The following is a 72,089-nucleotide window of genomic DNA, read 5'->3' as shown; positions in this document are numbered from 1 at the left end:
AATGTACACCCTCTAGGAGTGCAAGGTCCAATAGAACAATCTTTAATTATCTTAGTAAATGGTCTACCAACAAAAGACAAAAATATTTGGCAACAACTCGTCGACTTACATAAAGTTAGACAAGCCTTGCAATATTTAAAAGACAATAATGAGTAGTACAAAGAAATAAATATTGAAGAAAACTTAAGTGGAACAACTGAAATAATTCAAGAGTCACGAGAAACTGGTCGATTTGAACTTCTGGATACCGATGCAGTATCCAACATTTTAGACCATTATACAATTCATCCATTGCATTCTAATGACAGCATAGATGATGCACTAGAAACGTACCAAATGCGACAAACCAAAGGACCACCAATGAGCATATGGGAAAAAAGTATAGAAGCACGTGCTTTTCCTCTACTATTTCCTACTTTCCTATTCCACCTACTCTTTGAAAGTGAACTAGCAACTCTATGTTACGGAGTTGCACACATATTGAAATCAGGAACACAGTTTCAAAATATGTCGGCTGCACAATTAATACAAAAAGTGCAAGAAAAAGATGAGGTTTTACAATCAAGTATTACAAATTTGTTTGCAAACATGCGTGGTACGACAGAATACTGGTTCCGACGTCACGGAGATGTACGTTGTATGATCAGAAACCTTGGACTACCCACTTGGTTTGTTACATTAAGTTGTGCAGAATATGCATGGGAAGATTTACATGATTTCCTATGCATATCAAACAAAAACAAAACATAGATATACTAACACATGGAGAACTTTGCTCTCTAGATCCTGTTAATGTTTCAAGATATTTCCATCATCGTTTCATTGCTATGCTACACTTTATTTGTAATAAAATTGTTCCTCCACTCGGAGAAGTGGAACACTTCTTTTGGAGAAAAGAATATCAATCCAGAGGAGCACCACATATCCACATGCTTTTATGGATTAAAGATGCTCCTAAATTTGGTCAGGAACGTGATGCCACTGTTTTGCAGTTCATCCAAAAATATGTCACTTGTGAAATCCCTTCACAAACGACAAATAGTGACCTTCATGCACAAATTGTACAATTTCAACGACACAAATGTGGCCAATATTGTCGTCGCAAATACAAAAAGAAAGGGAAATACTACACCAAATGCCGGTTTGGTTTCCCTAGACCAGTTACAGAAACAGGTGAAGTAAACAACTTCATGTCTTCAGTTAGACATAATGTTAAAGGTAAATCACCTAAGAACACATATTACACAAAAAGAACAGAAGAATCATAATATATCAATGATTACAATGCAATCATTGCCCACTTATGGAATGCAAAGATAGATGCGCAGTACATTGCAGACAATTCCACTGCAATTGCACAATATGTTACAGCATTCTTAACAAAAGCAACAAAAACAGAGCTTCAAGACCTCTGGAATGACCTATCATCAGACAAAACACTATCTCAGAAATTGTACAGTTTAGGAATAAAAATGCTCTCTCATAGAGAATGTGGCGCCTACGAAGCTGCAGATCATTTAACCGGTACTGCTTTGTATGGAAAATCTAAAAATATACAGGCCGATTCATGGAATTAATGTGCGCTGAAAATATCGCCGCAAGTGTGCGAAAACGTGCGATTCGCAGTGAAAGAGCGAAAATCGCAGTGCAAGTGCGAATATCGCAGGGAAACCAGCGCACATCTATTCATGGAAGTCCGTGCGCGAGTAAAATCTGGGATGTGCGCTAAAAAAGTGCGTGGTGCACGCCGGCGCACAGGTCATCTAACGGCGTGCGGTAAGGCCACAGCGAAAGCGCACATAGCGTGGCGCACATAACAAAAGTAGGCGGAACACGGGGCGTGACACGCGGAATGGGGAACAACTCATGAAAATGTGGGCCTCATGGGGGAAGTACAGGAGGCAAGTGCGCGGAACGCCCACACGCTCGCCTACAACACGTAATCATGGAATTGAATAGGGCAAAACAGCGCACGGGCAAAGACGCACACAGGCCTAAACACGTCCGCCACACGAAGGCAGGCGGTCGCATCCCTGCGCATGAAAAAAAAGTGTGCCAAAATGTGCGCCCACATAAAGCAGGTATATACAGCTATGTAGAATGTCCCATACTGTGGGCCTCTAGGACAAATGACGTGCAAATGGGTACGCGACAAACACGGACACCCGCTGTGTGAAAAATAGCGTGTGCGTGTATTTCGGGGGTGCGTGGGAAGTTCTACACGCTATTTGCCCTGGGGGAGCACGGTACGTGTATTTCAGGGGTGTGTGTGAAGTTTCACACGCAATTGGCCTGTGTATGTGTATTTCAGGGGTGCGCGTGAAGTTTCACACGCGATTGGCCTGGGTATGTGTATTTCAGGGGTGCGTGTGAAGTTTCACACGCGATTGGCCTGGGTACGTGTATTTCAGGGGTGCGCGTGAAGTTTCACACGCGATTTCGCCTGGGCGAGCGGGGTACCACTCACCGTCTGCCTTGCGTGTAGAAGAACGCGTAACCAACACCCACTCGCTGTGAAGTAATAGCGTGTGAACCCCAACGCCTGGAAAACACACGCACTGCACCCCACAAAAAGCATGTACAGGCCCGTGCGCGATACGTCACAGACGCGCTTACGCGCTGAGGGCCTTTGGTCCAATGAAATCGTGTATTCGTGCTGACGTGCCTATGCGCTAAGGGACTTTCCTCGAATTACACGCTGACGCGCAAGAATTTCACGTGCCAAATCACTCCGTATCAAGCTGGCCACGCGAAAACACACGGAAGACCACGCTCCTGCCCAAAAGGCCGAATTACTGCCCCCCAGAGCCCCGACCAGCCTCCCACGAGCCATCTGCTGCTGCCTGCCTGCCTGCTGCCATCGTGCCCTGCCATTTTGTGCCTGCACATCTGCCATCTGCAGGGGTCCAGTTGCTGTGTCCACCCCTGCTGGAACAGAAGACTCCCGACTGGTATACCATCGCTACACAGCCCAGCCCCAGGACCCAGTTGCCCACCCACGCCTGCCTCGGGGGTCGCCATGGCAAACACCATCTGAGACCACTGGCGACCCCCAGCCAGAGGGGCAGAGGGCCACCAGCTTCAGTCAGAATGAAGTTGGTGTCCTGGTGGAGCTTGTCCTGGGGCATTATGATGCCCTCTTCGGATCATCACGCGCCAACAAGAAAGGACAGGACAGGATCTGGGATGACTTTGTGGTTGCCATCAACGCGGAGGGGGTGGCAACCCGCAACATCAAGCAAGTCAAGAAGCGCTGGGAGGACTTGAGGTCCAGGACCCTCTTAAAGGCCCGGCGCCTCGTGGAGGGGGGCCAGGGCCGCATGAGTAGCATCCAGCTGAGTGTCCTGGAACGCGTACGCCCAGCGCTCCACGCCCAGATCCTTGAGAGGCAGACCCATCTGGAGTTGAGCGGTAAGTGGCCAAGCATTGCTGTGTGAGACAGGGCATGTTGCAGTGTGCTGGTTGTCTGATACTTGCCTGTATGTGTGACATAGGCCATGTACGTATGTGTGTCTGCAGGGACATCATGGTCATGCATGTGAGACCAGTAATGTGTGAACCACGTGGTTGGTGCATGTGTTCAAATGCAACATGGGGAGCTCTATGCGGAATGGACACATGAGAGCATGCCAGTCTCTGTTCCTGGACATGGGTGGGGGTGAGGGATGGGTGCTGATGCCATGTACATGTATGGTGTCCATATCTGTGTGTCTGACCTACATGTCTGTGACTTGTGAATGCCCTGGATGCATGACACATGTCTGTGACAATGTTCAGATTCACTGATGCAGCCTAGTCATCTTTGTATCCACTGTGTCTGGGGTGTACGAGGCCAGATGGATGAAACTACGGTGAAGTGTGTGCATGTGATAGGCATGACCCATGATGCATGTGAGTTTCAAACCAACATTGTATGTTTCAAGAGTCCCTTGGACATGTATGCTAATGTCCATAGCATGCGCCATGCCTGTTACTGAATGTGTTTTGCCTGCACTGACCCATGTGTTGTGGAGGGACATGATGGAAGTGATGTTTGACAGTGCCACTCATCTGCCATTGCTTCCTGTCTAGGGGACCATTGTACAGTTCCCTGATGCTTGTGTTCTATGTCTCCCTCTACACAGCGGCAAGTGAAGAAGAGGGCGGAGACGGCGTTGTGGAGCAAAGCGGGGAGGATGCCCCCACGGCTGCAGCGGAAGGGGTGGGTGAGCCCCCACAGGGGCTTGCAACGGCGGAAGACGGTGTGGAACCATCCAGGTTGGTGGTTTCCACAGAGGAGGAGGAGGCCGCTACTGAGCTGCACATGGGGCCTGGTGGGGGTGGTACCACTGGTGCAAGTGGTGCAGTCCAGGGGCAGGGGCAGGAGGCAGCACAGGTCACCGTGGAGGGGCCTGTGCATGTCACTGTCCCTGACACTGTGACTGCACCACCATGCACCAGCAGGGATGCCCCATCCCAGGCCCGTCCGCAGGTAGGGGGGATGTCCATGTCATCTGACACTCCTCTACCTGCGGACGAGGGGACCCCTGGCCGTATGGAGAAGGTCCTGATTGGTGTCGCGTTGCGCACGGGTGTCATTCGTGATGACGTGCATGCTTTCCGGGTGGAGCAGGCACGTCATCACGAAGAGCAGCGTGCCAACGTGGCCCAGTTAGGAGCGACCATGGTCGGGGGTCTCATACATGTGTCGGCCACTCTGGCGACCCTCTCCTCCTCTGTGGAGGCTATGTGCCAGTCGTTCTGGCCCAGATGCCACCAGGGCCCCCTGTGGACCTGCCCCGACCAACGCAGCCAGCTCAGTGGGGCTCCCACCCCTGCCACGTCGGGAGTCGGAGGTCCAGCAGGGATGGACACACCAGCAACTGGACCCCAGCAGATGGAGGATGTGACGGCATCATTGGGCAGGGCACGTGCATGATGGCGTCGGTGGATTCCATCAGCCTGGATGCCGTTGTGCTGGCAGAGGCAGTTGCGTCGGAGGCAGCGGCAGGCTCGACATGGGAGGCATCATGACTCGGGGCCATCTACATCAGAGGGGCAGGCATCGGCCGGAGGGCAGGAGAACCCTGGAATGGGAGGGTCTTCCGTGTGGCAGCGGTTGGGCCAGCAGATAGGTGCGGAGCGGCGGCGGGTGGAGGAGGAACGGCTCACAATGGGCAGGGCGGAGAACTCCATGCGCAGGGCGCTGAGGCGGGCTGAATGCCTCGAGGGTATTCACAGGGAGTTGGAGCTGGACACCGCATTATCCCTGCGAGCCCTCGGGGCAAGTGAACATGCCCGCCTCCAAGCCATTGAACAGGAGTTCGATGATGCCCTGGCCCATGACATCAACCAGTGAGCCGTTGGACTTGCCCGCCGCCATTGTATATAGTTCATTAGTGTTAAGTTTCCTTTGTTTTTTTCTTCCCTTTGGGGTGCATGAGTCTATGCCCCACATTTGTGTATATAGTTGTTTATTCTGTAGGCTTTTTTGTAGGTTTCCTTTGGACAGTTGTGCTCACGGACCCAGGATTTCATCCTTGTAAATAGTTGGAGTGTGCATTTGTCGGCTTTTTCTTTTTTGATTTTTCCATGGAGCAATAGATTTTACTTTTTCATTTCGGTTTGGATTTGCTTTATTGGAAGGTGACTTTGGAGACATTTTTGATTTCATATATTTTGGATTCTGATATCCTTTTTTTATCATTATGTGACATTCTGCATTGTTTTCCTTATGTCCATTGTTTGGTATTTGATTTTCTTTCACCACATTCTTTGTTCAATACATTTGTTCCCGTACTTCAATGTGTGGTATTCTCTCATTGGTTTCATGCATGTCACAATGTGGAGGTTCACATTCACTGGCACCCATTGTGTGTGTGTGACGGACATGTGCTGATGTACATACATGCCATTTGGGTTGTTTCATGTAATGGGCATTTCAATGTGGGATGTATGTTATGCTTGGTTGGTTATTTGGGCAGGGGTGGCGTGCCGTGGGATTTTGGTGGACATGAGGGCCATGATTGTGGGTCATGTTGACATGTTGGGGGGGGACATGAGTGGGACATGAGTGGGGGCCTGCTGGCAGGTGCCCCTGACTGCTGGGGGGTGGGGGTGCTGGGGGACATAAGTGGGGGCCTGCTGGCTGGTGCCCCTGACTGCTGGGGGGTGGGGGTGCTGGGGGACATGAGTGGGGGCCTGCTGCCAGGTGCCCCTGACTGCTGTTGGGTCGGGTGCTCGGAGACATGAGTTGGTGATCATATTGCAACGTGACATGTGGCTTGGCTGAGGGGCATGCCCATGGTGGGTGGGTTGCCTGCGGGACATGACCAGGGGTGCAGGGTAGTCCCCTGTGGTGTGGGCTGCCTGCAGGGGCCATGGAAGGGGTAGAGGGGACACCTGGGAGGACCCAAACTGCCAATTCACGTGTAAAACTTCCCGCACACCCCTGAAATACACGTACCCAGGCCAATCGCGTGTGAAACTTCACGCGCACTCCTGAAATACACGTACCCAGGCCAATTGCGTGTGAAACTTCCCGCGCACCCCTAAAATACACGTACCCAGGTCAATCGCGTGTGAAACCTCCCACGCACCCCTAAAATACACGTACCCAGGCCAATCACGTGTGAAACTTCCCACGCACCCCTGAAATACACGTACCCAGGCCAATCGCGTGTGAAACTTCCCGCGCACCCCTGAAATACACGTACCCAGGCCAATCACGTGTGAAACTACCATTGCACCCCTGAAATACACGTACCCAGGCCAATCGAGTGTGAAACTTCCCGCGCACCCCTGAAATACACGTACCCAGGCCAATCGCGTGTGAAACTTCCCGCGCACCCCTGAAATACATGTACCTAGGCCAATCACGTGTGAAACTACCCGCGAGCTCCTGAAATACATGTGCCCCACTCCTCCAGGCCCAATCGCGTGGGAAACTACCCACGCACCCCTGAAATACATGTACCCAGGCCAATCGCATGTGAAACTACCCGCGCACCCCTGAAATACACGTACCCAGGCCAATCGTGTGTGAAACTTCCCGCATACCCCTGAAATACACGTATCCAGGCCAATTGCGTGTGGAACTTCCCGCGCACCCCTGAAATACACGTACCGAGGCCAATCGCGTGTGAAACTTCCCACGCACCCCTGAAATACACGTACCCAGGCCAATCGCGTGTGAAACTTCCCGTGCACCCCTGAAATACACGTACCCATGCCAATCGCGTGTGAAACTACCCGCGAGCCCCTGAAATACACGTACCCCGCTCCCCCAGGCCCAATCGCATGGGAAACTACCCGCGCACCCCTGAAATACACGTACCCAGGCCAATCGCGTGTGAAACTCCCGCGCACCCCTGAAATACACGTACCCAGGCCAATCGCGTGTGAAACTACCCGCGAGCCCCTGAAATACACGTACCCCGCTCCCCCAGGGCCAATCGCGTGGGAAACTACTCACGAGCCCCTGAAATACACATACCCAGGCCAATCGCGTGTGAAACTTGCCGCGCTCCCCTGAAATATACGTACCCCACTCCCCCAGGCCCCATCGCATGTGAAACTTCCCGCGCACCCCTGGAATACACGTACCCAGGCCAATCGCGTGTAAAAATTCACGCGAACAACAATTATACACGTACCGCACTCGCACAGGCCCTTTCGCGTGTGGAAGTTACCGCGAAAGCCGTAATAGACGTTCCCCGCTTGGCATTTGCTGTTTGGCAGTCTGGTAAACTGGTCCAGGGTTGGTGCAGCCCTTTGCGCTGGATTGGGGATTTTGATGGCTTTTCCTTGCGCGAGGGCGTTCTTGGGGGCATAACTGGCGCTGCTGCAGGGTCGCTGTGCCACTCTGCGCCACGGCTGCTTTTGGAGGCTTACATCCATGAATACGCTGTGCGTGGAAATCGATTTTAGCGCACGCGGCTGGCGCAGACATTCGCACGGGAACACTGTGCGCCAGCCGCGTGCGCCACTTTTGTGCGAATTTCTATGAATTACCCTGATAGTATGGCTAAGTCTTGGTCCTGCTAAATCTAGAAAAAGAGTTCTCAAATCATATGACGACATAGAAAGAATAGCCAAAAATGATGCAAACAGCCAAGACATTTTGAAAAACAATTCACTAGACACATACTACCTGAACAGGAGTACCACTTTGGAAAACATGTGTCTATACTACATAGCCCAAAACTTTGCATACAAAAATAATATAAAACCCGATGAAAGCAAAGGTAGATATAAAGTGACAGATAGTGAAGGCAGCTTAGTAAAACTTACCAAACCAAGTTTAATTAATCATATCAAATTGTCATTAAAAACTTCTCAACAGAAAGAACTATATTACATGTCCCTCCTACAACTTTTTAAACCATGGAGAAAAGAAGAAGAGTTACTAGATAACTATGACTGCTACGGAGATGCTTTCAAAGCAAATGAAAGCACTATCACCGATGTGAACTGTATGCAGTACAAAACAATGTTGCAAAATGAACAGCAACATGAAGAAGAACTCCAGGCCCAAGTAGTTTATTGCACTCCCGACAGTAGTCAACCTTCTATAACAGGAAGCCAAGAACCACTGGGACAGCCACTAATAGCAAATGAGGCAGAATTAGCTATGACAGAAGTAGAAAACACCATGTTTCACTTTGAAGAAGATACAGAAGACTTAACTGCACTACAATCAAAACTAAACAAAGAGCAGCGCACCATTTTTGAAGAAGTAACAAAGCAAATTGCACATGGTGTACAACATGAAAATAAAGAATGTACCTGCCAAAATTACAAACCTATACTATTATACGTCAGTGGTGAAGCTGGTTCAGGTAAAACATTCTTAATCAAAACCATCCGCAAGTTCCTTCAACAATTGACAAACAACATACTGTCAGCTGTTGTAACTGCCCCCACAGGTTTAGCTGCCCACAACATAGGTGGTGTCACTTTGCACCAATTACTACTCCTTCCAGTAGAACACCAAAACAAATTAGATTATTATAAACTTTCTACAGAAGCTGCAATGGAACTATGCAGAGTATTAAAACAAATTAAAATGCTACTAATAGATGAAGTGAGCATGGTCTCCAACCTAATGTTGGCTTTGATTCACATAAGATTGCAAGAAGTACTTAAAACAAACTATGAAGAACGCTTTGGAGGAAAACACATTATTGTTTTCGGAGATTTTCTTCTTCAATTGACACCAGTGAAAGGTGAACCTATTTTTAAAACCTTAGGACACAAACTCTGCCATAAACTATTGGCAGCATAGGAAATGTCACCCTTTGGCAACATTTCCAATACACAGAATTAACAGAGAACATGCGCCAATCTACAGACCTCACCTACGCCAACATTTTAAAAAGTATTAGAGTTGGTGTACTATCTCAAGAATCACAAACAATATTAGAAACCCGGCACATCCATGCACTTTATGGCGATAACTCACGTGCTACTGATGTTATGGAATAATTAGCACAAAAAAATGTCAATTGTATGGCCTTAATGCCAACTCTTGTAAGCTGTTCCAAATTCAATGAAACAATGTTAAAAGAAGAAATGCAACCAATAATTGAAATTTGCTCCACAGACAAACTGGGCGTACATGGTATTACACTGCCTATGTGTCAACAAGCCACAACAAGACTAAATAACTTAGAAAATTCAATCTCCAACACAGCTGGCTTGGAAAAAATATTAAAATTATCCTTAAACTGTAGAGTAATGCTTAAACGTAACCTGGACCTGGAGCAAGGACTAGTTAATGGAGCACTGGGTACAGTTGTTGGCTTTCAAACCTACGCACGTGACAACAACATTCAGTTTGTCAATATACTCTTTGACAAACTTTCAGAAGTAAAAAGGATAGGGTGCTCAACAGGTCGATTCCTTCTCTTCAAAGACATGTATGTACGTAGAGAACAATTTTCACTAACTCTTGCATATGCAGTCACCATTCATAAATCCCAAGGTCTTACCCTAGACAAAGCATTGATAGATATTGGTAACACAGTCTTTAAAGAAGGCATGAGCTACGTAGCACTAACACGCTTACGTACACTTGAAGGTCTATTTCTAATCAACTTTGATGCAAGTAAAGTCAACGCTGATATTCCTTGCATTCTAGAATACAATAGACTACGTTCACTATACACCCACAATCTAAAAGCATATCCTGTTCCACAAAAAAGGAAATGTAAAAGATAACTAATTCAAACAGAAATACAACAGAATATGACTGCAAATCCTCCAAAGAGAGTAAAAGAAGTTAATACGTCATCATTCACAATAAATAAAGAAGAACCTATTAGTCAAAGTAACTTAGGTACTTCTTCAGAAAGGCAACATACACTCCAAAAAAATGACTTGGACACAGAACTACCTGGTCCATTCAAATTTTCAAATGTAACTGGTTTAAGTTGTTACGCAAATGTAGCAATTAATATTCTATTTCAATTGCCACCAATTGTTGACAACATTTACTTAGACAGTACAAACCAACTGTGTTTGCAAATGTTAGTCCTTCATAGAAACACAATCCTGACAACACGTATAGTGTTCACGGAATAAGACAAAAATTAGACTACTGTGCTGGAATGGTAAAATTCACTATAAACTCACAAGAAGATCCACAAGAATTTCTAATGTACTTACTACAAGTATTAGAAAACAAAAACATACCTATGAATGAAATCTTCCAGATTTCATACATGTGGAAACATACCTACACTCTCTGCAACAATGTTACACAAGAAGAAATGCCTAACGAGTGCTTCGTGTATGTATCCATACCAAATTGCGAATCCATTCCATTTCAGAGTCTTGGCCTTCGACCATGCACCCAAGACTCTAGGCCCTGGCAGCAACCACTGCAGCATATCACGCCCATAGATCACACCCATAGAATCAAACATTTTTAACTATGATCACACCCATAGAATCAAACATTTATAACTAGGCCTCATGGCATTTTTAATGTCCGCGGACACCTTGGGTGTCCTTAGAACAGTTTCTACTTGCCTGCGAACAATACGGACAATTATAGTGTCCTCAGGACACCTCCATTTTCATTTATTTGCGGACATCCTGAACACCAAGTGTGTTGTTAGAGCAATTTCAACTTGCTTGTGAACAGTACAGACAGGTATAGTGTCCTTAGAGCACCTCCATTTTGATTAATGCTGGACATCCAGAAAACCAGGTGTGTTCTTAGAACAGTTTCAACTTGCATGCGAACAGTACTGACATCCCGAACACCACGTGTGTTCTTAGACCAATTTCAACTTGCCTGCGAACAGTACGGACAGGTATAGTGTCCTTAGAACACCTCCATTTTGATTAATGGCAGACAGCCCGAACACCAGGTGTGTTCTTAGAACAGTTTCAACTTGCCTGCGAACAATACGACAGGTATACTGTCCTTAGGACACCCCCATTTTCATTTATTTGCGGACATCCCAGACACAGTGCGTGTTCTTAGAACACTTTCAACTTGCCTCCGAACAGTATAACAGGTATAGTGCCCTTAGGACATTCCAATCGGGAACGATTACGGACACCAAGGACAACACTACTGTCCACGGACACAACGAACACAACAGCGGTGCCTACCACCTAAATAGATACAATATTCAAACTATCTTCTACCCCCCCACCATCCCCAGTCTTTCAGACAACACACTTGCCAAAATTGTATTTCCCCACCATTTGACACCGCACTGTCCGCGGACGTCTGCGGATACAAGATGGCGGGAGTTTCCAAAAATCTGACGCACTTCACGCTCTTCACGATCCAATCAGCGAACACGTCTCATGTCCGCGGACATGACACAAGCCGATTAACCAATCAGGACACTGTCCGCGGACCAAACAGGGAAGTGTGTCCGCGTACCGGATATAGATATCACTAATTTTTGGTGACTACCAAACACCCAATACTCTAGGCCTTGGCAGCAACCACTACAGCATATCACACGCATAGATCACACCCATAGAATCAAACATTTTTAACTATGATCACACCGATAGAATCAAACATTTTTAACTAGACCTCATAGCATTTTTAATGTCTGCGGACACCTTGGGTGTCCTTAGAACAGTTTCTACTTGCCTGTGAACAATACGGACAATTATAGTGTCCTCAGGACACCTCCATTTTCATATATTTGCGGACATCCCGAACACCAAGTGTGTTCTTAGAACAATTTCAACTTGCCTGTGAACAGTACGGACAGGTATAGTGTCCTCAGGACACCTCCATTTTGATTAATGGCGGACATCCCGAACACCAGGTGTGTTCTTAGAACAGTTTCAACTTGCATGAGAACAGAACTGACATCCCGAACACCACGTGTGTTCTTAGACCAATTTCAACTTGCCTGTGAAAAGTACGGACAGATATAGTGTCCTCAGGACACCTCCATTTTGATTAATGGCGGACATCCCGAACACCAGGTGTATTTTTAGAACAATTTCAAATTTCCTGTGAACAGTACGGACAGGTATAGTGTCCTTACAACACCTCCATTTTGATAAATGGCGGACATCCCGAACACCAGGTGTGTTCTTAGAACAGTTTCAACTTGCCTGCGAACAGTACGGACAGGTATACTGTCCTCAGAACACCTCCATTTTCATTTATTTGCAGACATCCCGGACACCGCGTGTGTTCTTAGAACAGTTTCAACTTGCCTGCGAACAATATGGACAGGTATACTGTCCTTAGGACACCCCCATTTTCATTTATTTGCGGACATCCCGGACACGGCGCGTGTTCTCAGAACACTTTCAACTTACCTGCGAACAGTACGGACAGGTATAGTGTCCTTAGGACATTCCCATATGGAACGATTACAGACACCAAGGACAGCGCTACTGTCTGCAGACACAACAAACACAACAGCGGTGCCTACCACCTAAATAGATACAATATCCGAACCATCTCTTACCCCCCACCATCCCCAAACAGTCTTACAGACCAACACACTTGCCAAAATTGTATTTCCCCACCATTTGACACTGCGCTGTCCGCGGACGTCCGCGGTTACAAGATGGCGGGCGTTTCCAAAAATCTGACGCACTTCACGCTCTTCACCATCCAATCAGCGAACACGTTGCATGTCCGCGGACATGACACAAGCCGATTAACCTATCAGGACACTGTCCGCGGACCGAACAGGGAAGTGTGTCCGCGACCGGACATAGATATCACTCATTTTTGGTGACTACCATGCAACCAAGACTCTAGGCAATGCAATGCGCATAGATGGTGCGAGTTATGGTTGCTTAGTTTACCATAATGGGGGAATGAGCAATGTTTTTTGGTTTCACTGTGAAGTATAGCATTCCTTTAATAAAGTTGTTTTGCTGAATGTACATATATATATATGGCAGGGAACGAAAACAAAGGGACTGGACATGTGATGTCGTCAGTGATGTCATCAGTGACATTTGAGATGACATCTTTCATGGTCTGGGTGTTAGTGTTAGCAGTGCGCAGTAGCGGTGGCAGGTTTGGGGGCTTAGGTTACCATAACTGTCGAATTTCAGGGGTTTTTCAGTTTTAATTTGAACCATAAAGGGGAGGTTGAAATTATTTTTTTTAGTGAACTGCACAGGTTTTTGGTAGGGCAACTTAACCATAACGTCCCCTCAACAAAGTTTTTTTTGTAGTGCATTGTATAGGTTTTTGGAAGGGCAACTTAACCATAACTTCCCCTCAACAAAGTTTTTTTTGTAGTGAGTTGTACAGGTTTTTGGAAGGGGAACTAAATCATGACAGAGTGTCAATGAAGGTGTTGTGTGGAATATGTACTCTGATGATGTGATTTTGGGAGATATGTAGTATGATCTCCGTACTTGATATACATTTAACATAGAATATACAGAACCCCCTCCCTATTGATAATAGAAAGTGACGGACTGAGCGCCTGTTTGCGGACGGGCGTGGACAGGATCAACATTACCCAAAGAGGCGGGGGGTATCTGAAAATGTACTATTGTCTTACAAAAAAGTGTACAACATAGAAGAAGGACATAAAGGTATTATAAGTAGTAATAAGGAAATATGGAAACCTGAAAATGTGAAAAGAAAAGGACACATTTAATAAGCATGTAGAATGAAATGGATGGTACCATAAAAAAAGGATGCATCCATCGTAATCACTTCACAGAAATTCGGCAGCCTGGAATGACAGTGGACGGAGGCAGTAGGAAGAAGGGAGATTACATCAAAAGAGTGAGTGGAGGTCATTTTTTTGTATGTGTGTGTTTTTTTTGGTATGTGGTGCAGAAATAATAATTTCTTTCTGTTGTTTTGACTCAGAAATGGCTAGTACTTTGGAGTGGCTGTAAGAGTATTTTCCACATGGGGAAATGTCTGAAGACAGCGACAATAATGGTACACATTGCTCTGCATATGCAAAATAATGACCAAAATAATGAACAAAATAATGACCAGTATTTTATAGGTATTTAACATATGTATATTTTTTTTTTAACAGACCCGGAAAGAAAAGAAGAAAGGGCAACAAACAAGACAGAAGATAGAATAAAAAGGATTGAGCAGAAAATGGACATATTGAATGAGAATTTTAAAAGTTTGTGGAGGACTGTGTGAGAGGAAAAGTTTGTTACCATTGCCCCACCTGTACCTGCCCCGCTTCTCCATTCTGTAGTGAACCTTCCCCAAACTTTCAAGAGGAAAATAGAAGTTTTGACAAAATATCCATCCCTTCTTCCCCTCACAAATCTTCTCCTCATAACCAGCCCGTGTTGAATCCTAGTTCTCCCATATTTGTGTCAGTGTCCGCTTCCCCCGCTATTTCTTTGGAGTGAAGTGTGTGTGTGTGTGTGTGTGTGTGTGTGTGTGTGTGTGTTTGGAATGTTTTTGTACAGTAGTTGTAGTGAAAGAGTGTGAGTAATTTTTTTTTTAAAAGACGTAAAATGTTTGCGAACAGTGCTCCTGTCCGACCTATACGTAAGGAATGGAATGTGGGTGCTGTAAAGGCAGTACACCTACCCTTACTAATGTCAAGTAAGATGGACTTGATGTTTGACTGCACCATCTGTTGAAGTTGTGCGTACATAAACAGAAAGGGGCGTCCTAAGGACATTATACCTTGCCATACCGCTTGTAAATGAGATGAAACATGTTCGTAGAACACACCAGATGTCCGGGATGGCTGTTAATAAGCAAAATGGGAGTGTGTAAAGGATAGTATACCTGTTCGTATTGGGCGCAGCCAAAATGGTGCCATCCGTAGAACAGGCGCAGTGGCCGGCAAGTTCGTAGGCAAACAAAATGGAGTTGTCCTAAGGACACAGGAACTGTCTGTACAGTGAACATATCATGTTTGCACATGCGCAGTACAACCGTAAGTATAGCGAACATCGCGCCTGTCCCTAACTGTCCGTCTCACTTGTGTCACACTTTGAATTAGTTTGAGAACCTGAGCACTGTCCGTAGGACACTTGCACACATGCGCACGTTTGGTACTCTGCATTTGCTGTCCAGCGGACTCCCATTTCTGGTGCGGATGTGTTCAGGACGTCATCATGTGACCGCAAGCCACGCAGGGCGTGTGGACTCATTTGCGCAGTTTGTGGACTTCCGCAACAGTCCAAAGGAACTTGTAGACACAAGGAAAAGTTTTGTAGAGTGTACAAATATAATTTCACATATCCCAGACAATAGCTGACCTGAGGACTTGGTGTGTAAAATTTTTGTACCGCTTTGTAGTGATGAAGACGGTCACGAGGCACACCCCTGCACCTCTACAAATGGCCACACCCCGAGCGCATCTTCATTGTCCTTCTAGCTATAGCAGATTGAGGTGTACTGCCTTTACTGCTGTAGTGACCAAAAGGAAACTAATCGGTATGGCTTCCATGGCTGCTGTTGGTTCATTAGCCTCTGCACCACCCCCACACCCGCCACCACCACCACCTCCCCAAGGGCCTGCAGAGAAATATATGGGTGAGGATTTAGAGAGCGAGGAAGAAGAGGAGGAAGAGAATAAAGTGGAGGAACTCAGAACTAGAAGCACTCGCCGGGAGTCGTGGGTGTGGCGGTTGTTTTCCGTTTATGGGAACGTATCAAAAGTACAAGCAAACCTGGTGAAGTATAACCAGTGCGAGTCGGGGGTGACTTGGTTCGTACAGCTTTGGTACGACAACCATGAAGCGACACCTCACTTCGTTCCACACTGCGGACATCCGCAAGGTGGTGCCCTGTGAAGAGCGTAGTCGATTGAGTTCCTACACAGCATCCTCGTGGCCGATCCTCCCACCACAAGAGACACTCCTGTGGGGGAGCGCCTCCCTCCAGCTGCCTCACAAGCCATTCGCAATGCTGTTGTCCCATACCTTTCAAAGGTGTCAATAGTGTGTAAGTATAGTGATGCAGTACTCTGCAGGGGGGAGAGTTTTCAAAGTGCTTTTTAGGCTACGATCACAGAGCACCAGAAGATCTGCTCCTTACCTAAATAAAGCTCACCCTATATATTTCTCTGTTCACTTGCCCTTTCTTATCCCCGTGGCTGGTGTCCCTTCCTTACCCTCCTTTGGCCTCTTCTCCTAGTGTGTCATGTGCTGTGAAGCAATAAACGTGAAAAGAACAAAAATCACAAAAAAGGCTCTTTTCAGTGCCGCCTTTCTCAGTTTAAAAATAGAACTATGAAGTGACGGTCGTAGACCCCCGCGGAGTGGTGAAAAAGTTTGCGGACAGTTGTAGGGGAAAAAAGGTAGGGTGCAAGCGGAGCAAACACAATGAAGTGTACGCTGGGAGTAAGTGGTGGCTCTGAAAAGAGCCTTTTGGTGGTGTGTTGTGTGGGTCAAAAACTGTGGATTGGAGAAAACGGATTGTCAGATAGGTTAGTGTGAATTCAAAAGAGGTCGCAATGCATTTTGTACATTGCGAAGAAAAATCTGATTGCCAGCATATGTGAGGTGGACTCCATCTCTGCGGAAAATGAAAGAGCTACGAAACAAAATGTTTTCGTTGTGGAAGGAGGACATCCCAACATCTCTTAAAAAGGCACAAACAGCCTTATTCACATTGCGTCTCGCTTTCTCCATTTGTGGACCAAAAGCAGAAGAACGCAGCCATATTTGTCTTTGTGCAATACGGGAAAAAAGTATTTGACAATTTGGAAACATGCCCATGAGCTTCGCAAGTCCTTCCTTCATTGGAAATTGCAAAGAAATTCCAGACACATGGCCTAAACTGTTTCCTCCGCAATGAATGATAACTATATCTGGAGGACACGCTGTCAGTAAAGTAACACAGAGAGGTACCAAGTCCAGCCACCTCATGCCACGCACGCCATGCCAGTGCACTTCCACATGAGGAAATCCGAGATCTGCAGACAAACTGTTCCTAGAACCAAGCTATGTGGTCTAGTGTTTTGGGTGTGGTGGCCTAGGGACTACTTTACCTGGACTACTTTACAGTGGCTATTTAAACCACACCCGAACAAGACAACACGCTTCGCGTTACTTTGCTTCTAGCAACGTGACGCTCACCGTGTCCAGCTTTCTTACGAGCCTGGTGAATTCCGGACCTGCAGAAAAACCAAGAACATCGTTAGCAGCAGAATCTTAACTGCATTCATCAGCCTTCACTGCTCGCAGCTCCTGAGCAGCTCTGTTGGTGGAGTTCACCGCCCGGATCGAAGGACCTGAGAAAAGGAGGAAGACATCATTAAAGGAGGTAGTGGAGACATTACAACCACAAAGCGCTTAAAGACTTACCTGGTTGTTTGCCTTTCGGCTGGCATAGCTCCGTAACTCCATCTGCGCTGGGAACTCACCGCAAACTATGAAAAGAGAAAAGCACAGGTCAGTGAGGACAAGACATCGTTGCGCTACGCAAAGCGCCTCCTTACCGCATCATAGCGCTATAGCGTGCCATCATCTCTCGGTGAGAACCAGCATATCCAGTTTTCCAAGCGGACACTCCGCGTTCCTAGGGAGATAAAAAAAAGAGACATTTAGAACAGAGAAAAGGCATTCAAGAATTACAACGCCATCAATCGCAATAAGACCTACCTGAAAGACACTACAAGGGCAGCAGTCAGTGAAGTAACTGGACCGCCCCCGCCCACAAAAGACAACACGCCCCTGCCCAGAGAGCAGGACGGAGAGCCTACCGATTCCGACAACCAGGTGAGAAGAGAACCTGGAGGGGCTGGAAACACAAGGTAGGTGGGGGAAAACCTACCTTGGTCGCCCAGTCCTAATATAGTCTTCATTTCCAGGCGGAATCCCATTGACACCAAGACCACACCAGGGAATCATTGGGAAGGATACCAACAAACAACTGGCTGGGTGGCGTCCCCGTGGATACCAGTTGAGCGTAACAATGAGTCTCCCAAAATCCAGATAATCTGTTTTCGAGCATGGAAAGCCATGGCTGTGTGGTCTCCTGTCAGGGAGAAGACGGTCTTACTAAAGTGCACCGTTCAGAACACACCTTCTGAACTTTATGGACCAATCCCCAGCTCTGCTCATTCTCATTTGCATATGTCTCCACCCCTTAATCCCCTTTGGTGATATGCGCTAGCTGCAAAGTACCGCCATGTTCGCGGACATGTATAGGATCAGAGCGTGACAACGGTACATTAAAGTGTTATTCCCCTTTTTCCCCTTTAAGGTGGGCTCTGAAAAGAGCCATTTCTTTTATTTTTGGCCAGATACCGTACAGACATCTGTTATTTTTATTTATTTTTTTGTATTTTTTGTCCTTGCTTTACTCCTACAACCATTACAGAACCTTCTCTAAAGCAAGCCTTATGTTCCAAAAGAACATCGCATTTCCCAAAGAAGATAGTGCAACACCATCTTCTTCAAAATAATCTGCATTGCCTGAAGCAATGTTATTGTGGCTGCAGAAAAACATACCTGCTTGTAACATGAATGCACGCATGCCGCGATTGATGATACACCTCCCAATACTTTGATCTGGACAAAAAACAGAATTGTTGTCCCATTTTACTCTAGGGAGTAAAGCAGAAAAAATGACTTTCGTTGTTGGGAAGATGGTCATGGGTGCTTCAACCAACTGTGCCAAATCTGCCAACAAAGTACGTGACCTCACGTATCCCAAATGGGAAGCACCGTAGTGGTCATTGTACGCATGTTTCTGCAAACTTGCAGAATTGCCGCAGCATTGGCATCAGTGTCAGCGCTCCACACCACCTCCACTCCTCTCACATCGAAATGGTGTGCCACATGGCTACTTTCGGCATAGTGTTGTAAGCCATGCACAAAAATGTCTCCAAGCACCAAAACCCTGACCCTCTCCACCTCTGTCATCTTCAGTGTATGCACCGTCTTTCGACACAAAAGAGTAATGTGAACATCTGATTGGCTGATGCCTACAGTCCCCTTTCTATGCAGGATTTGCTGTTGAAACCCGCATGTGACACACCCTACCTGCGGACAAGCGTTGCCTACGTGCGGCACGTAACTCTTACCCAGTCCTTCTACCTTTTCCACAGCGGTAGCAAGTCGAGTCCCTCATTGGACACAACTAAGCAGTCACACAACCATCCACCAATCACATTGAAAATCGCTAATTCTAAGTCTGTCATCAACATTGCGCACTTCAAAATGACTGTCGATGATTCTGAATGGAAGTCGCATATCATTGCAAAGCACCTACTTCACAAGCTACTGTGCAAGTATTGCGAATTTCTGCGTACAGCTCCATGCATGCGCACATGCATGAATATAGAATACAGGTATGTATATTGTAATGAGACAACATGTGCAACCCTTATGATTTAATTTAGACAAATTAATGCCGCTAAATGTGCATAGGCAATACATACCAACGCTCCCCCTTTTAAGTGCAAGATGTCCGATTTATCATTGACAAACCGCACAACTGCTTACTGTCTTCTGCATAACCTATACATATGTTGCAAGCATGCCTATTTAGGGCGGAACTCAATTTTGTATGTGAAAATGTCAGAGTTGTGTACTGTGTACGGGCTACAGTAATGCTACTTGCAATGTAATTGTATGAGAAAAGTAAGTGCTCCCGATTGCTGTGGTGACATCTCCCTCTGAGGGTCTCCCGATTTCTCGGCATCGTGCTTTTAATTTGCAAGTAGAAAATGTTTCCCCATCTACTACTGTGCCCTATCGCTTACAAACCTCTCTCCTATACATAGTACACCGTGCAAAAAACAAGGCATTTCCAATAAACTTAAAATTGTTAGCAATTTTGAAGGACTTTCAAGTACCATATTGCAAATACCATGCAAAGACTGCACAGAGTGAAGTGAAATACACACATGCACTGGGTTGAAATATGAAAGTCGAATGCTGTGATGAAAGAAGCACAATTCATGTGTGCAGTATCATCACTGCTGTAAGCACACAAAGTAAGTGATTTTGTTTTTGTTGCACCGCAGTGAAGACTACTCTCCTGAAAATCAACAGCATCTACACTGTAGACGACATATCCAAAGAAACCAGGTTATTTTGCAAGAAAAAGTAAGTACAGTACTATCTTTATATTGTAACTACTCCTCAAAGAGGCTTTGTGGGTTATTTGTTTATTTTGGGCGCCAAAGCAAACATTGATTTCTAAACCATTCTACCTACAAATATCCATTTATTGAACAAAGAATAACAGGCAGAATGGCTCACAAATCCTTGTGTGTTTGGAACTCAAATAACATACGTAATCCTTAGAAGGTTAGATTTAGAAAAGAAGTTGCTGTTGCAAGTTTATGGTATTTTGTTCATTAATAATGGCCCTCGTCACAAGTAGCCCACTTTGTACTCTAATCTGAATCACATTGTAGTAGTATACAAACAATAAAGTAGCCTTACCAAATCATTGCAAGAATCCAATGCACATTGACACACCATGACAAAGAGCTTCCCATCAGACTCATGCACACATGAACACTGCACACATACCTTGGACAACAGACCAAAGTATACCTTTTTTTTTCAACAGACACCAAAGAATGCCTACCAAAAAGCAACTCTGTAGAAAGGAATGCAAAAGTAGAGCAAATAAAAATAAAAGTGGCCAATGTAAGCATCCACCTGTTGTAGAGTTTGTAGAGAATGTTGGAACAAACCAGCTAATGCAGTTGGTTAGCAAAACAAAGGAAGTCTCAACTACCGAAACCTTACCTCCTCCATCAAAATGTGTCACAAAACACACAAATGTTGTCAAAAAAACGACTACCAGTACAGCTAACAATGCTCCTAATAACCCTGATTGTGTAACAAGAATGCATAGAAAAAAAGTATTTTATCAAAAATGTTTCATCACAGAGTCCTTCTGAATCTACTAAGAAGAGGACCAAAATCATCCTCACCCCTTAAAACCTACCGTAGAAAGTTAATCCTACAAGCTCTCGTGGACAGTGCTATCCTTCTCAAAAGGAAGTTGTTTATATTAGTGTTAAATAGGATTAAATGACTAACAAAACTAAGTACTAAACTACAAAAGAAACTCAGCAATAAACGGAATGTGAATAAAAATAATTTCTTACATGTTTGTGGTGGTGAATGGAGTCACACAACAACCACAGAACCATATTCTAATGAAGAAGCATACAAACAAACTCAAACAAACACAATTTCCATCCATTGCAGTGGACGAGGGTATGAGAAAATCAATACTACCATCATGGAACAAGAAACACTGCTTACAAATGTATTCCCTGAAAACTCAGAATTACCTCACAATTCAGCAGAACCACACCATCCAGTATACAAATGGCTGTGCACATCAATCTGTACCATTCCGAACAAAGCGTTCAAATCTTTACATCAGTTCCTCAATCAATATGTAAAAGGTAAAGACAAAAGTAAAATGAAAGTGCAGCAAAATATGGATATTTTTCCAGTGCGGAAATACACAGGACTAAGAGGACATTCATTAGCCTGCATTTCTGGGCCTATTTGCAAAAGCACCTTCCATGATATCAAAAGGATATCAATACATCATTTCAATGTAAGGAATCTAGTGCATAAAATATACTATGCAAAAAGTCCAGCTTCAGAATTAGGCAACTTAAATACCACTCTTCTGCATGGTACACCCAAATACTTACAAGAAGAAATTGACCGTATTCAGAGAAAGTATTTTGCAAGTGAGAGCCACAGTTTTAGAACATAGTAGCAACAATTCTGCACATAGCAACCTTCTATTATACACATACAGAAAAGAAATAGTAAAATTTAAAAGGTCATCGGCTGAAGTACCAAACCATGTGTGTGTGTTGCCGCAGAACGTTTTACAAAAGGAACCCAAAAAATGTGGACATAGCATACAAAATAGAAGACAATGAAGATTCTAAATGGTTTGAATTAGCTCTCTACCTTTAGCAGAAAACAAATATGAAATAACTGAACGCCTAATATGTTGTAGTTACTGTACTACAAAATTAGACAACAACCACACTCCTTCACGTGCTATTACAAATAATTTGGAATTGTTTCCATTACCAAAAATCCTGCAACAGCTCAATTTGTATGAGAGCATAATAATTCAAACAGTTCACCCATTTCAAGCAAGTATACCCCTTCATCCAAAAACAGCAAAATGACCTTCCTCTGAATTGGTGAAAGTCATTTGTTGCAAACTAGTTTATTTGCCATTAGACCTAATGGAAAATGTACACACCCTGGGAGTGGAACGTTCAATAGAGCATTCTTTAATAGTCTTGGTAAATGGAGTACCAACAAAGGACAAAAAGATTTGGCAACCAATAGTGGACTTACACAAAGTTAGACAAGCATTGCAATATCTAAAAGACAATAATGAGTACTACAAGGAGATAAATATTGATGAAAGCTTAAGGGAAACAACTGAAATATTTCAAGAGCCATCCGAAACTGGACAATTTGAACTTCTGGATCCTGCTGCAGTATCCACTCTTTTGGACCATTACACAATGTATTCATTGCATTCCAATGAAAGCATAGATGATGCACTAGAAACTTACTGAATGCGACAAACCAAAGGGTCACCAATGAGTATATGGGAAAAAAGTATAGAAGCACATGCTTTTCAACTGCTATTTCCTACTGGCAAAGGTGGAAGATACGATGATTGACCCACTCAGATTGGGGCATCAGAATACCGTTCATTACGAATGTATTCGCAAGATCCCATATTTAGACAAAATGTGGAATACATATTCCACCTACTCTATCAAAGTGAATTAGCAACACTATGTTACGGAGTTGCACACATTCTTAAATCTGGTACCCACTTTCAAAATATGTCAGCTACGCAGTTAATACAAAAAGTATAGGAAAAAGATGAGGTTTTACAATCAAGTATAACAAATTTGTTTGCAAACATGCGTGGTATAAAGGAATACTGGTCCCAACGGCACGGAGTCGTGCGTGGTATGATCAGATACCTTGGACCACCGACTTGGTTTGTTACGCTAAGTTGTGCCGAATATGCGTGAGAAGATTTACATGAGTTCCTAAGCATAGCAAACAGCAACAAAAACAACATAGATATATTAACACCTGGAGAACTTTGCTCTAGATCCAGTTAATGTGTCAAGATATTTCCAACATCGTTTCATTGCCATGCTACACATTATTTGCAATAAAACTGTTCCTCCCTTGGAGAAGTGCAACACTTCTTTTGGAGAAAAGAATATCAAACAAGAGGAGCACCACATATTCACATGCTGTTATGGATCAAAGGTGCACCGAAATTTGGTCACGACAGTGACAGCACTGTTTTTGCAGTTTATCCAAAAATATGTCACTTGTGAAATCCCTTCTCAACAGACACATAGTGAGCTGCCTGGGCAGATTTTACAATTTCAAAGACACAAATGTGTCAAATATTGTCACAGCAAATACAAAAACGAAGGTAAATACTAAACCAAATGCCGCTTTGGTTTCCCTAGACCAGTTACAGAAACAGGTGAAGTAAACAACTTCACGTCTTCAGTTCGACATAGTGTTAAAGGTAAATCACCCTAGAACCCGTATTACATAAAAAGAAGGGAAGAATAAAAAAATATCAATGATTACAATGCAATCATTGCCCTCTTATGGAATGCAAACATAGATGTGCAGTACATTGCAGACAATTCAACTGCTGTTGCACGGTATGTTACAGCCTACTTAACAAAAGCAGAGAAAACAGAGCTTCAAGACCTCTCGGATGACCTAGCATCAGACAAAACATTATTACAGAGGTTGAACAGCCCAGGCATAAAAATGCTCTCTCATAGAGAATGTGGTGCCTATGAAACAGCAGATCGTTTAACCGGTACTGCTTTGTATGGAAAATCAGACAACATAGTATGGCTCAGTCCTGGTCCTGCAAAATCAAGAAAAAGAGTGCCAAAATCATATGAGGACATAGAAACAATTGCAAGAAATGATCCCAAAAGCCAAGACATTATAAAAAACAATTTACTGGACACATACTATCCGAACAGGAGTAGCACTCTGGAAAGCATGTGTCTATATCACATAGCTCAAAACTTTGCATACAAAAATAATGTAAAACCCGATGAAAGCAAACGTAGACATAGAGTGACCGATTGTGAAGGGAGCTTAGTGAAACTTACCAAACGAAGCTTTATTAATCATGTAAAATTGTCATTAAAAACTCCTCAGCAGAAAGAACTATATTACATGTCTCTGTTACAACTTTTCAAACCATGGAGAAAAGAGGCAGACATACTAGATAACTATGACTGCTATGAAGATGCTTTCAAAGTAAATGAAAGCGCTATCACCGATGTGAACTTTACGCAGTACAAAACAATGATACACAATGAGCAGCAACAGGAAGAAGAACTTCAGGCCCAACTAGATAAGGTCTCTTCCGACAGAAGTCAATCTTCTATAACAGGAAGTCAAGAACCACTAGGACAACCACTAATAGCAAATGAGGCTGATGTAGCTATGGCAGAAGTAGAAAACATCATGTATCAGTATCAAGAAGATACAGAAGACTTAACTGTACAACAAGCAAAACTTAACAACGATCAGCGCACCATTTTTGAAGACGTAGCAAAACAAATTTGAAAATAAAGAATGCACCTGCCAAAATTACAAACCTATACTGCTGTACGTTAGTGGTGAAGCTGGATCAGGGAAAACATTCTTAATCAAAATCATCAGCAAGTTCCTTCAACAATTGACAAACAACAAACTGTCAGCTGTTGTAACGGCCCCCACAGGTTTAGCTGCCTACAACATAGGCGGTGTCACTTTACACCAATTACTACTGTTTCCAGTAGAGAATCAAAATAAATTTGACTACTACAAGCTTTCTGCAGAAGCTGCAATGGAATTACGCAGAGTATTGAAACAAATGAAAATGCTACTAATAGATGAAGTGAGCATGGTCTCCAACCTAATGTTGGCTTTGATTCATCTCAGATTGCAAGAAGTATTTAAAAGTAACAACGAAGAACTCTTTGCAGGGAAACACATTATCATTTTCGGAGATCTTCTACAATTGACACTAGTGAAAGGTGAACCGATTTTTAAAACCTTAGGCCACAAACTCTGCCGGAAAACTGTTGGTAGCATAGGTAATGTTAACCTTTGGCAACATTTCCAATATAGAGAATTAACTGAGAACATGCGGCAATCTGCAGATCTCACTTATGCCAACATCTTAAAAAGTAATAGAGTTGGTGTATTATCGCAAGAAGCATAAGTTGTATTGAAAAACCGGCACCTACATGCACTTTATGGCGACAATGCATGTGCAACTGATGTTATGGAACAAATAGCGCACAGACATGTCACATTTATGGCCTTAATGCCAACTCTTGCAAGCTGTTTCAAATTCAATGAAACAATGTTAAATAAAGAAATCAACCAATACTAGAAATTAGCACCACAGACAAACTAGACGTACATGGTATGACAGTACCTATGTGTGAGCAAGCCACAACAAGACTAAATAGTTTAGAAAATTCAATCTCCAACACAGCTGGGAAGGAACAAATATTGAAATGATCCTTAAATTGTAGAGTAATGCTTAAACTTAACCTTGACGTAGAGCAAGGGCTAGTTAATGGAGCACTGGGCACAGTTGTTGCTTTCAATCATACCCACGTGATAGCAACATTCAGTTTGTCAATATTCGCTTTGATAAAGTTTCAGAAGTGAAAAGGATAGGGTGCTCAATTGCTCGATTACTTCTCTTCACAGACATGTATGTAGAGAGCAATTTTCTCTAACTCTTGCATAGGCAGTTACCATTCATAAATCCCAAGTTCTTACCCTAGACAAAGCATTGATAGATATAGGAAACACAGACTTTAAGGAAGGCATGAGCTACGTAGCATTATCACGCTTACGTACACTTGACAGTCTATTCCTAATTAACTTTGATGCAAGTAAAGTCAAAGCTGATATTCCTTGCATTCTAGAATACAATAGATTGCGTTCACTGTACAACCCTCATCTGAAACAATACCCCGTTCCAGATAAAGTAAAATGTGGTAAAAAAAAAACTAAATGAAACAGAAATGCAACAGAATCCAACAGCAAATTCCGGAAAGAAAAGAAAAGAAGCTAAAGTTTCATCAATTACCGCAAACATAGAAGAACCTATTAGGGAATGTAAACCAGGGACGTCAGCAAACAAGCAACAGAAATTCCAAAAAATGCACTCAGATACAGAACTTGCTGGACCATTCAAATTTGCAAATGAAAGTGGGGTAAGTTGCTATGCAAATGTAGCAATGAATATTCTATTTCAATTGCCACCAATTGTTAACAATATTTACCTGCACAGTACAGACCAATTGTGTTTGCAAATGTTAGTACTGCATAGAAATGCAACAAGCAATCCTGACAACACATACAGTGTTCATGGAGTAAGGCAACAATTGGACGACTGTGCTGGAATGGTGAGATTCACTATGAACTCACAAGAAGATCCACAAGAATTTCTAATGTACATACTATTAGTATTGGAAAACAAAAGCATACCTGTAAATGAAATCTTCCAGATTTCGTACATGTGGAAAAATACATGCACTCTCTGTAGCAAAGTGATACAGGAAGAAATCCCAAATGAGTGATTTGTGTATGTTTCCATACCAGATTGTGAGAGAATTCCATTTCAGCAACTTGTACAAAATGCAAACCATGGCAGATTATGTACTATTTGCAATTCCTACAATCGCTCTACCTTACTGATGCAATCACATAGTGCCTACATAATACTTATGCTTCTATATTATAATGCAGATGGCACCAAAAACAACTGCAAACTGACTGGATTCACACACGTCAAGTGTCACTTGGAAAGAAAACCTTTACAACAGTAGGTATAATCTACCATGCAGGAGCTACAACCAATGCAGGTCACTACACTGCATACATTAAAAAGAATTGTGGATGGTTCGAATGTAATGATAGCACCATTACTCTAAAACAGAGATTGCAAGCTAATCTTACAAATGCGTATTTAATGTTCTTAAAGCCAAAATTTACGAAATAATGTGTACTTCAAGATTTTTTTAAAAAATGATGTGAAAGACTACAAACAGTTAGACTATGCCAACAGGTATCTAACTACCCAAGAGGATGTAAGAATGACACAAATAAATGAATATCACAGATCGCTGGGAACAAATGCACAGGTAGAATACGCCTACAGGTATCTAACTGTTGTTAAAAATCGGCAGGAAGGCAACAAACATAACTTTAATCAGAAAGATGTAGGAAACACTCAAAGGAAACAAGGAAGTAGTTAGTACCATAATAAATGAAGGTTTTTTTTAATCCGACAAGGATTTATTTTTACCCAGACCCAAGGATTAGAAAAGCAAATACAGAAACTGAGTGCAATGCACAGTACACTGGTTTGTAAACTAAATATGAGGGTAAAAAAAAAGGTAAACTGTCTATTAAGCAATGTAGTCAATTTTCAAAAAATGCAAAGACTAACATACCTGTTTCTTTTATCACAGAAATGGAAAAAGGGATTCTTCCGCCAAGTACGATAACCATTTAACAATTGCATGTGGATTCTGAACAAAGTAAGGAGTAAGTATATATTGGCAGTAATTTTCTACACATGCGAATCTACAGGTCTAATCTATGGTACTAATAAGCTGCTGTGCCTGTAGGCTGGCCCTTGCATCTTCGGTGTGTAACCTACAATCTACGCCTTACGACCAAGGTACAAGGAGTATAGGTCCTAGCCACAACCATCGCTGCATATCAAAACCATGGTCCTTGTAAATTAGCTACTTATAAATTTACTTTTCGGACCATCGTCTGCAGCCATGCAGGCAAGACACTAGGGTGTCCACACAACTAGCAGTAGTAAAGCATGATACCTTTCCTCATCAAACAAGCCTTGACAGCTTTCCACGCCCCTTTAGGGCGGGATATCCGGTCCCTATGACGTCATATCCTAGGCGTGGCCCCCTGGGGCTTCCCCCGGAAGTTCTGCCTGGGCAATATCCTGTCCCGGAAGTGATGTAGGTGTGTTTAACAGGCCCTGGGTCCTTAGCGGGGGTGTCCCACTGGATGTGACATCATGGGGGCTATCGGGAAGGTCCCCCAAAGGGTTGGGGCCCCAAGGGGACTTCCTCCGGATGCCCCCCAAAGAACCGGAAGTGTGGAGCGGGGTTTTCAAGGGTGGGGCGTGGCGTGCAGGGTGTATATATACAGATACGTATTGGGGGATGTACAAGCCATTCCTGAAGCCTTGGAAAAAAAAAAAATGAAAACTCAAAAGACCTCAATACCAGGAATTATGAAGCGCTATAGCTACTACTCTAAGGACAATACAGCTGCTGAGGATTTGAAAACCCTTCAAAAATACTACAGCCCTGAAAGTCCGCCGGCACCGTCGCTATCCGTCGATGGGGGTCCTGATGACGCAGCGGCTATGGGTACATTATGTGAGCATTTTGATATGTTGAATCTTGGGAGTGGGAAACAGCCGGGTGTCATCGACTCAGGTGTGGATGACGCCTACACCGATGCAGACTATGTGGATATGGATGAGGCTGTTAAGGCTCTGGAGGAGACCCCGTATGAAGATCTGAATGTTTTAGAGCAACTGTTTCCAGAGGCTGCATTAACCTCGACGGTAGACACAGCATCTGATGAAAACAAGCTGTTTATGGACGTTACTAGCTCCTCTATGAAGGAAGATGTTGGTTCTGAAACATTGGCTATGGTAAGTAATGAAGTATGACGATGTGGGTGTTTGTGTGTGTGAAAAAGAAAAAAAAACCTGTGAAAACACATGCTAAACTTCTTTCTTTTTTGAATTGCAGAAAACGCCAGATAACCATAACGGAACTGTGGGCCTGAACAACTTGTTTAACGCCGTCAATTATTATTGTGTGTGCTGTTCAAAAAGGATCGAAAGTTCAGCATTCCCAGTCGGTGATAAGTGTAAGAAATGCGATACTTTGAAACGTTTTGAAAGTTCTGATGAGGAAGAAGATGATAATATAACCCTTTTGGAGACTGTAACGGCTCAAGCGTTTGCTGCGGCTGTTGTGAAAACGTGTTTGAAGCGGGACTATTACCGATGGTGTGAAGGGCATAAATACGGATACCCGCAACAGGATGCTCATGATTGTTTACTCCCGAATTATCAATCTGTAGCAATACGGGCGATATGTCAGATGTTGAAGTCATATAACGTTTATCAGATGCTTAAAAGGGTTTATAAAACCATGGGTATGCGTGTACATGCGAGTGTGGGGGGCCTGCTAACAAAAACAATCTTGGAAATTCAAACGTGTCGCAAGCCTGAGAAAAAAAATGAGATCTTTACGCCTGGCAGGCCCCGTGATTTTTAGAAACCATATAACCCGTTTAATACAGAGAGACTTTTCTAACCTGTACAGGCTAAGGAGTAACCCGCAGAGGTGTCCGGTTCCGCAAAAGCTTGTTTTTTAAAAAGATGAAAACACAATAATACTGCTCCTTATATGTGTACCATTGTTTCTAGGGTAACGTTTCTGGAGGAAAAACCGGACGTGTGTAGAGCTAGCTGATGCCTGTACGGCTGTGTGGGGAGAATAGCGGTAAACACCCCACCCCGGCTGTGGCGTTTTGATGTACCGAGATTTCAAGATGCACGGATGTGTCAAAGTGTAATTTGTAGCACCATCAAGATGTCGGCGTGTGATGAATACGGTTCTGTATTCCGATACAACTGGGGTTCTTTATACATGGGCCCTAGAACTGTTTTGCGGCACCACGTGGCTGAAATGTATGCAAGATTCCTACGCCTTAAAGGTCTTGTTTTACAGGCCTCTGAACTATGTGAACTATTAAATGCTACAAGTGTCTGGTGTCTACAGAGTTACAGGCGGGGTAACCACGTTGATGTGTATAGCCTGTTATATGATGCGTCCAATAAAATATCAGGGGTGGTAACTGTTCGACACCCCGTACATGTATACCAAACAATATAAAGAAAAATTAAATATAACGCCATACACCAACCCTGCGTCTGCTTATTTTTTTGTAGTGCATCAATGGCTAACAACACACGTTCAAGATTGCATGAATGCTATTATGATAAATCTGGTGTTGGGAGTTATGGGGGTGTTGATGCGCTTTATCGAAAATTACAGCGTGATAAACACCCCATCATGCGTGGAGCTGTTAAGACATGGCTATCCGGCCAGGAGACGTATACCCTTCATAAAAATGCTAGAAAACGTTTTAAAAGAAGAATGACCATTGTCGCGTCGGCAGGTATGCAGTGGCAGGCAGACCTGGCGGATGTTTCTAACCTTGAAAAGCAGAACGATGGTGCGCGGTACATTCTGACGGTGATAGATGTTTTATCAAAATATGCATTTGCAGAGGCCTTGCGGGATAAGACTGGTTCAAGAGTGGCGGCGGCCTTCAAACATATCTTCAGCAAGGGTCGCGTACCTGTAAAATTACAAACTGATGCCGGTAAGGAATTTCTGAATAGGCCCCTGCAAAACCTTCTAAAGCACCACGGCGTGCATCATTTTATAACCCACACGGAAGTTAAAGCGGCGGTCGTTGAACGTTTTAATAGAACCCTAAAATCTAAACTATGGAGATATTTCACAGCCTACAATACACAACGCTATGTGGATATATTACAGACTTTTATCGATGTGTATAATGACAGCTACCACCGGTCTATTAAAATGCCTCCCGGGCTGTAACCTCTGAAAACTCATTAGCAGCGTGGCGAAACCTGTATGCTGGACGGCTATCGGAGAAGATCAAGAAAGCATCCTTTCATGTAGGGGACCACGTCCGAGTATCCAAGTTAAAAGGTGTCTTTACAAAAGGCTACCAACAGTCCTTTACTGACGAAATTTTCATAGTGGCAAAAGCATCTGTGAAAGAGGGGGTATGCATATATCAGCTGAATGATTATGCTGGTGAAGTTGTAAGTGGTAATTTCTACACAGAGGAGTTACAAAAGGTGATCAACGATCCCCAGCGTCTTTATAGGGTTGAGAAAATTATTCAGAGTAAAGGAAAGGGGTCTAAGAAACAGCACCTGGTAAAATGGCACGGATGGCCTGAGAAATTCAACAGTTGGGTCAACACGGCCTCTCTAGAGGATCTAAAAAGCAGAGACGATCCCTGAGAAGAAGAAGATGGAAAACACCGGCTTTTATATCACCTTGCCCAGCAACGCCTCTTTAGATATATTCCCCAAAAAGGAAATATCGGATTATTCTGTTAAACTGGCTAAACCCGTTAATTTACAAGGTCCGTGGGAAGCGGGGTTGATGGAGATTCAGTACCCCCATACCTGGGACACCCTGGACAAAAGAGATTCCTGGTATACCATCAGACGTGGAGAACCTGCTGAATTGATAAATGTGGGTTTTCCTCACGGCTTCTACCCCACAATACAGGCGCTGCTAGATACTATCAACAAATCAATCGCGAGTCTCGAGCGCTATGCAGATATACACCTGTTTCTAAATAACTCACGCCGTAAAGTATTTGTAAGATCACCCGATCTTACCGTGGAGTTTATATGTAGCGGGAAACTCTCGATGGTGTTGGGGAACGTTCAGCATATAAAAAATAATACTAAAAATACGGACAAAACACGTGCAGATATTGATGGTGGATTTTACAGCCTCATGATCTACAGCGACATAGTAGAATACCAAAGGGTTGGTGACTCATACGCCCCCCTGATGCGGACCGCACAAGTCAAGGGCGAAAATAACGGCATTGTTAATATACAATACATGAAGCCTGATTATATTCCTGTTTCTAAGTGTCATTTTGATACCATCAACATCCAGATAAGGGACGATCAGGGAGATCTGGTCTCATTTAAATACGGGAAGGTCCTGGTGAAACTACACCTGCGCCCTAGACGCGAGAGAGACAATTAGAACATGGTAATCATGAAGAATTACGGGGAGCCGCACGCTTATAGGGATTATTACCGCAGACAGGCCGGTTATGGAAATCAGCCCTACTTCCAAGGTGCGCCGGTGATGTATGGTGAGGGGCTAGGAAGTATTTTTAGAAGTCTTTTTCGGAGAGCCATGCCCTTCCTGCGCAAAGGGTTTGAATTAGCCAAGCCGCATATGAAAACAGCTGCTACAAACATTGCTAAGGATGTGGTGTCTACTGCAACAACCTCCATCGCAAATCGTTTCAACCAACCAGCACAAGAGGGCTCTGGTCTGGTTTACGTTGGTAAAAGCCCTGCAAAAAGAAAAAGGCGAGCGTCGCGCCGGCGGGGGCCTCCGAAGCCGCATAAAAAACGAAGAACAACCACCAAAGCCGCTCAGAAGAGAAAGCGCACGTCAAAGAACAGACGGGTCAAGCGAAATAAAAACAGACCCGGCATCAATATTTTCTAAAAGATGGCCTTTATCCTCTGTGCCTTGGGGGAATGTGTGAAATCGGAACTAGATCTGTTTGTCGTGCCCCCGACACAGACAAGCATAGAAAACAGTTTTTTGATGGAAGTTGCGCCCCTAGCGGCACTATCACCATTAGCCCCCATCGAGTTTTACATATCGGGCTCAACAGAGACGTACCTGGATTTGAATGACACCTTGCTCTACCTAACCTGCAGAATAACAAAAGAGGATGGGACGGCTATCGGTGCAGCTGCGAAGGTGGCCACGATTGCCTATCCGGTGCCCACCTTTTTCAACCAGGTGGACATTACTCTAGGTGATCGCATGATTACACAGAGCGACAATATGTATGCCTATAGAGCGTATATTGAAAGCATTCTGAACTACAGCAATGACACTTTGGACACCCAGCTGACTGCAGGGCTTTTTTATAAGGACACGGCGGGGCATATGGAGGATTATGCTCTAAATGGAAACAACAAGGGCTTTATAAAGAGATCAGCGTATGCGACAGGTAGCAGAAACTTTGATTTACTAGGGCGTCTACACTCAGATCTGTTTTTCCAGGAGAAGCTGATGGTGAATGGTGTTGATCTGAAAATTATACTCTCGCAAAATAAAGATGCTTTTTGTTTGAACAGTGATGATGCCGAAGCCTACAAACTGGTAATAGTATCAGCGAGTTTATTCATTAAAAGGGTCAACGTGTCACCGACGGTCAGACTCGCGCATGCTGATGCTCTACAAGTATCTAACTTGAAATACCCTGTGGAGAGGACCTCCTTGAAAATCTTCAGTGTACCAGCGGGCAGCCGTGTCGCCAGTCAAGATAACTTATTCTTGGGACAGCTACCTAAAATAATCGTTATTGGCTTTGTGGATAACACCGCTTTTTCAGGGGATTACGCAAGCAATCCTTTTAATTTTAAACATTACAACATTAACTACGCCGCCCTTTTTAAGGGTGGGGTCGTCATCCCCGCCAAAGCCTACAGCCCTAGTTTTCAACAGAAAAATACAATTAGGGAGTATCTGGGACTAGTCTCCATCAGCGGCAAGCACATGCGCGATAAAGGATTTGTGATACCACGTGACGACTATGATGGTGGCTACACCTTGCTGGCTTTTGATTTGAGACCCGATAATGCATCATCAGGACATTTTAATCTGATTAGGAATGGTAATTTACGACTTGAGGTCCGGTTTGCTGCAAATTTACCAAGTACTGTGAATCTCATTATTATGGCCCTATTTGACTCTGTCATAGAACTCAACAACCAGCGACAGGTGCTGTACGATATGTAATGGATACCTACCAGATCATGCGTTTCCTGCGAAAAGACAAACATGCTGTGAAAACATTTCGAGGCGTGTATTCGTGTGATAACATTCCACGGAGTATACCGGGGGAACTGCCCATCAGCTTTGTTGTGAACACCGACCCCCAGCATCAAGAAGGAACACACTGGATAGCTATGTTTATAGACACTGTTGCAATAACTGTTTTTGATAGTCTGGGGTGTTTCCCAAGCCACCCTATATATGACGGCGATCTACTGGACTATGTTAAACATATAGCACCCATAGTACATTATAATAGAGCACAGGTGCAGCATTCTGAAGCCGTGACATGTGGGCAGCATGCTTGCTACTTTGTATCTAAAATGTCTGAGAAACAGGCATTGCGGGCTGTTATGCAAACCTACTCTCTTGATCTCATGCAGAATGATCGGATGGTGACGGCTTTTGTGAACAAACGTAAATATCGCCGGCCACCTGTAAATGTATATAGTTTTTGCCAGAAATGTAAGTGTGTTAATAATCAGTAGATATGTGTACAGGGCTAAATAAAAACATCTTGTACTTTTAAACAACTGTCTCCTTCTTACTTGTGTCATGTTTAATATATTTTTTTTTTTAAACAAACAAAATGTTGTACTAGCCATGCTTGAAATAATTAGATGCAAAACGTATGGTTGGTATAAATAATAATGTTCTTTTATTACAAACAGAACCTTTGTTTATACAGGCTGTAGTGGGTATAGATATAAAGACATTTACATAAACACGTATTTTATCACAAACAGCGCATTTGTTTAATCAACAGGTGTGCGTATACTTATAAAAAACAGATACATAAACCATATACATATACATATGACAAAGGTTAAAAACTGTTCTTAAAATTAAGAGACAACACAGTTACACACTAAACCAGGCCTCGCGTTTGGGTTTATTTTTCTTTCTTCTTCTCTTTACGGAAATATCTAGGGACTCAACATCCTCGGACGTGGTTTTAACACCATTGTCTTTCAATGTCTCAAGCAGCTCGCGATGCCCCATGTTTCCCACTAAAGTGGCCGGAATGTTTAAGTCCGCAGCAGATTGCATGAACAGATCCCAGCCTCTAGGCTTTTTGTGTCTTCCAAAGGCCTGTGGGTTGGTAAAGCTGCGAACTAAATCATGGACATTTGAACCTTTGACAGGCGTACCTTTATATCCAAACTCCCCCTTTGCGTTCCAGGGTACCAGCCCCTGCTCCCCGGTCATCTTGTTCAACAATAATTCCGCATTCTTACGATAACGGGGGTTAATGGTATTCAGGATTTCAGAGACCAGGGGATCAGAAACGGGGTGTCCGGGATTTGTGTTGCCGAGACTCGTAGGCACTTCAGGGGGCATGTACAATGTTAGTTTGTTCTTCTCATTGGCGGCTTGTCTAAAATGTGTTAAGTATTTCTGGAGAATCGCGGAATAGAGGGTAACCTTGTCGTAGTCTGATAAATCATGCCGACGTAGGATATCTTGCATTTCAGAATCGATCCGGAGGGTTGCTGATTTTTGAATATCAGGCTCTTCCCTGTTATGGGTGCTCAGACCATCCAGCTGACGCTTGTCAACCAGATACATCTTCTGACTGTGCTCCATTAACCGCCCCCTAGAAGCCTGGTGATCAGAGGCAATGCAAGTCCTAGGAGCGCTCCTATGAAACCTCCAGATTGTTTTAAAAGCTTTCTTTTAACTTTTATGGAGGCCTGCTTGTTACCCAGCTTCTTGAGGATTAGCTTCTTCTTTTTTAAGACACCTAGTTGACGGCCGGATAGCGGTACATTCCCCCTGACGGTATTGAAGGCAATCTCGGCTATAGCCGATACTAGATCATCAGAAGCCGAGCACAGAATGGCCCTGCGTTGCTGGGGCGGTGCCGTTACTAGCATTTTAAGGAGAGCATAGTTCCGGCGTATACGTGCCGTCATGATGGTCGGTCGCTGGTACTAATGAGGTCTGTTTTGCACCTCACCGGGTTTTTCTAGTGGGCTTCTGTATGTTGACGACTGGTAAATCCGGATGGAAAATACCTGTGCGCAGTCGGTAGTCCTCTAAGGTGTTTGTCTTTAAATCCACTAATGAGTAGCCATAAGGTTTACGGGTAGCGTCTTCAAAGGCCTCCATGAAAAATCGGCTGTTACCCGGATACATCTGGCGTGCTAGAACCGAGAGTTGTTGTTTATCTCTGGGGTTCTTAAACAGAATGATATAACTGGCGTTTAGAGTTATCGAGCGGTTGCCCTTGCCCTTGTAGAATAAATTCTGTACAATGTAGCAGATACTAAGGCTCCTATGATGTGAGTATTGTGTAAAAGCCTTTTCCAATTCGGGGCTCTGACCGCCCTCCATCATGAGATCATCTACGATAATCATGTTAATAAGGTTTGGTGGTAGCAACCGGTCATCGTTCAGAGTCTCTGGTAACCCCTCCACAAACTTCAGATGCGGTATTTTAGAGGCCAGTTCGTTATACAAGTTCTGCCAGCACGAATAAAACCAGATGACATTATCAGGTGGGGCCGACATGGTGGTGCGGGCATTTTCTAGGAGCTGTTTGATAAAATAGCTTTTACCGCAGCTGGAAGGACCTGCTAGCACGCATGAAAAAGGGTGTTGAAGGCGCGTGTCCATCATACACGATGCTTCCTTTTCAGTAACCGTAGGGTAATGTTTTGTAGTCGTTTGTGAGCATCCTTTTATCAAACACCACCCTCAAAGTCTTCTGCAGTGTCTGGGTGCTGATCTCCCAGCGTTTTTTCTCCCGCACTATGGATGGCTGCTGCACCACAATAGATTTGATGGTGTTTTCTAAAGTGTACTCACGCACCAGCTCTTTCAAACTGTCAAAATTGATCTTCAAGCTGTTGCTGACGTTCAAAGTGATGCCTTTTACTTTCATACAGACCGCCCATGAGGATGTGCGATAGGAATATGTTTTGGGCCCTGCAGAAACAAATTCTATAATGTGCTCACCAGGAGCTAATTCACTTGTTAGATTACCCAGATAATCACCCAGTGGGGGATTCTCCTGGCCGGGGGCGCTAACAAAAATAACCGAATCGGTGTTGTGGTACAGACACCTCTCCTGGAGAGCATCCATGACTGTATAAAGTTCCAGACGGGCATGAGCGGTTGTGAAACAGGCGATGAATATGTTTATATTGGTGGAACACGTAGGGTACTCCTCAGTGTATTTCCAACAGAGGCATGCTGTTTCCTCATCTATAAACTGCAGGCTTGAAATGTCATAACCTGTGTCAAAAAGATAGGCTGTCAACTTATCAGGGTCGGTTATAATAGATGTGTTTGGTAAATTTGTTCTCTGAGCAAATTTACCCCATAAGGAATTTAAGCACAGCTTGGCTAGCTGCCGTCTGGAAGGGTTATTCTCGATGAATTCTGGTCTTAAACGGATACCCTGATGTGTGTAATAGTCATCTATGTACTTCTGGCGGGCTGCGGGGTCATCGCAGCCCTCGGGGTATCCTGAAGCTTCTTGTTTGCTCCGCAGGAACATACAAATGTACTCGCAAAAGAGTTCTACCGTAATGTTCTCAAAGTGCCATATTTCATGAATCTTCCCCAGACGGTACCCTTTCTGCAAGGCTACTTCTAACTCGACGGTACACCAGGTACCCGTGATCGAACGCTCCTCATCGCTATGTGTGCATTTTGCAGTCTGTTTTGACTCTGCACAAGCCATGCACAATGGGAACATGAGCTTACCAGAAATCCTCTGAGGGAGGACCGGAAAATAAAGCTTCTTAGGGGGGTACACCTGGCATTTGATCAGTCCAAAATACTGCTTAATATCCCCAAAATGTTCATAGATGATCCGTGGGTGTCCTAAAGGATAGGGTTTTGAATGATTGATAAAGGGGTAGAGGCTGGTGAAGTCAAAGTAGTGTATCTTCTCACCAGGGGCTGTTTCGTGGTAGAGCTTGATGGCATTAGTCCTACCTCCAAAAAGAGCGTCACGCGGTTCTAGGGGTTCTGGTAAATTCTTATGCTTGAAAAAAATCTTTAAATCAGAATCTTTTTTCAACATTTCGGTCCACTCATGCTCCCAAAGCGTAATAACGCGCAGACCCCTGGTCTCAAGAAAATTCTTTTTTAAAAGAGTTCTCCTGTAAAGATGATCATACGTACACGCCGTCAGGGTGTTATAGTCATCTTTCTTATAACATTGTGGACACCCGTGATAAAAACACCCATTAAACTCATAGGCCATCTGCACACCGTTTAAAGACGCATAGCCGTCTAGAAAATAGGGTCCGATCTTTTTCTCTCCTCCGCGCAGGGCATGTTGTATAGGTGTCTTGATCTGTTCAGACATATACATTAGCCACTGGATGGAGGGTGTGGAAAATCGTTTCTGGCGTCCATGATACATGTCTGGGGGTATGAGGGCTATTGTTTCAGACTTTAGAAACAGTTGCTTGTATATATGCATACACATGCTAGCCAGGGTGATGAATGTAAAGGGATCTACATATGTAACAAAATGTATCTTCATCTCAGGGTTTTCAGGATCATCCAGAGTGTGGACCTGTCGGGTCATGTCTATGATGCCGTCTCGAAAACTGTTGCAGGCTGTTCTCAAAATATTGACGTCTTCACTACAATAGGCTTTTAGTTCTCTCTTAAAATCAAAAACCTGTGTTCGGGCCTCCGTATACCATTTAAGAAACGCCTCCTTGTCATCAGCCATCATGTATTCCGACCAATAACACTCCATAGGGGGGATGGCTCCCACATAGCTCTGATTCTGTACTGTATTAAAGAAATGGGGGAAATACCCTTTGGACCCAGGGAAGCCAAAAGCCTTAGGCAGTTTGCTTAATTTCATGGGTAGAAAATTCAAACTGTCGATAAAGCGGATTTTAAGGTCTGGCACAAGGAGGAGTTTCAACTTTGCACCCTGAGTTATCAGCTTGACATCGACTCTCTCTTTAATCAGTTGTTGTATTATGAAGAAGCCATCGTAGCCCTGACTGTTGTGTGTCAAAAAGCTATACCCGTGGAATTTTTTTGTCAGAAATATTGTAATGAAGCGGCTGACGCAGTCAATTCCAGCGAATGACCAACGGTCGTCACGAGTCAGATGCCTGGCATAGATATAGTTGGGTATGTGTATGCCGGTCTCCTGCATGCACTCCATATCAAAGATTATGTAATTCTCGGTTTTGGCTATTTCTTTCGGGTGTGTCATATAACACTGGTGTTCATCCACAGAGACCACTTCTACATCACAGCGGGGACATATCCGACCCTTGCATTCATGATTGGCCTTTATAAAACGGCCACAGGAACTGCAGTCTGTTTTTAGATGACATACGACTGTACCTTGAGCCGCCTTTTCAACGTGTTGTTGAAGACAGTCTTTGGATCGGGCAAATGTTTTACACCGGGGACATTTAAAGCCTGATTCACTGGTCACCACGCAACCGTCTCTCTGACACATGTTACAGTGTAAGTGGCACCTGTGAGCGGTTTTATTGCTGTATATGTGACAACAATGCGGGCATAAATTGCGAGCCCCTAGGAAACTCTGAAGGTTTAAGATTCCATAATAGTGCTGCTCGTGGTGTAAAATATATATAGTGTTCTTATTCACATTGTCACCTGCCGGGAAGTATTTCCAAACCCTGTCCTCATTATACAGGATTTTGATAGGCACACCAAAGTGATCCTCAAATAAACGCAGATCATTAAAACCAACCATAACATCAGGTGGTATACCCAATACGCTGTGAACCTCCATAGCTCTTGCCTGAATGTATCCATCTGTAACGGTTCTAGGCTCTAGCAGGCCTATAATGCTTGCAGCCATACATATGTTCAGGTCCCCGTAATTAAAATCCAAGAGCCAGCGTTTCTTCTTGGAAACCAGCATACTGTAAAGGGTTTTCTTCAGGGGTCTGTACACACCTCCCTCTCTAGCCCTGACAACCACCGACACGAGCCTCAAGGGCTCGGTTACGACCAGTTCCGCCTTACTTTGTAGCAGTTTTCCAATGTTTTCTAGAAACTGCAAAACATCAAAGGTCTGCCGAAACGATCGCCTGGTGAAAAGAGGCCTGTTTAAAACAGTGCTGTCTAGGCGTATCTGGATAAAATCGTTAGGCCCAACCGTTTCAAGAATCTGAGAGATGAGCCTTTCAGTAGTTTCTGTGATCACTAAGAGCCCTTGACCGGTTGATCTTAACCTATCCAGATTTATAAAGCGGAACACCTCATAGTGTTCAACGCTTCGAAACATTGGTAGATCTCGCTGGTATGTGCCCATACTCTGCAAGAAAACCGTGTCAGTTTCATCCGGAGGGGGTGTGTTTTGGGGTTGAGCCTCTAAATCTTTAAGGGCTCGCTGCATGATTATCATTTTAGCTTTTCTCAGGCGTTTGAGAAACATTTTTCGCTGCCTGAGGGTTTGAAGCCATTTTAAACGGCGTGCCGGTAAATCTTTTAAAGAGATACCTCGTTTTTTAACAAGGTTTGAGGGGGTGTTTGTGTTTTCCAACACTGGCTGCAGTGTTTCGGGCGCAGCATTTAAGCAGGACTCGGATGTACCCATCCCAGGGTCCACCCCTGTGCTTAAAGGCTCTGGGGGTTCTGCAAAACCAGGCCGGGTCGGTATATGCTTTTGTAACACCCATTTCTTTTCAAGTTTGTTTTTACGAGTTGGTGGTGTGTTCTTTTTCATCCTTTTTTTAGCTATGGTGTTCACCCTGTTTTTAGAATCCCTAGCGAAAAGGGCTTGTTTGGCCTTAGACACGCGCTTATGCATGTCTACTAGATGTTTTTTACCAAACAGATGTCTCAAGCGCCAGGCCTGGCGTCATAATCTAGAGCTGTTATGCGGGCCTGATAAGTGTTTTTCCTTTCGCAGTTTTTTTAAACCGGGGGCCCAAAATAACTCTTTTACAACGTGTCCCTTTTTAGAAGCCCGGATATTTACAAAACTGTTGGCTGTGTTGAGATTCACAGGCGCTGGGTTATTTAAGGGTTGTATATTCGAATCTGTACATTAAATGATGGGTATGCGTCTTTGTTGGTTTATACCGTTGGGCCCCCTGTAGGACAGATCAAGGGGTTTCGGGGAATATCCTGTTTCACGGATGACAGATGCATATCCGCAGTTTTGAGACCCTATTTTTATGGGGGAATCTGAAATTATTATAACAGGCGTCGCCTCTAGGACGACCCTGGTGTTAGGTTGAACACCCCCACCTTCTAGAGCTTCAGAAGTCCTAATAGATCTCTTGGTGTTAGGGACCGTAGGTGTGTATGCCTGGGGTGGTGTTATATCTCTACAGCCCGGGGGCCACAAGAGCTGATGACCAGAGCCTATGCGGATGGGGATTGCTGGAGAGTACACAGGAGGCGGGGTGATCTCACCCCAAGCCGGAGACCCCTGTGGCGGACTATCAGAGACTATGCGGTTGGGGCTCGTTGGGGAGTACAAATGAGGGGGTGGGCTCTTACCACAGCTGGGGGTCCACGGACGTGGGCTAACCGTCCCTCTGTCTAAAAGGTTTTCGGAGCCCACTACCGGGAGCCCCGGACCCGGTATAAGCGCACCCCCTGTCTGTGTCTCCTGGGGAGATACAGCATTAACAGGTGCTACAGGTATGAGTGATTCAATAGGCAGTGGTATATGATTGTTGGGAACAATAATACGTTGGGGGTTAATGGGTACTACAACATTTGCAACCCCTTGAGACACCCGCCCCCTTTTAAGCGATAAGCCCCTGTTTTTATTTAAAATGAACTTGTTTGCAGACCCTTGAGACACCCGCCCCCTTTCAAGAGATAAGCCCCTCTTTTTATTTAAAATGAACTTGTTTGCAGACCCTTGAGACACCCGCCCCCTTTTAAGCGCTAAGCCCTGCTTTTCATTTAAAAGGAGCTTTACTGCCCCATCTAACACATCATTACAAACAGCGGCTTTATACAACAGCGGTGTAGGCGGCTGACCTGCAACTGGAGGGGTTCGAGCTGTCGGGGTCACAGTGGACGGCTGCGCTATAACTTCTTTCTCAACAGCAGCAGCACACGCTCCTAAAATAAAAGAAAAAAAACAGTTTTAGTTTTATATTAAAGACCAAGTAAAACATTACGGCACATTGTTCAGGTCAAACTCAAGGTATACGAACCCCTTTAAAATATTAAAAGAAACTGGTTGATAAAAATTAGGCCTGTGCAGCACTCTGTAAAACCCCATAACGGACCGCTCATGTTCTTCTAAAGACACGCTGAAATATTAACGACACCTGCTATGGAAAAAAAAAGAGTAGCTCTCAGTGATCCTTTAAGCATACTTACATTCTGTACCCCAGCCAGGGTGCTTCCTTTTTAATGACGGGTTCACCGCAGGTGTTGGGTATCTGGCATGGGTCCTGGGGGTGGCATCAGAGGCTGATGGTCCAGCGGTCTGGGGATCTGAGGAGGGGCGTGATGCCGTTGGTCCCACACTGGGTGTATCTGCAATAAAAACCAAAGAAAACAGTTACCACCAGGTTCTACATCAAATCGTCACATGGCAGACCTATGCTTCAAATACATCATCATGTTTTACACTAAAGACTCAATTTGTGGAAAGCATCAGGACTCCTATAAAATGCCTAAACCAGGTGTGCCATCAGCCCTTTCATTTATAAAGAACAGAGGTGTATACTTCGTGAATGCCTGTAACCCGCGGGTGCTTTAAAGCTTCTGTAAACCTTTATTTATTTATTTATTTACTTATTTTTGTCTTAAAATAACAGGCATGTCTTTTAAAAATGAATGCGGTATTCCTCACGTGTGTTTTATAGAGACTGTAAACCAGGGCTCACATCATGGTAAATGAGAAACATTGACTGGCCACTTTGAATTTGAGTTAAAGTCGAACTCGTGGATCGAACATCAGGCGGCTTGCCGCCAGACACTTCACCAGTGCACTATAGAGCCTGATGAAAAAGAACAAGCAACTAAAAGTTAAAATGTCCCATTTTGGTACTGCAAGATCCAGGGAAAACATTTGTATTCGGCCTTGGATTTTAAAGCATCCCCACATATTAACGTTTTCAGAAACACTGTCAGAAGAAAATATCCGCGCTTGGCTGTGTGTGTGTGTGTTGATTTTATGAAAGGCAAATGCCATTTGTGCTTTGCAATTTGGCTGGTTATGCAAAGCCAGTTTAATGAAATGTGCATAATTCAACTAAATATGCTCATTTCTGTAGGCGTCCCATCCCATGCTGTTTGTTTACGAGAACCCCCACTTTATTTATTTTTTTTTTTTGTTGTAAAGTTGGGGCTCTGCAGCTGCTGTTTGCGGCTGCAGCGCCCTTCATTTGCAGGAATGATTTTTTTTAAAAAAATGTCCGGGGAGCTGCAAATTTCCACAGCTCCCCGGCCACTGGAGCACATGTGCCACACAGGCCCCCCACCCCCAACCCATGGATCAGGGAGGGGGCCCATTTTTAAATTAGCCCTGGAGGGGTGAACAGGGATGGATCAGCCCTGTTCACCCCTCCAGGGCGAACACAGTGAACAGCCTCAGCTCTGCATGATGCCAGAGTCCCAGGCAAGCTTGTTTCAATAGATAAGGATTATCTTATCTATTGAAATGCGCTTGCCTGCGGCTCTGGCTTCCTGTTGCTGGGCCTTTGTTCACCAGCCCCCAGCAGCAGGAAGCCAGAGGCAAACCGTGTGCCTCTTGATACAGATGCACATTTTTCGTTTTAAAAATAAATACATGCGTGGATTCGCATTGAGATGTCTGGGCAGGGGTGGACTGGGAACCAAAAGAGGCCCTGGAAATAATTTTCAAGGTGACCCCATATTACACATTTGCAGCAATCCCAAACCATTTCCTAAGAGAAAATGTGAAAATAAAATACAAAAGAGGCCCATGGTGCAGAGGCCCACCAGAAATTCTCCAGAGTTTCCTGTAGGCCAATCCACCCCTGGGTCTGGGGCTTACAGCAGCCATCCGCACCATGTAGATGCTAATGCAGCCACTCAGGGCGGATGACCGCTGCATACAGCGCTCATCTTAATATAAATAACTTACAACAGTGCAGGCTGCAACTGTGGTGCCTGGGCCACCGTGCTTTAAACGGGCTGGGCCCTCATAAGGATGCCTAGCTCCTGAAAGGGGGATTTCAAGGCGCTACATTTAAGGTGCATTTGGTGTAGCGCCTAGACACCCGCTTTCAAGAGCTATGCCTGCTTTTTATGAAAAACAGGCATAGCTCTTGAAAGCGGGTGTCTAGGCTCTACACCTAAGGAGCATTTGGAGGGGTGGGGGGCTTAAGTGTTATGTCACAAATAAACCCATATTATAATTGCTATGCCTGCTTTTTATGAAAAACAGGCATAGCTCTTGAAAGCGGGTGTCTAGGCTCTACACCTAAGGAGCATTTGGAGGGGTGGGGGGCTTAAGTGTTATGTCACAAATAAACCCATATTATAATTCATTCAGCACAGACTAAAATGCTCTTAAATTGTAAGAAATAAATATTTAGAATGTGCGAGATTGTGCATTCCTGCCAATGCCACCTTACTACAGCAACAAGATAAAACAGGGAACACTGCCGATTCCAATGGGCGCATAATCATGGCAAAGGGGAACCAGAGCCCCAAATACAGACAAAGACACCCGCAAAACCGGGGACCCCCTCCACGGGGACCCTTGACAATGCATACACAGCACAAAGGAGCCTACTACAACAACAAGATAAAACAGGTAACACTACAGTTTCCAATGGGTGCATAATCTTGACAACGGGGACCAGAGCCCCAAATACAGGCAAAGACACCCCCAAAACCGGGGCACCTAATCACACCCATACATGGTCTCCCATGGCAATGCATACACAACACAAAGGGCCACATTATTATTTAAAAAATAAAAAAGACATGTCATGCTGTTAATTGCTTTTAAAAAGCTAATCCTGTGCAACTACACATATGTCTTTAAAGTACCACACGCTGACCATTGTTTTAAACATAGCGGCCCCCAGCATTTACCCCAGAGTCTAACAAAGAAACATATTTTGTACCTATGCACATGTATATATTTTTAAACACAGTGGCATGTCAATAATTGAATATAAAAGATAGTACCTGGGGCAGGACTAAAATCTAGCACAGCCCCTAGTGAAAGGTCTGGGAAGAGGTCCTGTAGATAAATTAGGAAAAGTTAGCATTTTACATAAAACTCATGGAGGCTGCAGCATGTCAGAGTTTATAGACCCCTTACCTGATCGTTTGTCTGATCCTGCTCCTGCATGGTAGCTGTAACGCACGATGACTTCACACACACACACACTGGGTCTGCAGCTGGTTAATTCTTAACAGGCGTCGCACAAGGGCTGACAACAGTTAAACCACCCCTCTTTATAATGGTATCTCAAAAGTGCCGGGCTTTGCAGATATCTGTGAAATTAACTCCAGATGGTCACCAGCTTCTGCCACTCGAGATAAGGCCCTAGGACTTTGAGCCCGGATCTAAGGGTGTTGGGGGAAGGGGAGGGCTGGGGGATGCATGGTCAGCCGGATACCATCCTCCCGGCAATTTCAAGGGCTCCTCCACTGCCTGGGGCTGCTAGGGTGTGGCAACATCCCCCGGAAATTCAAAGTGATCCATCAGAGCTGCCCCTCGGGGCTCAGACCACAGCACTGCCACCCCACCCATCCTGCTGAGGGCTGCAAGAACAGACCATGCGGACACAGAGGTCATTTCCGGCCTCCCCTGGAATTTCAGAGATCGACATCATGCCCGCTGGGCCTGTTCCTGTTGAATTACAGCTGTAACACCACGGGGCTGGGCCCAACATCTTCTTTTGAGCTCTCTCTATATTTATAGACGGCTGGCAGGAGTGTGGGGTGAACATGGCTTGCGCAGACCCTTGTGCATGTCATTTTGCAGCCTGAGTGCCTTAAAAGGACAGAGAACTCCACTGATGGCCCAGTATTCACACATGGAGCCTTGCAGAACCATAGGGTCTTGCTTCACAAGCCTGTTGGACTCAGATCCATCACCCCAACATTTATTATGAATATTAGAATTCATAAAAAAAAAAAAAATGTTTTTTTTTTTAAAAATGTTTCCTACCCAGCATAAGCGATTGGAAAATTATATATTAAAATTAATATTTCATAAAAATATGGAGAAAAAAAAGTTTTCTCCCCAGCATAAGCGCCCGAAAAATTATGAAATATTAATGTTTGATAAGTATAAAACATTATTAATTTTAATGATCATAAAAATTAATTTTTTTTATGCTTATGAAAAATTAATATTCAATAATTTCCCATTTTTTATATAATTACAAATGTATTTTCGATTTTTTTTATATTTTTTTATTTTTTATTTTTCTAATTCTTACCTGTCTTATTATAAGTGTAGACACTCTGCCACACTATACTCAAGACCCGCTTTAACACCGCCACCCCTAGTCAACGCGCCCCTAGCTTCAATGTTATGTTTACCTTACCGCACCTGCTGGTTGCGTTGATGCTGTTTAATTAAAGTTTCAACCCGGTCCTCAAGATGGGCTTAGACCTACAGCCAAAACACTGCTGTATATATATATACACCCTACACGCCACGCCCCACCCTTCAAAACCCTGCTCCACACGTCCGGTTCTTTGGGGGGCATCCGGAGGAAATCCCCTTGGGGCCCCAACCCTTGGGGGGACCTTCCCGATAGCCCCCATGATGTCACATCCGGTGGGACACCCCCGCTAAGGACCCAGGGCCTGTTAAACACACCTACATCACTTCCGGGACAGGATTTTGCCCAGGCAGAACTTCCGGGGGAAGCCCCAGGGGGCCACGCCTAGGATATGACATCATAGGGACCGGATATCCCGCCCTAAAGGGGCGTGGAAAGCTGTCAAGGCTTGTTTGATGAGGAAAGGTATCATGCTTTACTACTACTAGCGCATTACACCACACCCATATTCACTTGTAACTCCACTACTTATGACTTCAGTCTTGGGTGTATGGCCTTTGGGCATGCAGTCAAGAGTATGAGTCCTGGCTAGAAACACCACAGCATATCGGCGCCATTGTGCCTTGTCATTTTACTATGTACAAACTTGGTTTTGGGAGCATGGCCATGCTCCCAAAACGTTACTCCCTCCCCACAACCATCTTAATGATGTTGCATAGTACAAGTGTACCAATAGCTGTGGTATGGTGCAGTAGTTTGTAGCCACAGGCTACAGAGGTGAGTTTGAGGCCATAGCATTATGAATGTATGGGTATACAGTATTTAAAATGCATAATTACTTACAACTGCAGTGCTTATTACTTTGTTCAAATACTCTTCATCCTGGCCACTACTACCACACCATATGACATCCATTGTGGCATATAAGTACACTACGAACAAATGTACATTTGGGGGCATGGCCCTTGGCCATGCACCCATGGTTGCAGCCCCTCCCCACAGCCGCCAGAGTGATGCACTACCACACCATATCATACCCATTGTGCCTTGTAAGTACACTACATATAACTGTGCTGTTGGGTGCATGGCCTGTGGCCATGCATTCATGACTGCAGACTCTCCCCACAGCCACCTGACTGATGTTCAATACTAGTGGTGCCTCTGTAGCTCTGAAATGCTGCACTGTTTGTGCAAAGGGCCTAACATTTTTGGTGTATGGCCATACATTTCAAAATATGGTTGTGAAGTGTCTTATAACTCCAGTGCTTACAAGTTTCCTGTTGGGTGCATGCTTGGGTGTATGGCATACAGCCTGCAACCATGAACCCAAAAGTACACATCTTGTCCACAACCACTGCACTACATGAAACCCATGTGGGCTTGTAAGTGAAGAGGTTATAGCTTTGTTGTTGGGGGCATGGCCTTCAGCCTTGCACCCAAGAATAAACACACTCCCCACAACCAGGCAATCGATACGCATTAGTAAGGGGGTATCCATGGGTGTGACATGCTGAAGTGTTGGTGGCCAGGGCCTAGAGTTTTGGAAGTAAGGCCTTGGGCCTTTGGCGGCTGAAGGCCTTACTTCCAAAACTCTAGACCCTGGCCACAACCACCGTAGCATGTGCCACCCATATTGCAATTATGGCATGGTGTCAATTTCAATGTTCCCTAACACCACATGTGTCCTTACAACTGTTACAAGTTCCCAGTGCACTGCACGGACTGAAATACTGCCCTTATTGGACCCCTCATTTTCTGTGCATACAAGGAGGCCATAGAAAATACATCATGAAGAAGGTATAAGTGAGTTATTGGGCGCATGGCCTTCGGCATGCACCCAAGACTACAGAGTCTCCCCACAACCACCTCAGTGATGTGTGGTAGTGGGTTTTTTTCTATATGTGTGGTATCCTTCAGTGTTTCTGGCCAGAGGCTTCCCTCCTAGCTGTATGTCCATAAATCTTACATGGGATGGGTGTGCAGTGGCTTCCACGTCTAGTACTTATAACTTTGTTCTTGGGTGCATGGCCTCCTGGCCATGCACCCAAATCTGCACGCACTCCCCACAACTTGCCAATCAAAACGCAATACTACGGGTGTATCCATGGGTGTGACATGCTGCGGTGGTTGTGGCCAGGGCCTACAGTCTTGGAAGTAAGGCCTTCGGCTGACGGCCATGCATCCAAGACTCTAGGCCCTGGCCACAACCACTGTAGCATGTGACACCCATGGCGGCGTACTAATGAATATAATAATAGCCATCGGGAAAAGTAATGCAATCACGGCATGTTGTCAATTTCAATGTTGGCTACCACTACGCGTGTGCTTTCAACAGTTAGACGTTTCCTGTCCACTGCATGGACTGAAGTGCTATCGTTATTACACCCCTCAGTTTCTGTGCGTGCAAGCTGTCCATGGAAAGTACATCATGAAGACCGACCCCCAGAACAAATGCATTGATCACCCATGTCTTACTGTCTGAACCTTTCCCAAAGGTCTGTGACACAGCAAAAGAGTTTTATAAATAGAGCATATGTACGCTGGTTGTTGCTCCGCTTTTGGCGGATCCAAGATGTCGGGCGCCTCCAAACAATCTGACGCAGAACACGATTCACAGCAGCCAATGGGCAGAGAAGTCGCGTGTCTGCGGTCATGTCTCCAGCCCCTTATCCGTGGACTGAACAGGGAAGCTTGACCGCAAAGCGGACATAGATATCATTAATTTTTTCAGACCTACTTTTTGATAATTTTTAAGAAAAGTACTGCACGGAAGGTCACCAAATTTACAAAAGCACGCTTTCGGGACCAAGGCCCTGCCCCTGCCCCTGCCGCAAATTTCGTGAAAATCCGTCCATCGGTCTGGCCTGTAGCCGTGTGCAAAGTTTTTCCCCCATTCAGTCTATGGGAAAAAAAGACATTTTGGGACCCCCCTACCGTGGCCGTGTAATATGACTTTCATATATATATATGGATGGTGTCAATGAAACATCTATTATTGTCCCCACTAGAGGCCAAAGCCTCGCCACCTGGTGACTTCCTGCCTGACGCTCTTTTTTACCACTGAGCAAGCCCCACCCGCCTGGTGCCTTCCTGCTTGCTGCTCTTTTTCACCACTTAGCAAACCCCGTCCACCTGGTGTCTTCCCTCTTGCCGCTCTTTTTCCCTACTTAAGGAGACCTCCAGCCTCTTTTCCTTTGCAGATGGGGATCAGGTGCAAGTGGATCTAGGTCACCTGGCCTAAGCCCTGCCCACCTGGTGCCTTCCTGCCTGCTGCTCTTTTTCACCGCTTAGCAAGCCCCGTCCACCTGGTGCCTTCCCTCTTGCCGCTCTTTTTCCCTACTTAAGGAGTCCTCCAGCCTCTTTTCCTTTGCAGATGGGGAGCATGTGCAAGTGGATCTAGGTCACCTGGCCTAAGCCCCGCCCACCTGGTGCCTTCCTGCCTGCCGCTCTTTTTCACCACTTAGCAAGCCCCGCCCACCTGGTGCCTTCCTGCTTGCTGCTCTTTTTGTTCTACTTAAGGAGCCCTCCTTAAGGTGTTGCCTTTTTGCTTGATTCTTCTACCCTGCTTCCCCCTCATCCATCTCAAGCTTACTTCTGCAGGAGTCTATCTTGATACATTCTGGTTTCACCATCACCATCTTGTGGCCAGTGCTGGATTTAACATTTATGGACTTCATTCATTCACTTTGCGTCACCCTTTCTCAACTCTCATGCTGGTCTTCTTTTACATCTTGTACTCATGGTGGCCCTGAATCATGCTGTTCCCATCTTCATCTTGTATCCTGGCTTGCAACATTATGTGTTACTATTGACTTCTAAAATTGTATTCACTCTCCCCACTTGCTTCTCCACTCTTTTGACTGCTAACTATCTGTCCTCTCCTCCTTTCCCTTCTCCCTTTTCCTATCTCCTCCACTTACTTTCTTCTATGCACTTACTCTATCAGAATTGTCCCTGGACCTATCAAGATAGCAACCCCGTCTGTCTCCTCCCCCCTCCCCTTACTGTTTTTTTCCTCCCCAGACCCCCTCCAGCACTATCTGAAATGTCGTCAGGTCTAGTATGATAGTCGCATGTTTTGTTCCTCCCCTACCTTTCTTCACCCCTCTCAATCACCTCTTGTTTTTCTCCAGCTCTACCAGAAATGTTGTCAGGCCTAGTACGGTAGTCGCCTGTCTGTTTCCATTTCCTTCCCACTCTCCCCCTCCCATCCTTATCTATGTCTTAGCTCTTGCACTATCTGAAATGTCGTCAGGCCGAGCACGATAGTTAATTTCACATTCTTACTGTTCATGGCCTGTAAGAATGTCATTGTATTTTCCCTTGTTCCCTCCCTTGCCTTGAAGCGCTTTGAAACACATTGTGTGTAGGTGCTATATAAATAAACTATCATATCAATCGAAACAATACTCACTATGATACAGCTGGATCAGCGCAGCACCAACAAAGCGATTCGGCCTACGAGAAACCAGCAACAACATAATCCACAGATATACAACTCTAACGGAACCATAAGCACCTGAATCAGGATACAGACCCCATTAACCCAACCCTCAATCCTCTGCTTACTTAACCCACACAAAGCCACACAACGATCTCTCTCCCATCAATCTGCACGTACTTTACCATACCGCATCAACAACATATAAACATCACCCACAGCACTCGAGGCCTCGCCCGATCCGATACTAGCACCAAAGCCCAGCACTCGGTGTATACCGAGCTGAAGCTTCCAACAGCACATCACTTCTCCCACTCTCCTTCTCCCCTCCTCCCGACTAACCCTACCCGTCCTCCCTGTTTACAGATCCGCCAGAGCGCCTGGGGACCAATTCTGTTGGTGACTGTGCGCAATACAGTACCTGTAAAATAACATAACATAACATAACATATTATATCATATTACAAAGAGCCTGTTTTAGAATATAATTAAGGGGTCTATTTTAGTTTAAAAGGGATGTTGAAGAGAACCATGAAAATATCTAAATAATCTATGGTATCAGCATATGAAAGGGGTGGAAGAAAGAAGGTCAGACAAAAGCTGTTATGTTTGTTCCCCAATACCATATGCCATGAATGCATCAAGAACATTTATTGCAAGAAAAATGTCTACAAATGATGCAAAATGGCTCAGTCATCTAGCCGCATGCACAACCAGAGAATAATTTGAAGGAAAATGGGCTATGTTACGATGGCGAACAAAATTAGCATTCCCATATGAAGACACCTATGTGAAAAGAAGAAGGATAGTGGAAAATGGATTAGGATGGACAAACAAGAAACATATGCATCCATCCCAGATTGGAGAACGAATAAAGGTTGTCCAGATGAAGAATCTGAATTGCTCAGGCATAACTGAAAAACTAAGAGAGCCAAAATACAGAGATAGACCTCAGCTAGCTATATATGGACGTGTTTTCATTACTACTGGTTGTGAAGAAGGACTGTTGGCTTGCCCTACATGCTTATTGAAGAAAGAATCGGCAAGCATAGTGCAGATGTGTGTAAGTGGCAAATGTCTGTAATCATGGGCTAAATACTCAAGGTTACTTACGTGGGTCGGCAATGAAGCAGGACCAGTATCCATAATACCAGTAAGGAATGCAACAAGATGCTTCAAGAATGATGGTCTGATCCTTGTGGGAAAAAATAAAGGATGTGGACAGATAATTGAAGTTCCAGGAATGAATGAAGGAACTGCAGTGTTAATGGATTGATATTGGACCTGTGGATCCAGAGCCTACATGAAGTCACCTACAAATGGGGAGGAATATGCTCTATAGCAATGATACATGTTCCAGCATTGGTGATTCCCCAAAATGACCTCCATTTTGATGCATTTTCAAAAATGAATGAACACCAGACGAAAAGGAAATCCCCCACCCACAGCCAGCTGAAGAAAAATAATTATTTTTCAGCAAAATCAATGGCGGCCTATGACAATATTCCAGATGAGCATAAACTGTTCAGCAAGACAGGAATGATGATGACAGCTATATTTTTGCCAGGACTTCAAGCTGCAGTAAACGCCAAGTGGCAGCAGATTACAAGATGGGAGCTACTACAAATGATGAATGCAGCAATACAAATTTAAAAAAGTATGGGAGGATGCTGCATGGAAGAATGTCAGCATGCACGTATGGAAATCCTCAACATTAAAGAGAAATCTAACAATGGCAGAGTGATGTCATAAAGCGGATCTATGAACCTATGCTGAAACGAGATTAAAATACTTAAGAATAACAATGTAACTGAAGCACCAAGAGAAACATGTACCTGAAGTTAAAGTAATCATAAATACAAAGAAGATGAAGTAACTTACTGGACAATACCTGTAAATACGCAGTAACACACAGTAGAAATGAAATATATACAGGCTTGCTATAGAGGAATATAAAATGTGGCAAGGACGGCATGATAGGAAAATGGACGACGGGTCATGTCGAATTCAACCAGGCTACCTTAGAGACAGGTTGCAGAATCAGGAGAGGCTGGAAAATCACTGGGCCTCATTACGAGTCAGGCGTTAAGGGGTTAACGGCGCCGTAAAGGGCGCCGACCCTTAACGCCTGATTCTGAGGTCCCTTAGCGCCATGGTGAGTTTAACGCCTGCTTTTTGCAGGCGTTAAAATCCATGGCGCTAAGGGACCATGGTGCTAATTACGCCACCGTAATTTACGGTGGCGTAATTAGCGCCTTCCCCACTCCCATTATGCCCTATGGGGCAAAAATGGGAATGGGGAAGGGTAAAATGGGAAATGGGGATTTACCGCCCCACTCACCTTGGAATGGGGCGGTAAATCCGCCAACCACCATGGCGTAAACGTAGTTTACGCCATGGCGGTAAAGGTACGACCCAGGCGGTAACTAACCGCCTAGGTCGTAATGAGGCCCACTGTGTGCAGAATAACAGGAAGGCTATTTTGGCCAAAGATCAAGGATGTTAACCAAGGTAAGCTATGAAAGAAGGGCACATTTATCTTAGATTAAAGAAGAAGAAAACATCTGTAACCGCCAAAATATTGGACAACTAAAAGTGTATGAACTCTATGCAAGGTAGAGTGAGCAAGTCTCTAGAGGCTGATAGGAGTAACAGCACGATGCATACTTGAATCAAATAGCAGTAAATAGAAGGCTGAAATGGAACATTCACAGTCTCTTCACATGTGACCGAGAAGTCAAAAACAAGGGCTATTCATAAGACAAGGATAGTGGTGTGCTCACACTCCCTTGAATGTTCTAGAAAAGTGAGCAGGCTGCAAGTTCAACTACAAACAGAAGACTTAGGCTTATGGCTGACCAATGAGAGATGATGGACTATTTCGGAAAAGGGGAGTAGTCTGACGGGTTTGAAACACCTATGTTAGTATGCCAACCAATCAGTGGGTCTAAGGGCAAACATAACATATAATGCTGCATAGAGAAATCCACTGCCATTTTGTCTGCTATAATCAGTAACATACATATTTAGAGGTAATTCAAGGCATGCCCTACAGATAAGGGGTAGCCAATGATGCATTCATTTGTATATGTTCTATATGTAGATATGTTCCCTTAACCAATCCCTTCCTTCAATAGGTTTTATAATTTGCCACATAGAATGACGTCATAGATGACGCATATTGGGGTATAATACCTCTATGTAATGAAGCTACTATGTGAGAGTGCATGCATCAGTCAGATGCCAGTCCGTTCTTCCTTGTTGATTAAATGAGAATAAAGTATTTCTTTGCCATATTCCTTGAGTCTTTCCGATTAATTGGTTTGAGAAGATTATTTGTAATTCCATTCAGCTCAAAAGATGCTTCTCGGTGCTAGAGAATAGTATCAACATTGCAGATAGTGAAGATTGGCTGTGGCTGGCCAGTACTCTCCAAACCAGGGGAATTTGTAGACTCTGACGACCTAAATACCATTCTAACCTGGAATACGAAGGGCCACACACACTATACAGGGGAAGGTGGTATTTGGTCCTCCCTTAAGACTACATTATTGTGGCTGTTCTGGAAATCTGGCTGTGGGTGATCTGTGACAGTCAGTTATCCCCTAGGCAAGAAGTCAGAGGTAGACCTAAAGGAGGTCTATTGACTAGTTTTCATAATTAATTTACATTTAGGATTATTCCTTTGGATTTTGACCACATTCGGACAGGGCTGACTTTTGGTAACTGGTTAGGAAAACACAAGCAATCCTTGGTCATTAACATTTATGACTCACCTGAATCTAGAGAAAGTGCAGAAATTATGAACACACTAAGATTTATTTTTTAAGAGGAACAATATGTCTATGATATACTTGTCAACATTCTGAGAGATTTTAATTCCTGGATGAAAGATCCACTTCCAGCTTCCAGAGACTAAATAGCACAAATGATAATCCTGTTTATGATAAATTGTCTCTTCTTCCAAATAATTCACCACAGTTCAAAATAAGGTGTAATATTCCCCAATGTCAATAATACACAATTCTTTAGGACTTATTTAGTTAAAACATTACATTAGTATATTTGTCAGGATGTTTTCGTTGTGCTGCTTCTTCTACCTCAACAATCATACTTCTACTGTTGGTACTATGAGAATGGTCACCTTTGTCCCACAGTATGTTACTTATTCAGACCACTTCAAGGTTACATCTTCTGACAACTTAGTATACCACCACAGTTTAAGTAATGTTACCACAGCTCAGTACTTTGAATTGTTAGACAGGCTTCAAGAAGATACACTTCAACCTCTTCAGGTAGTCACTGCACTCTTCCTTTCAATGAATTTCTCTTACGGAGAAGCCTCTTTGTCATTCCTGTCTGTCGGCCACTATAGGACTCACTTCCCTTGGGTTTCTGCAGTCGTTGGTTCCAGAGGTTATGTCTACTTCAGGATATTTTTCACAAGCAATGTGTACCCCTTCCCCAGCTTTATTCACACCATTCTGCCAGTCACCAGCCAAAGGTATTACCCAGAAGCCTTGGTGTCACTCTCACAGTTTCAGGCAATACTGGCACACTTTTATCCCAGGCCACTTGAGTGTTAACAGCTTCACAGTTCAGTTGGATGGCTCTTCGAATTCTTGGAAAGGTTGGCTTCACTATAAAAAGGGGGTGCCTCTTGGGTTGGGTAAAGTTCGGTCTTCTCTTCAATAGTTTAAAGTCTTCACCTCATAGAAATGAAGAGAATGTCACTTCTAGATTCAGTGGAAGATTCAGTCTTTCAGTTGAAACCACAATAAGGCATACAAAACCTTCCTTTAAAGTAGATTTCAAGGTTTAAAGATGAATAGAAAATTGTATTCCTGTGTAATGGCAAAGGATAGAGTTCTGACTTCCTTTGGGAATCAAAATTAGGCACACGCAACATCTTTTTGATGTAGCTTTCACACTTTATAACTTGTAACTCAGGTATTATCATGATTGATTAGGTAATAGGTAATGGTTTAGAGAGTGTTCCCTCTTCTTAATTAGGGACACACACCACTCTGTTAGACAGCAACAGTCTTTAAATCATTCAACAATGGATACTTAGCTTCTCACGCGAGGGTTCAGTCTTTCACGATAGACACGAGTGCTAAATTTCCATTGGTAATAATATTGTGGATGCAATTACCAACTATTAATTGCATAAATCCATATGCGAGTGAACAAAGAACTGGAAACTGTTACTGGCAAGGCTCGGTCAAAGTGTTAGAATGCTGTGCTTCACTGACCAGTTTCTCAGACACTTGCTTTGTGAGTTGCTCTGCCTTTTCGACTTCCACTTCAACTTCTACAGCTGCTGGCTTGCTGGGGGCCCACACCCTTCTCTTGAATAGGTGTCTCCAGTCTGGCCACTCATATTGGGAGTTCCTTCTGCTCCCGATCCCCTGGCTTGCCTCTTGCTTCTTGCCTTAGTCTCCTGCATGTCCGCAGCACTGCAACCACTGCAATCAGACTCTCTTGGGTAAAATCGTTTCGAACTTCAGACTTTGGGAGAACAGGACCCTCTCAGAACCTCCATGTGAAATCTGCTGTTTCCATGTCCTGGCGTCCCTCTTGTTATCCCACTTCTGCGTGGTCTGCAAGCCTTGTAACTTCTGTCTGCTTCCACTGCTACAGCCTCCACTCCAGCTCACATTCCAGCTCCATGTACTCCTTCCTTCCTGAGGGTATCTTTTATGCCTCCCAGGTTTAGTAATAGGCTTCAGGTGTAGGCTATTAGCTTTGATTGCCTGACTACTGCAATGGCTACTAGGCTTAATTGCCTGACTGATACATTCGCATGCCTCTTCTGCCCTCTTCCTCATCTCAGTACCTCTAGGATTCTGGGACTTATAGTTTCTTTCAATAAAGTGTTGTTTTTCCACTTCTATGTTACTTGTGGGGGTAGATTTAATTATCTTAAAGGTTTCAATAAAGCAGCTATGAGAATTAGCCATTACAGAAGAAGATGGTTTAGTGATGACAACATTTCCACACTCCTTTACATTGTACCATTGGGATTGAAGAAGGGGTTTAGTTTGGGATACTGAAACAGATCTTTCATCCGGTATACTTTGCTCTGGTTTTATAACCTTAGGGTTCACAATCCTAGATCTAATATGAGGTTTAGAGACATTACAATGAAAACAAGCCATGGCCACCTAGGCACATTGGGAAGAATATTCTTGTTAGAGGAAAAATAACATGTCTCATCCCACGGAATCTACTCACCACCCTGGCCTTGTCTCCTCCCTGGTGATCCTCCCGCAGTGCACCACCCCCAGGGTTGGGATAAGGAAGAATCTGCCTTCCCTCGGCCACCTGGGCGGAGTCTTTAGGCAGGGTTTCAGTGAGGGATCCGTAAGATTCCTCATCACAAATCTCCCTGGACAGCAATCTGCTATGAATATATATCTGAACCTCTTAATTTATATAGTAATGTTAAGGGCTATTTCGAGAAAGACAAGCAGTTTCTCCATAATATAAAACAGCAGATAATTTCCTAATCAGCATTTCCAGCCCAAACATCTCTCCAATTCAAATCTTGACAGTGTACACATTCACTATTATGATTCAAATATTAGGGACAAAAAAAGAAAGATGATGTCAAAACTATGCAGGGATCCACAAGAGCATGTTGATATGGCAGCTTTAGATATTCTTTGTAAACACATTAAGATTGAATATCGCCTATGGCTGCAATAATATAAGCTTAGGCTTAAATTAAAACATTCATCTGAATTGCCTGGCAATCCTGCCTTAACGTAACTATTGGTAAGAAACGGATGCCCAATGTACATGTTGATCAGGTTACTGGTAAAGGGGCTCTCAAATAAAACATAGACAACATAATCACTTTTATTAAGAACTGCAAGGTTTCTAGACCACTGGGTCCTGATGGTACAATCAATCCTCTAATGAAATTGAATCCCTCGGTCTAGGCCAAGATTCTCCATTAGCCTTTTCTTGCTATTAGTATAACTGGACTTATACCTAATACATGGACTCATATTGTCATTCCTGTCTATAAAAGGAGCTCTAGAGCTAACCCTGCCCTGCTCACCTCCAAGAACTTTCATCTGTTGCCTGGCACCTGACATTTTGGATCTGGAGGAGAATCCTCCTTGGTTGCATTTACAATGCTGCTGCTGAAGGCTCACTTACCTGGCTGTGACCCCGTGACATGCTGGAGCGGTCACCTGTTCCTCACTTGACCGCTGCTCCAGGAACTGCCTCTAGGAAGTCCTTTAGCCCTGGGCGCTCCACCCAAAGGGCAACCATCTAAGGGCTTTATCTATCCCTGTTTGCTCATGCGAGCTCCAGGTTCACACTTTGACTCTGTTGCCTGATATTAGTCATGGTCTATCCATTGTATTGGTTTGATGTTCTCTGTTTCTATTTTTATATTTTCCCAACTGATATGCTACAGTACATACCTGACCATTGTTCCACTTTCACTGCTTTTTCTCCATCATCGCGCACTTGTGATTCTACCAATTTCCTTTATCCTACTTTGTCCTTTATGTTAATAATAATTATATATTGTTTTATAACGTGCTTAATACCGAAGAGGTTTCTAAGCACGGACCCAGGATTCAAACCTGTGCTGTTCTGTGTCATCTTGCTTCCAAGACAAGTGCATTGCCACTGAGTCATAGTACCCATGGAAAGGGAATTCACTTTGTTATCTGTTCATCTTTGGAATGGACACTCTGCTTGCCAAAAGTCTCCTTTTATTCTTGATGATTGACGGTCCAATTTTCAGTTTTTATGCCTTACTGAAACATGGATTACTCCAGACAATACTGTTACTTCTGCTTCTTTTCTTATCTCCTCTACCCATTTTACACACTCCCCTTGTGATCATGGAAAAGGGGGTGGTGCCAGTTTTCTCTTGCTTCACCAATTCTACTTCCTTCTTTTTCTTCATTTCAATATCACTTTGCTCAGTTTTCTCATTCATGCCCAACTTCTTTTCTTATTCTTTATCATCCTCCTGGTTCTATTATGTCTTTTTTAGCTGAACTTGACTCTCTTCTTTCTGATCTTCTTCCTCTCTGCTCCCCTTTCATACTTTTTCATGACTTAAATCTTCACATTATCTCTACATGTGCTTCTCTGCCTCTACTTCCTCTTCTTACCTCATTTAATTTAGCTCTGGTTCGTACCCCTCCTTCCCATTTTTTGGGGCCCTCACTTGACTCAATTTTCACTTCTTTTTCCCCGGACACTTCTATGGTCAGTCAGCCTACTTATCTATCTGATAATTTTTTATATTCATTTCAACCTCTCCTTCCCGATTCTTATTCTTAGCCTCTGCCTTCTATATCTCTTTCATGTCATGATTTTTGTTGCTCTAATACAACTACCTTTTTCTCCTCTTTGTTTTCTATACTTCCCCCTCTTAGTCAATTCTCTTATCTTTCTGCTGATTCTATTTCTACTCACTTCGACGCAGCTGTACACTCTGCACTTGATCATTTTTACCCTTCTCCTTCATATTCTCCCTCCAAAAACCCTCTCAACCTTGGCTTTCTCCTGCACTTCATTCTCTTTGGTCAGCCTTGCGTAAAGCTGAACATCGCTAGAAGAAATCTTGCATGCCTGAAAACTTACTCACCTTTATTCATTTTATGGTTCTTCTCCTGTAGCGGCTAAGAAGCAGTATTTTTCTTCTCTTGCTCTTTCTCTTTCTCATCATCCTCAAAGTCTTTTCCAATTACTAAGTTCCATTCTTTCTCCACATCGTCCAGACCCTTCACTTTACTCTTCTGTCTTTGCTACTGATTTTGCTGATTTCTTTATGCCTAAAGTAACTTCTCTATGGTCAACTTTTCTTTCTTCTTGTTCTCCCTCTTCTTCTATTTGCTCTCCTTCTTCTGTCATTTCTGCTTCACTCTCTTCTTTTGCTCCTCTCTGTGACTCTGATACTTATCTATTCCTGACTAGGGAACACCCTACAGCATTGCCATTGGATCCAATTCCCTCTACTTTGATTCCTTGTATCTACCCTCTTTTGATTTGTTATTTTACTGCTCTGATCAATTGTTCACTTGAATCCACTCCTTTTCCTTTTTCTTTTGAACATGCTGTTATTATTTCTATTCTTAAGCCTTCATTTGACGCTTCTCTTCCTTCACATTTCCGTCCTCTTCTTCACCAAGTTGTATATATTCAATTCTCTTTCTTCATGTTCATTCACTTCGTCCTCCTCTGCAATCTGGTTTTTGTCCTGCCCACTCTTCTGAATCAGCTCTACCACAATTATCTAACTCACTGCTTTCTGCCAGGCATAATACGTAATTGTCTTTTCTTATTCTTCTTGATCTTTCTTCTGCTTCCGGCACTTTTGATCATTATGTTTTACTTTCTTCTCTGTCACCTCTTGCTTTATCTGAGTCTGTGCTCAGATGGTTTAATTCTTAGCTCTCTGACCGCACATACTCTGTTATTTGGGCTGGTCAGTTCTCCTCTTCCTATCCACTTCGTCATGGTGTACCACAAGGTCTGTCTTAGGTCCTCTTCTCATCTCTTTATATAACCATTCCTTTGTCTGATCTATGCTCCTCATTTAATCTTTCCTCTCATTTCAATGCTGCTGTTCGAAAAATATTTTTCTCTTTCTCTACATTTTCCGCTTCCCTTCATAACACTGTTTCTTCTTGTTTGCTTGCGGTTAAGTCCTGGATGTCTTTTTGATTTATTCATCTTAATCCCTCTAAAACAGATGTTCTTTTCTTTCCTTCTTCTCCTCCTTCCCCTCCTCCCTCTGGTCTTCTATTTCTTCCATCTCTTCTTTCCATTTTTTCTTCTGCTTAAAATCTTGGTGTCTCTTTGACCCTTGAATTTTTTTTCTTTACATATTTCTAATATTGCTCGATCTACTTGTTGTCATCTCTGCAATCTTCAGCATGCTTGTCTTTTTTTTTGTTTCCAGCTACTTAGCTTTTGATCTATTCTCTTGTCTTTTCTTGTCTTAACTATTATTTTGTTCTTTCATTAGGTCTTCCTAAGTCTCATCTCACCCCTCTATGCTCTGTCTTCAATTCTGCTATCTATCTTCTATTTCAGCTCCCCTTTCCCTCTTCTTTTACTCTTTCTCTTCATTCTGCTTGCATGCTTTCTTTTGATTTTTATCTTATTTTTCATGTATTTTCTTTGCTTTGTCTGTCCATCTCTTTATGGTCTTGCAGCTTCTTATCTCTGTTCTCTCGTCTCTTTTTACTGCCCTCCTCGTTCTCTTCATTCCAATCTCTTTTCTCCTCCTTGTTCCTAAACAGCCTTGTGCCTTTTCTTGATTTCATTCTTTTTCTCTACTTGCACCTTAGCAATGGAATGCCCTTCCATTATGTATTTGTGCCTCCTCTACGTATCACATCTTCTGTTCTCAATTTAAAACTCACCTCCTTCTTTCTCTTTCTTTGGTTTAGTCTCTGATTGTTGATCTTGAGTTTGCCATCATTGTCATGTTTATTGTACTGCTGTAACTTGTTTTTGTAAAGTGCTTTGGATAAAGCGCTCAATAAACAAAATACAAATACAAAGTAAATACAAATACTACTTAATCTGACACTTTGAGGCTCGCAAGCCCAATCAAACCAATCAGCTGATTATGATAGACCGCTTGACTGAACCATACCCCATTACCTGGGAAGAAAATGCACAGGCCTTTTTACAGTTGAATGCAGACATTATTGAACACATGCCATCTTACAACCATCTGGGTGTGACCACTATCTGAAGTGGTCTGGCAAACTGATCACAGTTGGAATAGATGCACTGAAGCAGGCCGGTGCAATTAAAACATTTTCAGCTCAACATGCTGGGTATTCATTGAAATCACTTATGACAATGTTCCAGCCAAGAATCATCCCCAAAATAACAAATAGAATTGAAACATTGGGAGGGAAGACTTAAAATGATCAGAGAAAATTGAAGGGACTTTGTGAATTGGAGATCTCGACTATTGCTTTAATATGTCTGCTGTCCTGTTACTGGAAGGCAACAAGATTCTCCTTAAGGCATTATTAACTGAAGCTACTTAGATGGAAAGCTATTCTAAAGTAACTAACTATCTTTAGCAACATTTGAATGAAGGCCGGCTCTGATGTTTTGAACTGAATCTCAATTCATTGGCTACTATGAGACCTAAATTAAAAAAGATTAATAAAAAAACTATTGGTCGAGATGGACAATAAAAATAATTGGATACATCTTGCAGCCAAATGTATTCTCTAAGAGTACACAGATGGCCTTGCTTCTCCACTGCCTCTTTCATTGTATAATGGAGAATTTACTAGCACATTTATCAGAATGGAATATATGCGAGTTAAATTGAACTTAGTAGACAGGTTGAATATTATTGGTTCTGCAATTTCCTTTAACAAGAATGTACGTAATTGCGGATTGTGTAAGACAGAATCGCCTGAAATGGCAAAGCTTTTAATTTGCACAAGTAGGGCCCTAACTTCATTAAAAGCTGAAGCTTTAAGGGCCTTGGGGGATAGAGATTACTCATATTTTACAGGAGACGGTTTATGGAGACATCATATTCCAGGAAATGGCATTCCATTGATATACAATCCTACTACAATATGGCTCGAAAATAAAAGAAGCATTCTGAATAACTATCATACATAGGAGGATCCTTCCTCATAGTATTGTGCAAAAACATGTTTGGATATTGTCTGACCTTATTCCTTTATTTTTACTTTTCTTCGAGTATCTTTTATACTTTGCTGTTCATTGTACTGTTTGTATAAAAGGAATGTATAAAGAGCAATTTTTTGGGCTGTATTATATGTAATAAAATAAATTCAAATAAATTAAAACAGTATAAACCCTTTGTTTGGAATGGGAATGCTGAGGAATGTTTGGAGGAGATAAAAAAGAAATAATTAATGTCCCAACATTAGAACAAGTTGATGTTAATAAAGTTTGCACCACTCATTGTGGATATTAATGAATGTGGTTTGGGGCGACTGTTGATATAGAAACTATTTCCTGTAGTGTTTGCTCACATACTTTAACCAAAACCAAATGATGTATTAGGTTAGTGACCGTGAAACACTGCTATGCTGGAAGACAGTCCACCATTTTCACATTTTCTCCACACTGATCATAAGTGTTTGTTATAGGTATTAAAATTGGGAAATGTTAAGAACCTTCATCCTATGTTCAAAATGCTAGTTGCACAGTTGTAGCCTTATCAATATGACACATGTTCTGTTTCCAGAAAATCCAATATGCATGCTGACTTTTTGCTGCACTATCTCATCGAAAGAGAGGTGGAGGTGAGTGATAGCAATTGTGAGGTGGCATGGATCAATGTTTGGTTATTGTTTATTCAGGATGTGCTCTGGTGGAAGAGGGAAGCAATTCATGAGCAGACTTGGATAGAGGAGTGTTAGAATTATATCATTAAGAATTTGTGCAACATTTTTTCTGATGGATGGTCATGTGAGAAGCCTTCATCACCAGAGTTGCGGTGTTTTTGGGAAGTTATAGATGACTGATGGGACAATTAGTGAAACGCAGTCATAGTTTTCATTGTCGAATGTCTGTCATGAAAAAGAAACTAGGTGAACATTTCTGGTGCCCCAATATGGACCTTGATGTTGAAGTTTTTATTTGTGAGGATAGAGTGTGCATTGGAATTGACAAGGTAGTGCATAACACTGTTCCCTCTTTAGCACCTCCAAGACTGCTTGCGATAAAAAATATTGCCATAGACACAGTGGGCCCTTTTAAAGCCTTTTGAAAGTACTGCCATGATATGCTAGCCATCATTGATTATCACGCAAGATGGCCTTATGTTGCATATAACTGAAATATTACAACTCCACATGCAATAGAAGCACTGGAAAAATAGTTTAATTTGAAAGGTTTACCAGTGACCTTTGTACCTGACAATGGTGTTCAATTTGTTTATGGTGGAATGCATGATTTCTTAGAAAAGAAGGGCATATCATCCCCAAGGCTATGGGCTATGTGAGTGGCTCAATAGAGTAATCAAAGATAATGTAAAAATGTCTGCAGAGAACAATTGGGACTGTCGCATGTTTTGCAAAATGTCCTAGTATTATAATGCGCCACTCCTAACCCTGCCACAGAGATGATGCCCTTAGAGTTGCTTAGGTACAAGTTGCCATGTACTAAGTTAGTTCCAAGACAGTTCAGGGACAAGTGTACGGCCGGCAATGTGAGTCAAACGCAGCTAGGTTGGACAGAGAGAACCCTCTTGCATGTCATGAGGATAATGGCCATGTCCAGGATCTGGAGATTTGTACAACACGTGTTAATGATTATCAGGCTATGACATGCTCCCCTGATAATTCCTAGCCTCTACTGAATGGTGATAATAGCATGGAGCCTGGTGAATCATCCATGCCTCAGAGGGATCATGCTGCACAAAGTTCACCTTGTCAACCTCGGTCTGATGGACTAACTGAGAAGTTTCAGATTACTTGAGTGTCCTGCCCATGTTATATGTTACCCACCATCCTTCATATAACCAAGGATATCCTCTTCAATGCTGTGTGCTCATCATTTAGGCTGAACTACTATTCTGTATATAGTGTATTTGCATATTCATATTCCTTCCTTGGGGCCAATCTGCTATACAATAGAGAACATCATAAAGAAAGAAGTGATGAAATGTAAACCTAGTGTGTGTAGTAAGGTATCCCATCAATGTGTTGACACATAATGAAAAGTCCTACCTGTCTACATGGATTGATATTCTAACAGGATCTGCATAAGGAATAGAGAAAGTTCAAGATGTAATCCTTATTTCCAAAATGCATTGACCATACTGAATGTTTCTGCTTTGGCTAGATCTATTGCGTTTTTTCTTCTGTGTCACTATATATATCATATAACAAAGAACATTTTGAACCACATAAATATAGCAGTTGTTTTCTTTATTCATTATGAACATGCACTATACACAGAATGGCTGCTCACACTAAATGATGAGCACACAACACTAAAGAGGATATCTTTGATCATAATTAAAATTTGACTTACCCTACAGTGCCACGTTAGGATATCTGTGATGCTCCTAAAAACATATTTGAAAAGTGATTATTCTTTGAAATATATTTACACACGTTAGGGTGGTGCCCACTCCTCCCATTCACTGAGATATCATCCTTTAACATAATGTTAGCTCTATTGTTGCTTAATCTTAAAAGGGAAAGACATGTTCTGTGTACGTGATTTCAATCCGGCACTTCACCTAGGTCACTGCCTAGTGTGTAATGCACAACTAAAATCCTTATTTATTTATTTGTGTCTAAAGTTCTTTTATTCTGAATGATGTACCACTTATATCATGCCCCTCTCTTGGAACCAACCCCCTTGGTCACATTGAACCAGGAATCAGGCTGGTTTGCAAAATTAAAATATTTATTTATATAGTCACAATATAATCACACTATTTTTAATAGGAATACAATGATCACCAATGGGGAGATGTCACACTAAGCAATCTCTTTAATCACAAGGAGTAATAAGGAGCAAAAACAATGCAGCACAGCAATAATACTTTGGTGGGTGTATGTTCAAATCAAATAGCAATGTGGTTACTATTTCCCCCTGAACACCCCTCAAACCCCTAATATGCAATGTAGAGAGATAGGAGGAGAGAGAACAGGTTTCAGGAATGCAGAATTCAAATACAATGTCAATCCCAATTTCCCCCCATCAAACACAAGAAAGAAATAGAATTGATTGTCAAACTGTCAAAAATGGTTTTAAGTTGGCTTTGAATGGAATAGGTAAAACACTAAAAATGGACTAAATCGCAGAAATTGTTGAAATACTAATGGGAGCCTCTTTATCTGGTTGCAGGCAAACACTAGAAATGATTTGATAGCAAAAAGCAATGTGACAACTTAATTTTGAGGTCGGGTGCAATTTAAAGCTGTTTTACACGTTTAAGATTTTGCCAAAACGAAAATTTGCGGCAAACTTTTCTGCGCTCAGTAATCGCGATCACGAAAGAACTATAAGGATTTGAGATGCGGTTTTTGGTTCTATGGAAAGCTTAGGATGTTAGCTGCGAACAGACATGTTTCGTGGAGGTCATTTTTTTCAGATAGAGGCAAATTGGAAAACAAGGATGCCCTTTTAAAAGACAACCAGGATTTCTTTACACTAGGGATGGACTATGAAGAAGCAATACTACACAACAGCACAGCCACCAGACCAGGACGCCTCTGGATCAGGTTTTTGCCTGCCGAGACGCTTGTCTTCTCCAGATGAAATATATCAGTGCAAAGATTGGTTTAACACAACTGGTACAGAAGGAGATAATAGGGATGAGATAGAGAGTTCAGGCGGTTCAAAAATATTCTAACAATGTAGTTCTGGATATAATAGAGGATGGGTTTGGATAGGGATTTGCTATGGACTATTGACAGTCCTATACTAAGGATACTCACTATATAGGTTTGAACAGAACCATCAGGAATTCTGGTCCGTCAAAATAAGGGATTCTGGTTAGAAATTTTGCTGGCCACACCAGACTGGACAGGTCGGCAATGGCTCTGGTTCACAGCTATCTGGTCACAGCACGGCTCTACTGGGTTGGGTCTTTGGATTCTGGTGATAATTCTCCCCTCTTCCTTGATTGGAGGAGAAAACAGGGTATCACCATGATGATATGGGTTTATGATTCACGGAATCCTCCCCTTGGCTTTTGAACATGAAATCTATTTTTCTTATAACACATATTTACAATTTTGCAGACTTTACAACAATAGCATATCTAGATCACATATTTTGTGGAGCAAGTGCTCTTTTAATCCCCATCATTGTAGGATCTTGTGTTGGCTTTTGACAGAATTATGCCATTTTGGGCCATAACACAATATCTAATTTGTCCAAAAATGTGTACAACTGTGCACATTGTATACGGGCATAAGTGTGTGAAGTTTCATACTTTTGTCATGAATACATTTGCTATAAAACCACAATTTTACTGTTAATTCCCAGAACATAGTACAGAGTTCTGGCTTCTCTTAAAATGTGCAGCCAAAATTTAGATTCAGAAGTCCGGGGTTTCCAGATTTTTTTACAATTGTCCACAGTAAATTATCAGTCTTTTTAGAAATATACTTTCTGTCCATTGTGAATCCACAAAAGTTGTCTGTCCCTGCCTCCTTTTCCTGCTTGCAGTTCAGAAGCAACCCCCCCCCGCCGTCCCTTCTGGCAGAGGCCCTTTACGATCCATTCTGATTAGCATCTCCTTGCCTGAGAGGAAGTCCATTGTGCCCTTCCCAAGTGCTCCTCCCCTCCTAATCAACACATGAATATGGGTTCCTAGTCAAGAGAGCAGAAGGGAGGTGCCTTGCCCTGTGGGGGGAAGTTGTTTGTGGTTTTGGCTTTGGAGTCAGTCTTACTTTAAATGTCATCCTGTTACATTTTTCTTTGTTTAAAATAAACTTGCAATTTTAAAACAAACATCTAGAACACTGATTCCAGGCTCTGAACCATGAAGTTTAAAAAGTTACAACCTAGATTACTCTTGATGACAAGTCACTTAGATTTTAGACATTAGATCTTAATGGTACAAGTTTACAGTCTTAATGCAGGCTTTTGAAACAATCATTCAGGCAGCCGCTGGTACTGCGCCAACATTTTGACAGATTTCACAGGCAGGCAACTGGCTGTGAATTTTTTTGTGATAAATTCAGCTTTTCAGGATACTGCAATTTCACAATGATTTCTTGAATTCAGTAAAATGTGACACCCAGCAAGAAGATTGGGTGTTTGTGTGTTTGGGTGTTTGTGGGTGTTTTTGGACCAATTCTGTATTTTCAGCAACCAAGAAAAGATTTAAAATGCAAGATTTCGGATTTCTTTCAGCAAGCACTGCTATTCATGCAGGCTCCATTTTCACTAGTTGGGCAGCCCAATGACATGTTTCAGAAGTGCGCGCTCCATTATCTCCACGTCCACTCTTCCTCGTCACACTACTTATCTCATGAGGCCCCTGCCTCCGACACAGGACCTTCTTCTATTTCTTTAAATCCCTATAACTCCTGCCCCACATCCACGTCACTCAGTTTAATTTTTCCTGCTTTTGGCAGGTTGGACTTTTTCTTCCCGGTGCGGGGCACTGGGGAGCACCGATTGCTGGCCCGCTGGGGGGGGGCGGCTATGTGGCAGGGCCCTCGGCTCCCTCAGGTGCAGCGCTGCTCCTGGGCCCCCTGCAGGGCTTGGGGTCACAGTTGAGCCGGATTGCCTCGCTCGGTTCTTTGCTGGGCTCTGGACCGCAGCGTGAGCATTGTGTCCCGGGTCCTCCGTGGCCCGGGGGAAGGTAAGGAGAGGGGAGGACTGGGCTTGATGTTTTTCCCCTCTCCTCCTGTTTTGGCCATCTTGATTCAACAGCCGTTTCCTCGTGCTCTGTGTCCACATCTTTATTGGAAATGATGGCAAGCACTTGGCAGTATGGACTAGCCTTCCCTTTTGTTGTGAGGCCTCTCTGCTTCTTGTCGTGGGGTGACAGTGGCAGAGAGTCTTTGAAATTGTGGGGGCTCTATTCTGTCGCAGGCATGTCACATACTACCCGCTCCTCACACACACACAGCCCAGGATTCACCGGATGTTAGCTGCATTCTCTGGGGGAAGGTAAGGAGAGGGGAGGACTGTGCTTGATGTTTTCCCCTCTCTTGCTGGTATGGCCATCTTGACTCCTTCGACAGGCCTTTTCCTCATGCTCTGTGTACACATCTTTATTGGAAATGATGGCAAGCACTTGGCAGTATGGGCTAGCCTTCCCTTTTGTTGTGAGGCCTCTCTGTTTCTTGTCGTGGGGTGACAGTGGCAGAGAGTTTTTGAAAGTGCGGGGGCTCTGTTCTGTCACAGGCATGTCACATACCAACCGCTCCTCAGACACACACAGCCCATGATGCACCGGATGTTGGCTGCATTCTTTGCCTGCAGCCTGTGAAAACGGCACAGATTTGGACACGTCTGCAAGCGGCCAGAAGGGTACCGGCCTGGCATAGTCTACACTTCGGGTTCGAGTCTCAGCGGTGCTGACTCGGCCCTTCATCCTTCCTATACCGACGCATTGGAACAATTTAGAGCATGGGGCTACCAGCTACTGGATACAAGGCTCAAGCCACCTCTCAGTCATGTGGCGAGTTAGTGGTGTGTTTGGGTCTGTGCTAGCTATGGACGCAGACTCTTTGTCCTGTCCTCTTCCTCTGAACTGCGCGAGGGAAGGTCAAAGGAGATGATTTTCTTTTCCCTTGTCCGGCATGGAATTATAGAAAATGCATCATGGAAGTAACGGCCATGCAGGGGGTTCCCAGTGTATCTTCTTTTAGGGCCTAGATCCTCCGGTGCCAACGTTTTGATTTCACGCCTCCTCGCAGACCTGTGGGAAGTGATATGGCACATGGTGGCACATGTCTGTGCTTAGAGGGGTTCTCAGAGCCCCTGGTGCTGGTGGAGGGGGATGTCACTTTAGTGGGTTTTTCCAGTATAGGCATACCCCATGTAGGGGGTTGCCTTTGATGTCTGCTATCCGGGATGGATTGCTTTGCCCCGCTTTGTGACAGTACTCTGCCCTTTTGACACCAGCCTGGTGGCTCCTCTGTCGGCTGAGGGGGCCATGGTCTGCTGGATTTCTGGGCTGTCCTGTATCTTCCTTTTGATAGGTCAGATCTTTTTGTGGGATGACAAGCATGCTGTTATATTATGGCGCAGGCCTGCTTCAACGTCCTGTGATTTTCCTCTGGTGCAAGTGCAGTGACTGGCGGTTTTCCCTGGCTCCTCGTCTCTTTCTTCTCTGAGGTGTATGGGACCGGTGGGGTTCAGCTTCCTGGGTAATGGGCTCCTTCAGGAGGGGGGGTATCAGTTGCCGTTCCTGTCTCCTCCTGTCCAGGTTTGCATGGTTAGGACTTTGGTACCCAGCTCAAGGTCCAAGTAGTTGGCGATGGGATCCGTTCTCTCCGAATGGTTGTTGTGGGTTACCGTCTTGCCCGTTCCTCGCCCTGTTCAGGGTCAAGTTTATTACTTGCGGGTCTTCATAGGCACCTGGGAGGAATCTCATCTGGTGTCTCTGGTGGCCTCATGTATCAGAGGGGTGTACAATGTTCAAGCGGATCTTCTCAGATGCTGGTTTTACTCCTCTGCGGAACTGGTCCTGTCGGCCCAGGTCTTTGCGGGGACCTGTGTCAGATTAGGGTCCCCAGTTCTAGACCTCTTTGCATCCCCGGCCTCAGCAGAAGTTCCCCTCTTCTGCTCTCGGTTTCAGGCCGAGGGGATTGGGGGATGGACGCGCTCTCTGTACAGTGGCCTTGGGGTTTTCCTTTATGCCTTTCCGCCTATTCCCCTTCTGCCCCGGGTGGTTTGGCGCATCAGAGTGTCCAGGGTGACTGAGTTGTTGTTAGCTCCATTCTGGTCATGCCAGAGTTGGCTCCCCTCTCTGTTGGAGCTTCAGTGCTAGGACCCTTGGCTGGTTCCGAGGTGGCCGTGTCCCCTTCAAGGGGATCTGAGGTTGGAAGTCCACCGGATGCAAAGGGCAGTGTGGCTATTGCTCAGTCTAGGTTGATATCTCAGGGGTTCTCAGATCCTGTAGTTGAGTCCATTATGAATGCTCTTAGACCCTCCACTCTGAAGGTGTTCGGCAGGCATTGGGGCCATTTCCGAGACTGGTATGGGTGGCCTGGGATCCCTCCCCTGCGTTCTGGCATCTCTGCTATCCTTCGATTCCTCCAGGATGGGTTTTGACAGGGGGCTGGCAGTTGTTTTTCCAGGCATCGCTCTCGGAGGGCCTCCATGAAATTCCTTTTGGGGGACTCTGATGGTCACTTGGATGGGGATGTGTTGGTGGGGAAGTTGCTCGAGGGTTTTTCTTCTTGCCGTCCCTGTGCTGATAAAGGGATCTCCCTCTTGTATTACAGTTCCTTCAAGGCCTCCTTTTGAGCCCTTTTCCGGAATTGATATCAAACATCTTACACTGAAATCTGCTTTTCTTATTGCCCTCGCTTCTGCCCATAGGTTTGGGGAGATTGGGGCTCTCTTATGTCACCCTCCTTTCCTGAGGGTGCTGCCAGACTCGGTGGGGCTGAATTGTGGCCCGAATTTCCTCCCATAAGTTGTATCTCGGTTTTCACACTTCTCAGGATCTGGTTCTTCATGACTTCTTTCATGATCTCAGAACGCCTGAGGAGGTGGCTTGGCTTAACATTATGTCTGGAGTGACGTGTTGGAGTATTTGGCTAGGTTTGCTTTTTTTCCATCAATCTGATAGTCTTCTGATTGCTTGTGGTCCGGCTGGGGCTGGGCATAACGCACCTGTGGTTTTCATTTTCCGGTGGTACCGGATTGTGATCTCCAGGGCCTATGTGGCTTCTGGCCTGCCTGTGCCTGCGCACTATCAGGGGCGGTCCGCCAGGGGTTTAGCGGCTTCCTGGGCCGATGCAAGTAGGGTTTTCTCTGCAAGAGATTTGTATGGCTGCCGCCTTGGCTGGTCTAGGCATTTTCATCAACCGCTATGGGTTGAGTTTCTCCCACTCAGGGGTTGGTTCCTTCGTGGTTGGAGTTTTGTCTGTGGGGATGTGAATTAAGAGTTATTGTGGGTGTGTGTTTTGCTGCACTGTTTTTGGCTCTGTGTCTCATTGGGACCTTTTCCCCATTGCTGCTTTGGTATACCGCATGAGGTAAGTACTGGGACGAGGAAGATTGGACGTGAAGGTACTGCTCTGATTACTTACTGGTAATCTTCATTACTCCTAGTCATACTCTTCCTCATCACAGTACGGTCAACCCGGCTCACCCTCCCTGCGGGGAAGGTCCCATGCTCTGGCTTGGTAATATGAAACTGGGTGATGTGGATGTGGGGGAGGAGTTATAGGGATTTAAAGAAGTAGAAGAAGGTCCTGTGTCGGAGGCAGGGGCCTCATGAGGTAAGTACTGTGACGAGGAAGAGTATGACTAGGTGTAATAAAGATTACCAGTAACTAATCAGAGCATTCCACCCCTGACAACATGCATGGT

Source organism: Ambystoma mexicanum, chromosome 5q (assembly GCF_040938575.1).
Source record: "Ambystoma mexicanum isolate Mex_15411 chromosome 5q, UKY_AmexF1_1, whole genome shotgun sequence".
NCBI lineage: Eukaryota > Metazoa > Chordata > Amphibia > Caudata > Ambystomatidae > Ambystoma > Ambystoma mexicanum.
This window is presented reverse-complemented; position numbering follows the sequence as displayed.